This window comes from Heterocephalus glaber, unplaced genomic scaffold, assembly GCF_053883595.1.
Source record: "Heterocephalus glaber isolate CG9 unplaced genomic scaffold, H.glaber_assembly_v1.0 deba00001457, whole genome shotgun sequence".
Classification (NCBI taxonomy): Eukaryota; Metazoa; Chordata; class Mammalia; order Rodentia; family Bathyergidae; genus Heterocephalus; species Heterocephalus glaber.
Window position 1 is genome coordinate 45,547,930 of NW_028258305.1, and position 72,089 is coordinate 45,620,018.

General features: G+C 40.3%; 1 long non-coding RNA gene across 2 annotated transcripts; it reads left to right on the top strand.

Annotated features, from left to right (window-relative positions):
• The first annotated feature begins 12,401 nt into the window (after nucleotides 1–12,401).
• Nucleotides 12,402–45,738, top strand: LOC101704269 (uncharacterized). Of its 2 annotated transcripts, XR_015453241.1 has the most exons (8): nucleotides 12,402–13,255; nucleotides 13,399–13,880; nucleotides 14,931–15,029; nucleotides 29,327–29,402; nucleotides 33,461–37,765; nucleotides 38,942–39,057; nucleotides 41,471–41,542; nucleotides 42,002–45,738. It is a non-coding gene; the product is annotated as an uncharacterized LOC101704269 (long non-coding RNA). The 2 variants fall into 2 exon arrangements; XR_015453240.1 differs by lacking the exon at nucleotides 13,399–13,880 and having other exon boundaries at nucleotides 41,471–45,738.
• Nucleotides 45,739–72,089: the final 26,351 nt, after the last annotated feature.

Below are 72,089 nucleotides of genomic sequence, written 5' to 3' on the forward strand. Positions count from 1 at the left end.
ATTTTTAAGATTATAATTTTTACTTTCAACTTGTGTCTTGTGTTGTACTTTTTTTTTTACCTTCACTAAAAATACTTTATTGTGAAAAATACTAACAATCATCTGAGCCTTCATCAAACTATAATCTTTTCGCGGGTGGATGTTCCTGCCTTGGTGCAGATAGATGCCTGCTATCTAATCGTGGTGGTAGTTGTTGAAGGTTGGGGCAGGTGTGGAAATTTCTTAAGAGAACAATGGAGGTTGTCTCATTTATTGACTTTTTGCTTCATAAAAGAGTTCTCTGTAGCATGCAGTTCTGATTGACAGCACTTTACCCACAGTAGACTATCTTTCAAACTTGAGTCAATAGATTTCATCTCAAGAAACTACTTTCTTTGTTCATTCATAAAAAGAAACTCCTCATCTGTTAAATTGTTATCATGGAGTTGCAGAAATTCAGTCAATCTTCAGGCTCTGCTGCTAATTCTAGCTCACTTACTGCTTCTGCTACTTCTACCATATCTAGACATCTACAATTACTTTCTCCACTGAAGACTTGAACTCCTCAAAGTCTTTCATGAGGGTTGGAACTAGCTTCTTCCAAACTCCTGTTAATGTTGACATTGTGACCTCCTTCCATGGATCACAGATATTCCTAATGGCTTCTGGAACAATGGATCCTTTCCCAAAAATTTTTAATTTACTTTGCCCAAATGCATCAGAAGAATTACTATCTCTGGCAGCCACAGCCTTATAAAACGTATTTCTTAAATGATAAGACTGGAAAGTCAAAATTGTTCCTTGATCCATGGGCTACAGAAGGGATATTGTGTGAGCAGGCTAGAACACAACATGACTGTCATTGTGTATCTCTGTGAGAACTCTCAGGTAATCAGGCACATTATCTGTGAGCTGTAGTATTTTAAACAAGCATACATCTGAACAGGAGGATTAAGATGTAAGCCACATGGTAAGCAGATGTGTTGTCTTCCAAACTTTGTTCCATTTATAGAGCATAAGCAGAGTAGATTTAACATAATTCTTAAGGGCCCTAGGATTTTCAGAATGATAAATGATTATTGGCTTTACTTTAAAGTCCCCAGCTCCATAAGCCCCTGACAAGAGAACCAGGCACTGACTTCTCCTCCCTGACTATGAAAGTCCTAGACAGAATCTTCTTCAATGCTGTTATGTTTGCACTGATAATCTGCTGCTGAGCATGGCCATCTTCGTTATTTACTCTAGACAGAGCTTCTGGATGACTTGCTACAGTTTCTTCATCAACCCTTGCTGCTTCATCTGCACTTTCATGCTACGGAGATGGCATTTTTACTTCAACCTGAGGGACGGACCTCTGCTATGTTCAAACTTCTCTGAGGTTCCCTCACCTCTCTCAGCCTTTGCAGAATTGTGACTCTGGAAGAGGCTTTGGCTTAAAGGAATGCTGTGGCTGGTTTGCTCTTCATTCAGACCACTAGGTCTTTCTCCTGATCAGCAGTAAATCTGTTTTTCTTTTTTATCATTCATGTGTTCTCTGGAGTAGCACCTTTAATTTTTTTAAGAACTTTTCCTTGCATTTGCAAGTTGGCTGCTTGGCCTAAGAGGTCTAGATTTCAGGCTATTTGGGGTTTTGGCTTGCCTTCTTCAGTAAGATTAATCATTTCTAGCTTCTGATTTAAAGTGAGAGACACATGACACTTCTTTCACTTGGACACTTAGATCCACTGTAGGGTTCTTACTTGGCCTGCTTTCTATATTGCTGTGTCTCAGGGCATGCAGAGCTCTGGTGGGGGCATGCAGGGTCTGGTGTCATCTTTTCCTGGACAAGACATCCCTGAGTCTCTGCCCCTGACTTTTGATTGCCTGTCCAAGATCCACTGCCATCTTCTCTTTTGTGCTGGGGCATCTGCTTCTCTAAGAAAGCAACTTGAGTTGCCTGCCTCCGGAGGGGATGGGGTATAAAGTGCAGACTACAGCGATTGCCACCGCTGTGTCTGGGAGTCAGGGTTCGGTTGGGCTGGCGTGGGTGCGCGAGCGGGGGGCTCCGCCTTTAGGGACCCGCTTCGGGCTCTCTACGCTCAGCCCTGGAGGACCGCGCCCTCCTGTCCCTCACGCCCACTGTGCGCCTCCTCCGTTCCGCCCCCGCGGAGCAGCCCCAGCCGTCCTGGGCCCCTGTGATACTTCTTGTTCCACCTTTCTAAACCATACCCACTCACTCGCCCATGTGGCGCATTAACTAGGATTGTACTCCTTTCTACTTATCTCTCTTTGCTTTTGGGGCACCACTGAATTTCAATCTACAGAATTATATCCCTTAGTTCTTCCCTTGTATTAATAAATATGCTTAAATTTGTGCTGTTTGATTTATTCATTTCAGATTGCACCCTTTGATTTTTAGGTGAAACACAGGCGAATAAGTCAGCAAACCAACTCTATATTTTTTTCTATTCTCTATATCTTCACGGCTTTTTCATTGCTGCTATGTCAGAACATGCACCATACTCAATTTTGATATGTTTTCATTCAACTCAGTCAAGTTTAAGTATACTTAAGGGTCATTGCATGTTCTTTTGCTAAAGTTCCTCCTAAGATCTTCTTTTTGGCTAAAGTTGATCTACTCTTAGCTTCCTTAAGAAGATATGTCTTCATTAAATGTTAATAAAGATATCTCTTCATCAAAAATTCTTTTAGTCAAATCCATTTAACTTTGGAGAAAAGTTTGTTTGGATTTGAACATCTTGATCCTTTTTGGAATATATTATAGGTTTTATTTCATTATCTCCTAGCCGTCGAAGTTAAAAATTCTTTTGAACATCTCATTTTCTTCCTCTTAAAACAAGAGTGACCATAAATTCTTGTTTGAATCACAGGCATGAGAGAGATCACTATTTGTACTTAATTTACAAAATATGCAAAATATAAAGCCACTCAAGATAACGTTCTCTAATAGATCTGGCTCTAACTTTTCATTTGGTTGCCCAGAATGGCCTTTACTATCATCATCATAATTTTGTCTCTAGCTTTGCACTTATCTTTCCTCCAACTAAAGTATTTTTCTTTCATTGTCTTCTAAATTATATATGAATGTTGGTAAATAGTAATTTTCTCTTACTGACCTTCAGTATGTACATTATTCCCCTTTCATGTGAAAAAGTATTTCTTAAATTGCAAGGTTAAATAACTAATAACTGTTTTCTTTATTTTCCTTTGCCTATATTCTAAAGCCATTTCTTCTAATTTCTCCTTTTGTTATTCATTTCTGTATTTCTACATTTATTGTTCATATGGTATATGCTAATTAGTAATTCCTAATTAATCATGCTTCCCAACAGCCATGTGTTTTTGTAGTTTCCATACATACTCACTCCTGGCTCAGTTATGGGACTTCTTTAGCCAACAGAACATCAGGAAGTCTGACAAATGTAGAGCTTGATAAGCACTTTTTTGCACATTGGGCTTGCCTTCTTGAACTGCAGCCATCCCTGTTTGAAAAAGCTTAGTTTGAACATCCTGAGAGTGAAAGACTACATCACAGAGTGGCTCAACTCAGCACAGAGAATTCTACACTAAATTCAGCCTCTTGCACGATATAAGGCAAGACCAGTAGAACTACCATTCAACTCACAAAATAGTAAAAAACATATCATTGGGCTAAACCATTAAAGTTTAGCTAACAGAAAAGTTGTTACCTAGAAGCATGAGTTGGCTACAATAAAATCTCCAAGAAGAGACATTGGCTTTGGAACTGGACAGCAGATGGAGGCTTGAGAAATACAAGGACTCTATTGGCAAAGGCCGAAGAAATGGCAAAACCATTGGCAAAGGCTAGAAATGGGTTGAGGAAATTACTAGTGGCAAGGAAAAAACAGAAGTTCATATTTTACAATAGCAAAACATTTAGCAAACCTGTCACCTATAGCTAGAGAGAAGAGAGAATTATATCTGGTGAAGTGACAGAAAGTTGAAATGCCAAGTAGCTACTTTTAGGGACATCGGGCAAGGCCCACAAAAAGAGAAAAGCTAAAGACAGTACTGTTCAGTTTGTAATTAGACTTGAAAAAGTGACAGAGATTTCTAGGTTGGAAAATAAAATGACCTCTCATTTCTGATCTTTGCTGTAGGCAGGAGTCTCACTATAATAAACAGGCTTGGGTAAAAGATTACATCAAGAATATGGATATAAACACCATTTATTGCCCTCAGAAGGATTCTGAGTGAGTCCTAGTTTTCTCAACTAGGAGAGAGAGAGAGAGAGAGAGAGATTCTAAAAACATTACCCCACAACATTCTGATACACAAGTTAGAATGAGGATTATCTGAAGAAGAATTATGGGCATAACCTTGAAGTATGGGATAAATCCTACTGACATTCATAGGAAATACTAAGAATTTTTAAGGTAGCTAAAAACAGTGAGAACCTAGAAACCATGTCTAGAAAGAGATACCAGCACCTCAAATCCCAGTAGCATTTTAGTGGGGGTAGACCAGGTTTTGTGAGATGATAATAGCAAAATTCAAAAAAAAAGGAATGTCCAATATATGAGCATAATCATACATTTAAATATGATAAACAAATTCAGCAGAGTGTCAGATACAAAATCAACATATAAAAATTAGTTTTTATATAAACCAAGAATAAACTAGCTGAGAAAAAAATTCAGAAAACAATTCCATTCACAATACCTTTTCTCTTTTTTTTTTTTTTTTTTTTTTTTTTTTTTCTTATATGGGGTACTGAACTCAGGGTCTTTGCTCTGAGCTGTGTCTCTAGTCATTTTTCTAAAAATTCAGATGCAAATACAAAAGACCCAGTATAATCAAACCAGTCTTTAAGTAAAAGAGTAATGCTGGAAGTTTTACAATATCCAATTTCAAAATATGCTATCTACCCATAGTAACAAAAACATCATGAAACTGGCCTAAAAACAAACACAGAGACCAAGGGAATAAAATAGAGTTCAGATAAATAAATCCCCACAGCTACAACTGTTATTGGATGGTGGATCCCAGGAGGATTCCTTCCAGGTTCTTAATATCCTCAACAAAGGATTGGGAAAGACACATGAAAAAGGTAGTGGGGAAGTGTATTTATTTTAGATGGAAAAGAAGTACAATCTGCAGAGTAAGAACAGGCTGGTGAACAGATTCACACTGGCATGAGGATAAGAAAAAATGCATCTTTTTGAGAAAGGAAGGTAGGATGTGGCTAAAATTGGCTGGGAAAGAAGGTGTGACAAGATTCTGGAACACATGTGCAGAGCAGTCCCCAAAGCCCTGCGTGTGGACTTCTCGAGAGAAATCAAGCAGGTTTTCGGTAGAATGGCCTGGACCCGACGTCAGCCTGGGGAGTGGATCATACAAAAAGGACAGTCCCCATTGAGATTTTGCCACTGTGTTCTCTCTCACAGAGTGGCCCATCCTCATGCTGTAGAGTGTACTTATTTTCCTATTATTATTTGGCTGAAACTCATTCCGCAGAGCTTGTTTCTTTTCCTACTTTGATAAAACTCTGCTACCATCTGTACTTGTCTTGACCAATTCTTTCTTCACAACAGAAAGAACTTAGAAACCACCTCCAGGAGGGACTGCAGCACCCCAAAACCCAGTAACATGTTTGGTTTAGCCAGCCAGGAACAGCGGGTAAGGCCCTCTGGGCTCATTTTGTTTGTCTCACTCTAAAATGCCATGAAGGTTTTTGGCTTTTTCTCAGCCATAGGAGGCCTACAGATCCACTTGAAATTTATCTCCCTTTTTCTCCTCTCTCATTTTTGATCACTCATTGCAGACGTGAGTCATTGAACAACAGCCAGAGAGTCTGTTATTAACCCAGCTGCAAAACAGATGATTCGGGTACCATGCCTGTGACCTGGAGTTCAGTATGTTTACCTCATTTTTCTGTTCTCCATGGTCCTTTTCTCAGCTTATTCACTCTTTTGAAGAAAAAGAGCTGTTGGTGATGTGCTAGTCTGCTTGAGTAGCTGCCTAACCCACTTCTTTTGAGCACAAAGTCTCATCTGTGCTTTTCCCGTAAGTGACCATTTCTCTTTCAGGGTCTCCATTTGTTTCATCACATGACTTGCCACCATCTTCTCTTGTCATGTGATTGGCCATCTGTTTTGTATTGGCCACACAAATTCCAACATGTTTGTTTCCCTTCCTAGTTTCCTCTAACAAAATTCAGGTAATTTAGAAACATATGCCTTAAAATCATGAGCAAAACAAAAGAATAACGAGCAAAGCTGAACTCAAGGGACTGTGAATCATTCTTAAGATTTTTAAAGGTTTTTTTTTTAAAAAAGAGGTTTCCATCTCTATTGTCTTTAAAAAAGTACCAAAATTTTTACTATTGAGGTAAATGCAAGAAATAGTATTTCTCAAGTGGCTTTACCCTGCTTAAGTACAGCCATTAATTGGCTTAACACCTCTCTCCCAAAGGAGCTAATGGGCCCCAATATGGAGACAAAAATCTCTCAGGAGGGTTTTCTTCTATGCTGCTATGAAAGATTCCAGTATCATCTTAGCTTTGGCAGAGACATCTCTTTATGAACACTTGAGTCTTACATGGGACACTATGTTGGCTCAAGTCAGGTCTATTCTCTCAGCATGGGACACTATCTTAAGGACCCAAGACCTACTATCTCTCTCTGTAAGCTCCAGGATGAGCCATGGAAAATCTCATGAAACATGCCCTACAGATTCCAGATTTCCCCATTAGGCTATACCTTGATCAGTGGGAAAGGTTTGACCCTGCCATTTTAAAAAGGAACAACTTATCTATTATTTCAGTATTGTTTGCATTCCATATGAAGTAGAAAGTGGCAAGATATGAGTATGGGATGGCAGTTTAAATTATGAGATTATTTTTCAGTTAAGCTATTTCTGCTTAAACATAGAAGATGAAGTTAAATTCCCGATGTTCAGGCTTTTATTATCTTTTATCTCAGGAAAGCCCTAGAAACTATGATATTTAATATGTCCCCTAAGGAGGAGAGAAATGTTTTTCATGATCTTGTCCTTGGATCCCCATCTGTCTCTCAGGGGGATATGATTCAATCCAATTTGTTTAATGAAGAAACTTCAGATAGGACCTCGGACACCTATGATCCATTTACTGGACATGATCTTTTCTGTGTTCAACAATCAGGTTCTAGAGGAGGGTCAAAGGAAAGTATAGCTGTTGCAATTGGGTGTGTTTTAAACTCACCCAAATCATCTAAGAGAAAACTGAATGATGATCAAGTTCAAGAAATCTGGACACTGGGCACTCAGTTGCACCAAGCCACTGCCTGAGGTCTGCTCTGAGTGTGAGGCAACCAACACACCTGACTCATAGTACAAGATGGCTGACTGTCCAGCACTCAGAGAGGGCCTAGGCCTACCAAAATCCTTGTTTCCCATTCTGAAGAGGCCCAAGGGAACCTACAATTCCCCTGCCCATGGACATCACCATTTGCTATGAGGAACACTGGGTAACACTGGATGTCATGTATGAGCTAATTCAATTACTTCATTCTGTTTTGATTTACTTCTCTGAAAGAGAAGATCTATAGCTACAGTTGAGGCTGAGGGGAACCCTAGTTCCTGCTGTAATGAGTCACCTTGAAGGGCAAGTGTTTAACCATGAGTTTCTCATTGTACCACAGTGTCCTACTCTCTTGCTAGGAAAATGTTTACTAGCAGGATTAGGGGGGGAACTCTCAAATTCCAACAAAAGCCAAAATGGATTTTACCTGTTGGAACTATGCCAGCTTCCCTTGACCTAATTAGCCAATAGGTGGATCCTGATGCATGGTGTGATAAGATACCTGACTCTAGAAAACCCTTCTTCCTCTACATATCAGAAAAGAGAGGAATTGCTTTGAGTGTATTGACCTAAGGCTAGGACAAGAACTCCTCCCAGTGGCATGCTTTCCAAAACATTAAATGGAGTGGCTGCTGGATGGCCACCCTGAATGAGGGTAATAGCAGCTACCACTATGCTAACAGAAAGCTGCAAAACTAACGTTAGGACAGAAACTAGAAGTTCTCACTCCCCATCACTTCAGAGCAATTCTTAAGACCCAATGTTACTTGTGGTTAACAGGGGAATGACTTGTCAAGTACCAGGGCATGTTCTTAGACATCCTGAGGTTATTATAAAAACATCCACTACTCCTAATTCTGCCTTTTTAATGTTTACAGGCCCAGAAATTAGACACTCTTGTGAACAAATGGTCTCTCTGACCTAAGCAACCAGGCAGGACATCAGTAGCCTGCCCCTCTAAGAACCTGAGGAACTGTGGTTCACTGATGGAAGTAGCTTTGTCCAAGAAGGACACAAAAAGGCAGGATATGCAATGATTAGTTTGCAACATGTCATCTAGACCAAACTCTTTCCTCTAGAGATTTCTACTCAAAAAGCAGAGCTCAGAGCTTTTACATGTGCATTGATTTTAGGAAAGGGCCAAAAGTCAAATAGCTTACAGATTTCAAATATGCCTTTCTAGTGCTACATGTCTATGCAACAATCTGGAAAAAAGGGGGCTTGATAAATAATAAGTGATCATCTATAACGTAAAAGGAGCAATTGTTAGAGGCAGTCCATCTTCCCAAGCAGGTTGTAGAGACATGCCTGAAGTCTCCTTGGGAAATCAAAAAGGTGATACTCAGGCAAGAAAAGCAGTCCTACAGCCTTCAAGACCTTACCCTTATTCCCAGTTCCTAAGGAACCATTCTGCATCCTTAAGGGATGCAGTGACAAGCTATAAAAGTCCTACATGAAAAATTGTCACCAGACTTTTCACAAGACTGAGAAGAAAGTTATTTTTGAGAACCTCTGGAAAATATGAGGCTCTTCTTCAGAAAGCAAGACTCCAGAATTGCTCCGTGTACAGATAATTTGAGTCATGAATGACCCTAATTCACCACAGCTTAAATGGACACCTGTATTGAAGCTCCTATTTGTAATCAGATACATTGTGTGGGTAATCTTGCTAAGGCTATGGCTGTCAAGCTCTTGGTAATTTATCTTACCTCCCTGTTTGGATACTTTGTCCTCCACAAGAAGAGTGGAAATCTGGCCTGCTCCTCAAATTTGTGTTCTATTATCCCAATATAATAGCAAAGTTCACTAATTCTTTTCAAATTTTCTTCTAACAAGTGTTCTCTTCAACCCACCTAGTGATCCACGACATCCCAAAGTAATAGAGAGCACATAATCCCCAGTAGGTAGGGTCTAAAGCCCCTTTCACCTGGAAGAAGCCATAGAAGACAGAAACCTCCAGTCCCTAGGCACCCCATAAAGAGTTATGGGGATATGTGTCTCTCAAGGGGAAATAAGACAAGAAGCTAGGATATGGGTAAAACTGGCTAGGGAAGGAGGCCTGAGAAGATCTCTTAACATGAGAGCAGAACAATTCCCAAAGCCCTGCACATGGACTTCTAGTGAGAACCCAAGCAGTACAGTTTTGCTAGTATGGCTGAGACCTGATGTCACCCTTAGGAGTGGATGATTCAAAAAAAGTCAGTCCACATTGAGTTTTTGCCGCTGTGCTCTCTCTTCCACAGTTCCTTCCCCCCACACACAAACACACTGTAGGGCATAGTTATTTTCCTACTTTTACTTGGCCCAAACTCATTCTGCAGAGCCAGTTTCTTTTACTAGTTTAATAAAACTTTGCTGCCCTTTGTGTTTGTCTTGACCCATTCTTTGCTCAGGACAGAAAGAACCTAGAAATCACATCCAGAAGGAGACTTCAGCGTCCTCAAACCTAATTACATAATTCCAAGATTGGCTCCTTTCTCTTGTAAATAAAGTGTTGAGACAGATGTCCTACTAAAAACTCCCTTGGTCCAGCATGAGATTTAAAGTGAACTTGAATAGTACTTCAATAGCTGAAAAATAATACCGATTAGATACAGTAGAAGAAATAAACATGGGTAAAAAGGAGATAAGGAAAATTGTAAATTTAAAAATGAAAACGTCAGCATCAGAACAGCTTAACTTTTTTTCTTTCTCTTTTCCCAGAACACAACAAGCCTGGGAATTCCCTTTCTTTTGCAAAGGTGTTCTACCATTTCCTATTGCACCCACAAAAGGTCCTCTTTCACCTGTGAATAGACCACCTTTTAACCTGTAAATTAGGGTTTCCTCTATAAATAGATCACTGTTTACTGTGAGCGAGCCATCCTCCTCCACCAGCCCAACCAGGATGGAGAATACAGATTGACAAATTCCACAGGTTTGGGCCATGAAAACCACAAAAGGATCCCCATGTCCACGCTGTAGGGCACCTCTCTTAGGGCCTGCACTCCACACTTGAATGTGTACTAAAGGTTCTGCCTAATGAACCCTTTCTGTACCTCTCAGACTATTGTTGAAAATTTTTTTACTACAAGGGGGTCAGTGAACCTGTAGACATTCTTTGTGTAGCGTGGATTAGGTTCATCATCTCAGCTTCTGGAATCTCCTCACACCCAGTGACAGCAAGAATCTGAACATGGAGTAGCATCAAATTAAAATACTTCCCACAGTGAATGGACCAACAGTGTGAAGAGACAGTATACGAAATGGGAAGAAATCTTTGTCGGCTCCTTTTCCAACAGAAGATATTTAGACTATATAATGATCTGAAAAATTTAACTCCAAAATAACAAATAATCACATTAAAACTGGACAAATGAACCAAATAGGCTTTTCTGAAAACAGGAAATACAAATGGCCCATATTCAACATAGTTAGCCTTCAGGAAAATGCAAATCAAAATGCACTGAGATTCCATCTCAGCCTAGTTAGAACGGCTGTCTTGGAAGATGCAAGGAAACAAATGGTGGCAGTATGGTGGGATAAGGAACCCTTGTATGCAAGTTAGTACCACTGTCACCAGACAAGGTCCAAGGAAGTCCCTGAAGCTGATATAAGAAGCCTAACTCTCTCCTTTCTTGCAGAATAAGTGTGTAGGTTTGCTGTCTCCCATCATGGAAAAAGAATTTTCAGGACTAGTTAACAAGAGGCACAGAAAGGTTCTGTCAGGCCTGGCCTAAACCAACCAGACAAAGCAAACAGGCTGCTTTTAGTAAACAACAGCAGCTTCTCAGTAAATAGGACAAATGGACTCAAAGTGAAGTACACAACAAATATACAACCCCTGGTGCCTAGGAGTCCCAGCGATTGTGTACACACCTGAGCAGACCTTGGGCACCCAAGTCATAAACATTTCGCTCAGATTCCTTAGCCCTTCAATATCTACATAAGCCTAATTCCTTTCCCAGTTACTGCTAATATCTCTCTTCTAGTGGTAGCCCATCCACTCATGCATGAAATCTTTCCCAGATAGCTGCTAGAATCTCTTGATTTTAGATGCTGATTGTAGTCCCTGTTCACTGGAATAAACTTTCATTTCAAAAGCCTATTTTTTGACAAGTAGATTCATGTGTGCCATCTATAACAGGTTTCACTAGGCAGAAATTTAAAGGTACATATTCAAAGAAATAGATTATAGTCCTTAAGAGAGTCCATTAATTCCTGGACCAGGACATATTTATGCTTCTCTTGTGAGGGTGGAACCCCAGGCAAAGTGGTCCATCTCCCAGAGGGTTAGTAAACCATTTTATAGCTATGGGCCCCATTTGTTTGTTTAAGTATTTAATTTAAATATTCTTTTCACTCTCTAAACCTGATCCTTTATCTAACATCAGGCTCCTGCTCTTTACTTTTCTAATTGAGCCAATTTATGGACTTTCACTTTTACTGAAGAATTTGAGGTGTGAAGGGTCTGGGTGAAAAGGAGCCTAAATTTAGCCAAGGGAATGCTGATACGAATCACCTTGGGTAACTTCGGCTGGGGCCCAGAGGTTGTAGTCTTCTTAAAAGTACAACTTTTAGTCATGATTTCCTGGTTTCCTTTTCACCAATCATTTTTTCTTCTACCCCACTTCATAATCACCATGTAAATCAGCTTGGAAATTTTTCTAAAAGCTAAAAAGAGAAATTATATGATCCAGCCATTACTGGGTTCTGGGGATTTTGGGTCTCCTTCTAGAAGTGGCTTCTAAATTCTCTGTGTCTTGAACAAAGAATCGGACAGCATGAGTGAAAGAGGCAGTGAGGGTTTACATTTAGTAAAGACAGGAAAGAAACATGCTCTGCAAAATGAGTTCGTGCCAAGTCAGTGTTGGGTTCAGAGGTGCACACGACTTCTCCGCAGCCAGCTGGGATGTGAACTTACCAGAAGCAACAAATTGAAGGAGAGCAGCTTAAAATGGAAAGCACTTCATTTGGAAATGAAGAGAAGAAGAGTAGGCACCTACCCCAAAGAGTCGGGTGGGGGGGCACCGGAAAGGTTTATACCCATGGCCTTTGTCCTCAGCATCCTTTCTTATGTTTGGAAATTTCCACTCCCCAGGTCCATGCTTGGAGCTTGTCAGTTTGATTTGCTCTCTGGACTGTTGTAGATGGATCCAGGGCCCAAGACCCTGCACAGGCACTACTGTCTGGTGCACATTCTTTGGGTGTGCATCGTTTTCTCCACCCATTTGTCCTGGTCTGGGCCTTATCTGTGAGGTTTATATGCTGATTAGGAGAGGCCTTACAGACAAGGCAACTTAACTTTAGTGATTAAGAGCATGTGTGTTATCTAGTGTGGCAATCTTTGTATACACATATCTGTAGGGAGAGGACTGTGATACTGATTATGCCCAAGGCAGACTGTGAAGAGTTAACCCCCAACCGGCTTGTTTATAGAAGTGAGTCTGACCAAAGCCTACGTGCTGAGGTTGGAGTACCTGGCACCCAAATTCTGTTCCCACAACTAAACCTTCAGACTAGAAGGACAATGTTCTAATTACAACCCTATATTTTGTCTATTCTGTTCCTAACTTGAGAATGCTTTGTCTTGTCCTTTCTGAGCCTTGTTTACATTAATTTCCATAGAAACCACAGGTCACCTTTACCCCAATGGATCACCAATAAAGGTCAGTGCCTGGGACTGGCCAGCGCCTTTGTGGGCTGCACTGGCACTGGTCGTCCTGGCTCCCACTTTCTCTTTCTTAGTTCTGTCCCTTAGTGCATTCTCTTTCTCAGGCCTGCGTCGCACACTAGGCAGGTGGGGACTGGAACCTGACTGCAGGGGTCTCTGCCACTTGGCGCCCATCGTGGGGGCTTGAACGACAAGCAATCACCTGCTCCGTGAGGCTACTCAGAATAAAAAGGACAAAAGCAAAAGAAAGAAAAGAATTGACAATGCAGTGGACCTCGCATCAAGGTCAAGGACAAGCACAAAATCCCAGAAAAAAAGAGGTATGTGCTTCAGATGGAAGCAGGTAGGAAAGGGAGTCAGCTGGGACTAAAGCACAAGGTAATCACTCTCGGCCCATGCTGGCCTGCACTATTGAAATAATTGCTTCAAGAGATACTTAAATAAAATCATTATTCACCAACAGGAACTTTAGACATGGAACTTAGGGAGCGTGTCAAAAATAACATCCAGACAGCTCAACGAAGAAGAAAAGTGACCTCCCCTGAGACTTTCACTGAGACCTTGAGAGCTTGGAGCCTTGTGCGCCGAGCCTGGGAGCCGCTCAAGCTTCTGCTCCATGCCAATCAGTCGCGGGGCAGAACGGTCCGGTTTCCGTCTTAGAACAACTGCTCGCCCAATCGGCTGTCCTTCACAGGCGGACTGGCCTCTCAGAAAATGTGACGCCCACCGTTACAGGCCAACCCCAGTGCTCTCCTTTGGAAGAGGTCGAGCTGCCTCCCCTTCCGCTTGAGCTGCTAAGTTCCCAGGTGCGGAGCAGGTGAGGAAAAGGCAGGAGGAGAACTGCTGGGCCTCAGTGTAGCCGAGGGTGCGCGCGGGTGCCGTGGCCGGACTCAGAGAGGGTCCAGCAGGCCTTGCACTCAGATGGGAAAGAACTGAAATGAGAAAGTAAGTAATGGATTGAGAACAGCTAGGAAAGCTCTGAAAAGCATAAAGCAAAATAGTGAGAAAAACTGCTCCTGGCTTTCAGAGCCAAGGCCAGTGCTGTGGATGCGGCTGCAAAGGTCTGGAATCCAAGACAAACCCTGAGAAACCGCGACTGTGCCCTACCGGATATCAAGAGATTACAAGGAAATCAAGTTCAAATTGTAGCTAACTGATAAATGCATCTTTGTTTCAATGTGAGGCCATGTTTAATTGGTGTGCTTAAAACATTTCTTGTGCATTGCAAATCCTTAAATTGTGCTTAGAGGGTTAACTTGCTCTTTTCTGTACTTTGTTGATGAAGAACTCAAGGTCACTACTGTTCTATTGGCAGCCAGTCGAATTTTAAAATGTAACAATCTAAGAACAGGAAAAAAAAGGGGACACTTTAAAATTTTAACAACTGAAGACAAGTTTATTGTAGAAGGTTTATAGTAAGTGAGATAGAGGAAAAATATGAAGAAAGCTATAAATAAAAGAGATATACTTTTGATATGAAAGGATTTTGTATGTTTATCTGGTTAGAAGGATAAAGAGAGATCTGTAAGACCAGAAGGCCTAGGTACGTCCAGAAGGTGTGTGGAGTGATTTAGCAAGGAAATATGTGTGTTTGCTTGTTAGTTTCAAGTTTGTTATAAAAGGTTTGCATTTACAGGCATAAAGAGACTTACATCAATGAATATTACTTAAATATGTTATTGTAATATGCTTACATTGGTTGTCATCAAAGGGTTAAGTTCTAAATATGTTATTGTGATATGTTCACACTGGTCATCTTCAAAAGATTACATTTTCTATGAGAAAAACAACAAGGTTTCATTGAAAAGATGCTTTTGGTACCAAACTAAATTAAAGGGCATAAGGTTTCATACATATAATTGTGATAATTATTATTGTTAATTTTCTGATATACTAAATGACTTCATGCTTTCTGATTATACAGGTTTTCTAATATATTGTTTATGGCAATAGCTTTCTTTTGATTCAGGTATTTGTCTTTTTCTTGCACTCCAGGTACTTATGATAACAGGAATTCAACTACTAGAACAACCATGATTGATAAAAAAGAAGTCTTCCAACTATATTTTATATTTCAAAGTACTTGATATCCAGGTAAAATTATAATAGCTAAGTTCACTATTCCCATTGCAATGCTAATGTTATTGCTCTTCTCTTCTGGGTGTTCAACAACTAAAGTTTAGAGACCAGAACTAGAAAGGTAGCTGGGCTATGAGGACAGCCAATATTTTGGCCCTGGCCCTTCAAGGTCTACAGGCAACCCAGGACATGAGGGAACCTTTGCTACAAGATCCTACAACTTTGGTAAGTCACCCAACCTCTTGAGCAGGGAGACTGTGGGACACCAAAAAGATAAGAATATACAAATGTAAACTGTGCCAAAGGAGTGTCACTTGAAGGGAAAAATCTCCCACGCTTTCACAGAAAGCAACATGGTCAAGCAAGGCCATGATGCAGCCTGATGGCTGACACTGACAGGAGCTGAGCAGCTCTATACAGGGTTTGAGCCATGCCTGTGGAGACTTAATTGACCTTAATAGACAGCAAGAGGTTAATTTTAATTAACACATATCTCACCTTAACTTGGTCTTGAACACACAGTAGAAAAGTATAACCTAAAGGTATATGAAGTCAAGACCATGGTAATAAAGCAGGATATAAGAAGGGCTCCAATTGCTGACCCCTTCTGGCAGTATCCAGCTACACTGCTGACTCCTCTCTATGAAGGGTCATTAGAAGAAACTTGGTAAAATTTATAAACCTCAACAAGAGTTTTTAAATTTTTAGCTAACATTGTTTTTTTATAATTATTAAATTTTCAATCTTTTTACAGCTAAAATGAAAAGAAAACTCATGACAAAATATCAGACTTATAGATAAGTTCTATTAATAAGAGGGTCTAAGAGTCAGCAGGTTACAATCACTATTTTGGTCCTTTAAAAACAGTTTCTAGCCAGGGATTTAGCTCAGTGGTTCCTCCGCCTCCCTCGAAAGTGCAAGGTCCCGAGTTCGATCCCTGGTACCAAGAAAAAAAAAAAATACGAAGATAAAAACAGTTTCTAAACATGATTCTTTCCCCAACCTGCTTTGTCATTTTAGTAAGTATAGTCTAATTATAATTCTCTAATTTCTTAAAAATTTTGTTTATTCTTGCCTATAGGCTGCCAAACTTCAAGTGATCATATAAATAAAATCAAAAACAAATGTGCTAGATTTTTTAACCAAATCCACCAGATTAACTTTATAAAAAGTTTATAATTGCTAAATTAACCACAGTTGGAGATGCTCTTTATAAAGGAAGTTATTATAGACATCTAAGTCAGTTAGACACATTATAAGCCCTTGTGACATGGGTCCATTGGACAACTCACTGGGACAAGCCATTGTTGGAGGTACTCACCCTTCCCTGAAGGCACAATTATATAAACAAAAAAGAGCTGGTATGGCTACCTCCACAAGCTCAATTAGATCTTGTTACTTTCATTTTAAAATTTTTAGATCCACTTATGGAAAGTAAATATATACAAAGATAGACCTACAGACATGTCCTAGACACTAGTGTTGTCAAGGATGTCCTAACTAAAAGGTAAATGGCTCAAAACAATTAATAACATAGGGGCCAGGGGATGGTTATTTTTCAACAAAAAATAAAGAGATGCTGTGGCCATCACCCCAGAACATATCACCATGGACCAACAAGATGGATTCACTGCAAACAGCACTATGTGATGCCCCTGCTGAAAGCCATGTGAAGGCTGAATCTGAGCAACTCCCCTCACCTGCAAGAGCCCTTGGACCTGCAAAGGTCATCAGACCTGATTCAGCTGCTGTTTTCAAACAGAGAATGGGGAGATGGAGAGGATCATAATGTCAATTATGCCCAAAGCAGACTGTAAAGAGTTAACCCCCAACTGGCTTGTTTGTAGAAGTGAGTCTGACCAAAGCCTACGTGCTGAGGTCAGGGTAACTTGCACCCAAATTCCGTTTCCACAACTAAACCTTCAGACTAGAAGGACAATGTTCTAATTATAATCCTATATTTTGTCTATTCTGTTCCTAACTTGAGAATGCTTTGTCGTGTCCTTTCTGAGCCTTGTTTACATTAATTTCCATAGAAACCACAGGTCACCTTTACCCCAATGGATCACCAATAAAGGTCAGTGCCTGGGACTGGCCAGCGCCTTTGTGGGCTGCACTGGCACTGGTCGTCCTGGCTCCCACTTTCTCTTTCTTAGTTCTGTCCCTTAGTGCATTCTCTTTCTCAGGCCTGCGTCGCACACTAGGCAGGTGGGGACTGGAACCTGACTGCAGGGGTCTCTGCCATCTTTATATATTAAGTAAGAGTTCTTTTTTCAGTGTCTGCCCATTGTCTCCTTCACATTTTATTGAAAGTGGGGAGGGGGGCTAACTTGGTTAGGGTGTTTACCTGGCTTTCTCTGCCTTCTGTTTATCAGCTCTCTCTTGTCTTGTAAAATGTTCCCACCACTAAAGTTTTTTTTTCTTCCATTAAGTTTATGGGTACACTTTCGGTATACAATACAGTTACATTCATCATTGGGATCTTGTACCATTACATGAGTCTCTTGGTTCTTATTTTTCTCCCCTTCCCTTGCCCTCCCTTCACCCCCTCCACCCTTCCCTATTTGCAAAGATCTTGTTTCCTTTTTTTTCCTTTTCTCATATTTTTTCCTTTCCCCTACCCCTCCCAATTCCCCTGCTCCTTTAGACCTTTTCTTTCTGTTACAGAATAACAGTTATACATTTTTTAAATTACAATATCAAGATCTAGGAGACATTACCACAGATTTTACAGAATTTAAAAGGATATAGAGAGCATATTTCAAAAATCTGTTTTGAAATAAATTTGACAACTTCTAAGAAGTACCTTGGAAGACAAATTAATGAAACTAACTCTGGAGGAAATATAAAATTTGAATAGCACCTATTAAAGAAAGTATATTCCTAGCTTGAAAACCTACCTATATGACAACAGCAGGCTCATAAACATTTTAACTGATAAATTATATCAAACAATTAAAGCAGAAAAAAGAAGGAACACTTCTCCCCTCATTTTAGGAGCTCAACATTGTGCTAATCCTAAAATTGGATAAAGATAATAGAAGAAAAATGTATGAACATAGATAGAAATTTGTTTAACAAAACAAACTCTTAGAAGTCAGATCTGGCAGTATGTAGAAAGTGGTTTTGTGATAGGGATGGCAGTGTTGGTTCAGCATTGGAAGATCCACCCCCCAAAGTCATCATCTTAACAGGGGAAAGGAAAAACGCATATGATCCTGTCATTAGTTGGAGAAAAAGTATTGGACCAAATTCTACAGCTGTTCATGGTAAAAGCTATCAGGAGCCTAGAAGTAGAACAGAAACTTCTCAACAAATTAAAGACATGTACTCCATACTTCCAGCAAGAACACTTTGCATGAATAGAGAAGATACAATGCTTTCTCCTTAAGATGGGGAACAAGGGCAAATATGCTTACTCTTTATCTGTCCATTAAACTTTGAAACCTAGTCCCCACCAAAATAGTCTGGCAATAAAATGACACAACTAGGATAGGATTGGCATGGCAGAAGCAAAATCTTTATCTGTAGATGAAATGATCATCTACAGAGAAAATACTAAGAAATGTTTAGGAGCCCCTAGAACTTGTACTTGAATTTAGCAGGATTAGAAAACACAAGGTATATATAAAAATTCAGGTCTGTGTATACTTACTATAAATGAAGAACTGGATATTGAAATTTAAAAGTTATGTAGGAGTACAAAGGACCCAGAAAAGCCAAAAACAAAAACAAAAACAAAAACAGTGTTGGAAGACATTTAGCACCCAATTTTAAGACTTCTTCTAAAGCTACAGTAATCAAGGCAGTATTGGTGTAAGGAAAGACATATAGATCATTTGAATAAAACAGAGAATCTAGAAATAGAACCACACATATATGGTCCACTGAGTTTTGAAAGATTATTTAACATTAGCATTTTATAGAATATAAACTCAATTCAAGAGCTGAGGAAGAGATAGTGTCTTCAGCCAATGGCACTAGAACACCTGGTATTCATATATAAAAAATTGACCTTAACCCTTTTTTTCCATACATGAAAATAACTTGAAGGGATCTATGAACCTAAATAAGAAACCCTAAAAATATAAACCTTAAAGAAGAAATTATAAGGGAAAATATTTATGAATTCAGGGTAGGCAAGAATTACCTAGGATACAAAAAACATGATGTATAAAAGAAAAAAATTGATAAATGAGATTCCATCAAAATTTAGAACTTTAAATGACATAATTAAAATGAAAAGTAGCCCTTAAACAGACCATATTTGCAATGCATATAACCTATGAGCAGAATATATAAAGAATTCTTAGAGCTCATTAATAGACAACCCAATTAAAATGTAGACATAAGATGATGATAAATAGCCAGTATAGCACAAGGAATGGTGTGCAACTCTAGAATCAGAAAAATACTAATCAGTACAATAATAAGATTGAATTATACACTCATTAGGGAGATGAAGTCAAAAGTTTTAAAAGCCTTGTCATGACTTTTTCTTTTTGTTGGATTCTCCCCCTTTGCGTTTAATTTGTCACCCAATGGATTCATTCTGCTGGGTTTCCTGGGGTTGTGATCCTCATTGTCCTTTCTAGATATTGTCTAAAATTTTTTGGGTCCCAGTTTGGTATTCATGAAATTCCTGAGGTGCCCTTTATCATGAAAGTATCTTCTTTCTCCATCAATTTTGAAAGATAGTTTTGCAGGGTACATCAATCTGGGTTGGAGGCTGTTTTCCTTTAGGGCTTGAAATACAACACTCCAAGCTTTTCTTGCCTTGAGGGTTTGCATTGAGAAGTCTGCTGTGATTCTGATGGGCTTTCCTTTGTATGTGATTTGTTTCTTTTCTCTCACTGCTTGTAGAATTTTATTCTTCTGTTGGGTTTCTGGAATCCTAACTATTATATGCCTATGTGTAGAGTTTTTTTGATTAAGGCTAGCTGGAGTCCTATATGCCTCACTTATCTATATGTCCAGTTCTTTTCCCCTCCTTGGGAAGTTTTCTGCCATCACTTCTGTGAACAGTTTTTTTATGTCATCTGCACTCTCTGCTTTTTCTTCATTGACTCCTATCAGTCTTATGTTATTCTTCTTTGCATCGTCTAGCAGCTGCTGGATTGATTTCTCAGGTTCCCTTACAATTTTAAAGCAATTTTTCTTTTCCTCCTCACTAATTGCAATCTTATCTTCTATATGTGAAATTTTATCCTCACATTGGTTCATTCTGCTGTGCAGACTTTTGATGGAGTTTTTAATCTCTTGGAAATCTGTTTGTATCTGTTTTATGGATTCCATTTGTTTCCTATGTTGGGATTCCATCATGTTCCTCAGATTCTCTCTTTTTTTATCTGTGTCCTCTCTAGAATTATTAATCATGTCTTGCACCATGAGCAAAATCTTTGCTGTTATCTGAGTAATTATTTCTGATTTCATTTTTTCCCAGATCCTCTTTTGTTGCCAGTTCAGAGTCCAGGTGGTTGAGTATCAGAGTGTTCCATCTCGTTTCCCTTTGAGGTTGCTGTAGGTGATCTGGAAGTCTGTTTTTGAGGCTTGTTTATGTGTCTTCTCATTTCCACGGGGGAAGGGGGTGCTTCTGGCACCCACGAGGCTCACCTTCTCTGCCCTAGGAGCTTGGGATGGAGGCGAGGAGCTTCCTTCCAGGTGCCAGGACCAGCTGAGCTTCTCTGCCCTAGGAGCTTGGGATGGCGGTGGGGGAGCTTCCTTCCAGGTGCTGGGACTGGCTTACCCTGAATCTTTTTTTTTTGGTGCCAGGGATCAAACTCTATTCCTTATGCTTGCAAGACAGGTGGTGAAACCACTGAGCTAAATCCCCAGCCCCCCCCCCACCACCACCACTAAAGTTTTAATACTTTGTAGTCAGGATTAACGCAAAAGTCCAGTTAGGCCCTTATTTTACATTTTTTCCTGCCTACAAACCCCTTTCCCATACAAAAGTAGCAAAAAAGTACACTGTCACCAGCCTGAGAGCAGACTACTACTACGAGAGAGAACACAGTAGCCCAGAGCTGAATGGTGACTGTCCTTTTGTATTTCCTACTGCTCAAGCTGGTGTCAGGCTAGGTTATCCTATGAAAAACTTGCTCAAGTTGATAGGAGAGAAACTGAAGACCCCTCTCTCCGGGTACAAGTGCAGAGCTTTGAGGACGGTTCCATTCATCTATCCTGGGATGCTGTATTAACTGTTCCTGTCTACTTTCCAAGCCAGGTTTGCTGACCCTTACCCTACCTCATTCCCCCTGAGAGACACATATCCCCATAATCCTTTATGGGGTTCTGGGGAAATGGAGTTCTGTATATTCATACAGCTTCTTCCTGATGGAAGTGGCTATGGGCCCTACGTACTGAGGATTGTGTGCTCTCTGACTACTTTGAGATATTGTGGCTCACCCACTGGTTTAAAGAAACAAACACCTATTGGAGGCAGCAAAAAGGAAGTTCATGTCTAAAGAAGGCCCGGTCAGTTTGTCAGAGTCATTTGGCTGTCAGGTTGGGGAAGTAAAGCCCAAATAGGAGGAGAAGCGGGTCGTATTTCCATGCTTCCTGTGGAGGAGAGAGTATAGTGTAGGGCAGTGCTGGTGAAGCTATGGCACATGTGCTGCAGCTAGCTGCTTGTTTGTTATCAGTGAAAGCTCTAAAAGCTTCGCCGTCACTGGCACAGTGGCATGTTAGATGAATTATCAGGAGCCTGAAAGCCATTGTCTCAGAAGATTACCCACATCATGGATATAGTTAAAAAACAGGAGCTCTAGTACAGGTACCAGTTTAAGCCAGGGCAAATTAGGGTTATTAGTGTTTCTCCTTATCTGCACTTGGAGCACCACTGGACTTTTGACTTTTGATGAGTAACCTAAGGTTCATAGAAGTAGCTTTCTTCTTTTGCATGGTCTGGGCTTCCCAACCAAAAGCTCAGAGTGGGCAAGCTTTGCAGACCTGCTGAGTGGACCCAGCTAATCTTAGTCCTGCAAACATTCAAGTTCAACATTCAACATTCACCCCTGTAGGGCTTTTATAGCTTTCCACTGCATCCCTTGAGGAAGGATGAGTTTAATTATTCCTCAGGAACAGAGAATAAAGCAGTCTGTAAGCCTGCCTTCTTGTCTCCATGAAAGCTTTCAGATTTCTGAGGAAGACTTCCGGCATGCCTCTTTGAGGTCCCTTTCAATGCATGACAGCAACCTCTTTGCAAAGGTAGACTGGCTCTAGGAGGTGCAGAATTTACTGTCTGTGTTTCATAAATGGTTGCTTATTAGGCAGCAAGCTCCTTTTCTCCAAATTGCTTCATGAGAAAGTAGCATTAGAAAGGTATTTTTGACTTAATATTGATGGCTGAGGAATGGCTATGAGCTCTGCTTTTTGAGCAGAGGCCCCAGGGGGAAGTTGGCCTTAATAACCTGTTGTGAACTGATAGCCTTTTGATGTCCTTCTTGGACAAAGCTGCTTCCATCATGGGCCACACCTCCTCGGGTTCTTGGAGGGGCAGTCACTGATGTCCTGCCTGCTTGCATAGGTTCAGGGAATCACTTGTTCACAAGAGTGGCCAACTTCTGAGCATGAAAGCATCAAAGTGCAGGATTAAAAGCAGTGCAGGTTTTTATAGTAACCGCAGGGGTATCTAAGAAGCATGGCCTAGTGTAGTCCCAGTAGGCAAAGTCTGCTTTGGCCTTTGCCAGAATTGGTGGAAATCAATTTTGCTAGTAAATCCCTTCCTACTAAGAGAGTAGGCAGTGTGGGACAATTAAAAGCTCACAGTTCAGTGTTTGACTTTTGAAGCGAATGTCAGCCAGGAGTAAAGAAGCTCCAGCTAGGGCTTCCCTGGACCCCAATTATTGCTACAGATTTAGGGGAGGGCTTTCCAGAGAAGGAAGTTAAGGTAGTGGCCAAAGGAACTCAAACTCCTTACCACCAAATCTAGGGTTGTTCAGGATGCCTTGCAGAAAACACAGATGTCTGTGGACAAGGGCATTTCAGGTTGTCCCAGGCCTCTTCAGCCCTCTTTATCAGAGTGAGAGTTTTCCTAGCCCAGCCCCTGTCTGGGAGTGGAGACAGTGGCTCTCCAGTGCCAAGAGTCAGGCACATCATGTGGGCTACTTGGTGTAAGAGGCAGGGCCCTGGTGGTGGCTTGGAACATTCTCATACCCAGGGTCTGGTTTTCCTGCAGACCTTGGTTGGCCCTGGGTTTTTCCTTGAACAACTTGGGTGAACTTAAAGCTGTGCCAGTTGGGACAGGATAATTCTGGTCTGGCTCTTTTCTCAGCCCTTTACCTTTCATCCTCATCTAGAAATTCATCCTGAATGCTGAACAAAGAGGAGGCCACGTCCACCAGTTGGGTCATGTTTGAAAATACTGAGTTTCTCTGGAGAACCAGCCTCTGGAGAGAGCTCCTAAGAGAGGAGTGGTTATAGGAGGACAGAATAGTCAGAGACATCATTCCCTTCTTCCTCAAGGGCCACCCTAAATACCACAGTTTTGGAGCCTCCCTAGAGATAAAGAATCATCAAAGCCTGAACATAAGAGATTTCACTCCACCTTCTCTGCTCTATGCAGAAATGATTTACCTGAAAAATAGTACATACTTTAAACTGTACCCTGTACCCACCTCTCACTAGTCTCTGCTTCATACTGGACCTAACAGTACAGGCAAGAGTGGAGTCCACAAAGCTCTGTTACCTTTAGGGTAACATTCTTCCCAATTTTTAAGTACACAGCTTAATGGTGAGGTACAGACACATGATAGTCTATACACGTACATATCATATTACTCAATTATAAAGAACAAAACTGGCATTTGCCAGAAAATAGATGTAACCAGAGATTGTTATATTAAGTAAAATAAACCAGACTCAGAAAGATAAGTTTTGTATGTTTGGGCCAGGGATTTAGCTCAGTGGTGCTGCCGCTTGCCTCGCAAGCTCGAGGTCCCAAGTACGATCCCCGGTACCAAAAAATAAAAAAATAAATAAATAAATTAACTATTAAAAAAAATTTTAAAAAAAGTTTTGTATGTTTTTCCTGACATGTAGACTCTAATAGAAAAAAACAAAAAAGAGGAGACACTAAAGTAGGTGACTATTCGATAAAATGAGTGGATGAAGGGAGAATAATGCAGGGAATGGATAAAATCAAAATATATTATAGGGATATATAAAAATATCACAAGGAAACCCAACATTTTGTAAAAGTTAATGTACACTAATAAGTATATATATTTTAAAAACAAAAAAATAAGAAAAGGAGAAGGACCATGTTGAGCCATCCTGACTATTTCCAAACCCTAGCTTGCCATTCTTAATTTCCTTTGAAGTTTTTTTCTTTTGTTTATTCACTTCCCAAAGTTCTCTACTTTTGCTAAGTATCTGCCTTCACCCAAGCAATTATTTCATCTGTTATTCTAAGACCCTTACTGGAATACTGAATACCAAGTTTTCCTCTACTTTCTATCTCCATTTGATTAGTCAGTGTTTTTTGTTTGTTGTTTGGTTTGTTTGACTGTTTGGGCACTGAAGCTTTTATTGCTATTTCATACATCTCTTCCTATAATATATAGCATATAACTGGTTAGCTTTCATAAAAAATTCCAACCAGTTAGAGTTTTTCAATGGGCAACTAATTTCAAGAAATTAAAAGTAGTTTAAGGAATGGAAGAGTCACATAGAAAAGCATGTAGGAATAAAATTTGCTTTAGCAAATGTGTTTGTACATAACTACGCTTTCTCTGACTCTTAAATTTTAACTTTCTTTTTTTAAAATTTTATTTTATTGGTACATTTTAGGTATACAATTTAATGACATTCATCATTGGAAATTTGCACCTTTACATAATCTCTCTTGGTTCTTATTTTTCACCCTTCCCCTGCCCTCCCTTCAACCCCTCCATCCCTCCCTATTTACAAAGACTTTGTTTCCATTTTTCATTTTCTCCTATTAATTCCATTACCTTCTTTCTTTCCCCTTCCCCTTTGCCCCTTTTCTTCTTATTTCCCGTTATTTGTTAGACCTTTTAGTCCTTATTTAACTTTCATTTTCTCACACTAGAGAAACTATTCGGTTTTTACACGTGTCCTATTTATTTCACTTAAGAGTATCGCCTCAATGTGCATCCATTTAGCTATAAAATTTTAACATTCTTAATTACTATTAATCCTATGATGTACTTTCCATTGTTGATCCCCAAACCATTTGCAGTCATTAAAAGATAGAGCTCCTAAATTTTAAGGGATCCATTCACCCGGGGTATTTTTATATGATTTTAATGATGTGTTCTGAGCTCTGCCATTTCTTGTTCCACTTTCTGGAGTGTTTAAACATTGTTTGGCTTTAACCCTTCTCCTAATAGTTCCTGGTTAATGTAGGGTCCCTTTTCTAGACATGAACAATTTCTGAACATTTCTGAAATCTATCTTCAAGATGCCAGGCTCATCCTCTGTTCTCCCTCTTCTCCACTATGTCCCATTAGCAGAGGAGTGGTAGGGTCTGTCTCTGTGCTTATGAAGATATTTAACAATAGCCTGGGGTTCATGTGTCTTCTATGTATACTAATTTCCCTGAATTTGATAGCTTTGTTTTTCTGTATTTTCATTTTCTATTAATTTTAGAGTCTTCAAGATAATTGAGCAAATGAACTAAGCTGCATTTATGACTATATTAGAATCCCTTTCTTTGTGGTTTTATCTTATTTTATATTGCAATTTAATTCAACATATCAGACCTCATTGATGCTATGTTTCAGAGCTTGTACTGAGCTGCTTTATATCAGATACCAGAATGATGCTCAATTAAAACCATCCAGGATCTCAGACCTTAGAACTAACCTTGACAGCAGTTACACATATTCACAAACAGGGGCAATGCTAAGGTAGTTGAATAAATACCAATCCTCAAGTATAAGAATTACTCCTGACATTCAAAGGATGCTGTTGGTGAATATTTTATAAAAAATTAACACACGAAATTATAGTTTGTGTGATTAGAGAACATAGAATCACCATCACTTATTTGATATCTGGTAAATCTTTCCATTGGTAGAAATCAATGAAATCATACCCTTCCATTAAGACTATGGTCATTATCTTTGATAGTAACAAGTATGTCTTGTTAAAAATTTTTCCTTTTTTATTTTTTAATTGGAACTTTGGTATGCTGAGTTGTAAGAATACCAGTGCTTTTTACAAGGCAAGTTTTCAGGACTTGAAACATAGAGCTTCTAAGCTTGAACAATTGCTTTACCTTTTTCCACCTACAAAAGGCAGACAGTATGAATCTTTTCCATGAGTTCAAAACTGGATTTTAAGGGCTTGAAATATACTGAAATTCAAATTGCCACAACACTAAATTTTTGGCTCGAAACAGTCTATGCGGTTGCTTCTCACTTTGGCAAGCCAAACATGAGAGTATTATGGTTTATCAAAACCTCATGCTGTAGAAGTTTTGCAGATAGGTTTCACTTTGATCAGAATGAAAAAAGCAGTCAGTTCTGTCACTGTTCAGCATAAGGGACATCCTTCTAAAACTGTTGCAGGTGCCACGGTGCTGGTGAACAATACTTCAATTTGAGTGGTTGCTTCGTATATCCATGTGCAAAGTCAGCAAAATCTCTTCCATTGTTCCCGTAGAGTAAGTGCTTAAAACCATCAAGATGGATGAATTTTATCAAAGGCAAGACCTTAAATTACCACCTGTACAAAGATTTTCATAAAAAGTCAAAATATAATATTAAATTAATTTCTATGGCACAGAATTTTACTGGCTTTAAGAAAAAAATGATACTGTACTTCATTGAAATTCAGAAAATTTTTGCTTTTTTCTGAGTGAAGGAAAAGCCCATTTTCAGAACACTTATATAGAGAGATTTATTCATAGACTGCTTGGATATTTTTGGCCATATGAATGAAGCAGATCTTCTGAATCAAATCCTTGAATTAACTGCTTTGAATGATACTGAAACTCTGTGGAGAATTCTGGATAAACTGTAATTTCAGAAGAGACTTCTGGATGCAAACAACTTTGCAAACTTTCAAATTTTGGAGGAAGAACTTCTGAAAACCAGTGTTTTAAAACAGCTGAGCCTGTGGATTTTTCTGCAATCACGAAACACACACATTTCACTGCCCAAAAAAGGTTTTGAATTTCTTTTCTTACTATCAGAGATTCCAATATTTTACAGTATTTTAACATTTTAAAATTATTTAACTCTCCTGCCTTTAACTCCTTAGATATTTTGGAAATTATTTTGTCATATTTAATGAAGGAAAATATAATTAATTTCTGTTTACATAGTAAGCGCTCTCCATTCTATCTGCTGAATAACTTTTACTGTGTTTTCAGATAGTTTTAAAAATTATGTATCAAGTTATATGATAAAGATATATCTACTATTTTCTCATATGAAAAAATAGTAACAGAGGGAAGGGTAAAAGGAAAGAGAAAAATGAGGGAAGAGGGAAAGGGAGGAAGAAGAACTTTGGGCATTTGGTAAGGAATTTTACATGAACTGTAATTTATTGTTACTCTAACCAAATGTTTTAGGGACGTCTATGAGTATGTTTTACAGATTAGAAAAGTGAAATTCAGAAAAGTTAGTAGTTAATACTTCCGGCTGGTTGTGAAAGAGACTTGTTCAAATAAATAATTATGAAGAACTAAATTAGCATGGAAGGAAATTGGGTATAATCCATTCTATGTATGTATGTGAATGTGTATATATATATATGTGTGTGTGTGTGTGTGTGTATGTGTATAATGGGTATGTACATGAATGTGTGTGTGTGTGTATATATATATATATATATATATTCCTCTGAATAAAAAATTTAAGTTTTATAGTGACAAGGATTAAATATGAGCTTTTATTAACTTGGTAAGTAGCATGTGAGTGCATCATTCCATATTAAATTAAAATATTCCAGCTTTGTCCTTGCTCACTCTGGCCTGTGTGGTATCAGTGTTGTGGGCTGTTTCTCACAAGAAGCCAGGTCTGGATATGCTCATTGCCACTGTCCACTTAGTAACCCAGATTTTAACATTCCAGGGATTGAAGAATTTTTATTTCTTGTTGCTCTACTAGCCCACTCTCTCAGAGATGTCATGCTGGTGGAGATATTTAGTCAGTCAAAGTGATATTTTAGAAATTGTACATTTTCATTTAAAATAAGGATTTTTATTGAAAATTTCTGTGGCCCAAAACCTTTTGAACAAAACTCTCCTTTATTTCTCCAGTGAATCTCCATTTAATGTCAGGAATTATCTTGACAAATCTTCTCAAGTATTCTCTTTTGTCAGCCATATGGAGAACAGTCATTCCTAGAAGAAAAGGCCTGCCTGCCACATGACCCACCATGTATCTAGGTGCACGCCCTACATCAAAACATTCGGGTTTTAATATATTGTTTGATGTATTTTTTAAACAACACTATGCCACAAGAATATTTCACATAAATAAATATTTAACCATGGAAATGTTTTATTTCTCATTGTCTGGACTTCAAATATAGATTAAAAACCCCTATGTACTTACTATCCAACTTCAGTGATTACAGGTGTAGTCAGTTTTGATTTTCATCTGTATCTCCACCCAATTCTTTGTTCTCCACATTGGTTTCTTTCAAAGCAGATTTGAAGCACTGGATCATTTCACTAGCAAATGCTCAAGTATGCATTACTAAAAAGATGAGGATTTAAAAAGACAAAATGCCACACTCACATCAACTTACTTTGAATAATTCTTTAATATAATCAGTATTCAGTGTACAAATATCCTTGATAGACTCTACATGGTTGTTTTGGTTTGTTAAATCAGCATTCAAATTCCTCATATTGAATTTGGTTGATTTGTTTACTGCGTCTCTTATTATCTCCCCATCTCATTTTATTTCTCCCCTTGTTATTATTTTATAGCCACATTTCAAAAGGTTCACTATTTTCCACTCTGGCTATAACACAATTTATTCAGACATTTTGCTATTATTGAGCATTTTGCTTCATTTCCAATTTTTCTCCTATTAAATAATGTTCCAATGAATATGCATATAGATAAATCATTGAGCACACCTAGAATTATCCTATTAGGATAAATTCTTAGAAGTAGAATGTCTCATGGCTCTTTTCTTAAGGTTCCAATACAACTTGTCAAATCACTCTTCAAAATGATTGAGCTAATTTACACTCCTAAGAGCAGTACCGGTGTAGCTATGCCCCCCCCACCCCACCATCTACACTGCATAATATCTTTATTTTAAATATTTGCCAATTTGATAGACCAAAAAGATATCTTGCTGTTTTAATTTGCATTTTTCAGACTAATAGCAAGAAGGAGTGTCCTGAATCCTTGAATCTTTGTTCAGTGCTTTCTGAGGCTGTAAAACCACTTACTGGTAAGTCCAGAAAAGAGATAGATGTTTAAAGGTAAGACCTGCAAAACGCAGACTTGCATTACAAAGCTTAAGAGGAAATAGTAGTACTTATGAAAAACTGAATGTATGTATTTTTTCTGTCTTGAGGTCAACTTAAGTGTTTTTAAAAAGTTTTTCCCTTGGTGGGTTTGTCTGCAATGCTGCCGATTTCCGGTTGGGATACACCTTCATGCTCTCCTTCTGCGTCATCCAGGGGACCCCCAAAATGCATGGTTCTCAAGCATTCTTACATTCTTTGTCACAAAAGTTACATGTCATATCATCACCGAACTGTCACTGTGATGTGCTATGGGGGAATATGGGCTAAAACATAGTCCTGCCAGTGGGGTGGGAAAAGACCTGAAAAGACTTTGTCTAGAATGTGGGAGATGGGGCCAACAGGAAGATTAAACATTTTTCTATATGAATTTTGGTCATTAGAGTGTGTCTTTATGTGAGACATACCTGTTCATTTCCCTTGCCAGTCTGTGAATGATGAACAAATGAAAGAATGAATGATCGTGTTTTGGGCACAGTCTCTCAACAAGTTACAAATCAACCAAATTGCACTGTCTTTCCGCCTACATTTCATCTCTAGTCAACTTTTATTGCAAGAACCACGCAGTCAGTAGCCCTGTATTTTAAAGGAAGCTTTTATGTCTAACTTCTTTCTCAGAATTCTTCAAAGCAGCTTAAATAGCCAGGGTCGTCTTGTGTATGCTTTAGCTGAGGCCAGGCGAGAACTCACTGGTCTGAAAGGCAACTGACCAAGGATCACAGACTGATTGATTGTGAGTTTGCTTCCTTTGCCATTGTGTAAAGAAGAGTTGCCCCTTCTGAGGAAAACTTAACCACGTGCCTTTCGTTTTTATGGGATTCACTTCCTCTCATCAAGAGTCTTCTTCCATCAGCTGTCTCCTCTGTGCTAGGCCATCAATCTTGCCGAGAGAAGAAATGTGGTAACAGAACCCTGGATCCCATCTTTTCACACCTTACTTGAATAAGAAATACTTTTTCTACTCTTACAATGCTTAACTCATCCACAGTGCTTTTTAGAGAATGTAGATTTTGAAAAACCACAAAGGGCTGCAACTAATCTCTTTATACACTCAAATAGAAGATTGTCGACAGAACTTACATAATAAAATATGACAGAAAGAGAAAAGGAGGAAGAGATGAAAAAGGAAAGAGATGGGGAGAGAGATAATAGGGAGTTGATAGGAATCTTTTGTCATTATTTTTATTGATACATTTGTACATATTTTGAGATCAAATATGTTTTCGATTAATCTTTGCATGGGGTAGTGATGCCCTACATAAAATTTAAAATCTTTTGTACAACAAAGGAAACGACAGAACAGAGATAATCTACAAAATAGGATAAACTATTTCCAAACTAAGCATTTCACAAGGAATTAATATTCAGAACATACAGAGAATAAAACAGCTCGCTAGAAAACAAAAGAGAAAGAACCCCATTAAAAATGAGCTAAAGATTTGAATAGATATTTCTCATATGAGATAATTCTTTATGTCCTATAGGGCAGCATTTTTTAAAAATGGTGCTTCAAGGACCTTTTGAAGTGTTGAATTGTTAATTGATATGCTTGCAGATTATTTTGTGGTTATACATATATTAGAAATACTTGTTAAATTATTTAAGTGTACATCTATGTGTGTATAGATATATAGGTACAGATAGATGTATGGATAAACATATTAAGCTCTTGACAAATTTTGCATTGATGCAACCTAACTTCATTTAACCAGTTTCTCAAATTTATTTTGCTATATAATCGTGTATTTTATTTTACTGAGTGCCTACTAACATTTTCTGCAGTTTCTTCAAGATGGACTATGGTAGAATAGAAGTTATTTGGACTGGCATATCAGAAAATGTGCTAAACTCGGTATTGCTTTTTGGTTGTCTTCTTAACCCTGCATGCTCTCTCCCAGCCTGTCTGCCTCCAATCTATGTCGCTTACCTTCGTTAATCGCGAATGTCTGAGAGCTCTTTTAACATAAAGGCCTGTATAATACTCCTAATTTTACTCACTGTCTTTGAAATATTTTTCCTCAGTTTCATTGGCAAATTCTCACATTTTTTTAATATTCAATTCATCTGACTGCCATTTAGCATTACGTATAATACTTCCAAATATTATGCTCTTTTTATCTTAGATTCCATAGAATTATACTTACCAGTTTTAATATTTAATCTATACTATAATATCTAAATATTTATCTGCTTTTTTAAAGATTGTTTGCTCTTTGAGGTCAGGGAGCATATCTTATTAATATTATTTTATACCCCCCCCCAACTAAAACAGTGTCTGGTACGTGATTGTTTTACAAGTTAGTTAATTTTCTCATCCAATAAATTTTTTCATTGAATTATAGGAAGCATAAATATCCTGCATCCCGTCCTCAAAGTGCATCTTGCAATATCTAAGGCTACATTATCACTCAAGGATACTTTGAGTGTCCCCTGTGGAAATGATGAAAAGTCTGCTTGCCTAAATGTCTGGGCCATTCTGTCAATTTGGCTGTGATTAGAGCCACAGAACTATAAAATGCAAAGGCATAAGTCAAGTCATATACTCTTCCACTTGATTTCTCCATTTATTGTGGGATTTGTTTTGTGTTTTCTCTAGGCTTCAAAAGTATTTTAATATGTAAGTTTAATTGTGTATATTTTTGCATCCACAGAAATGCAAAAAAAATCTATCAAATAGTCAGAAATTCATGACCCTGAAGGTCTCCTAAAGAATATGGACATTTTCTAGAAATTGTTCTCTGTTCCCATAGGGAACAGAGGGGAGCAGTATGTTCAAGCATGTGGGCATGAGAAGTAATGTCAGGTTCAGCTTTAGCACCTGCAGCAGTTCATGCTTCTTATATTCTTCCTATATTACTCTTTAATAATGGATATAGCATGCCAGGGTACAATTAAGAAAATTACCCAATGTGCTGCTTTTTAGTCACTATCATTAAGGGCTGATATATCTGATGAGTCACAAATAAATCAGTAGTCTTTGTTATTCTTCAGCTATCATTATTAACTCATATTCACAAGCCTGATTCCTACCTAGAAATATTCTTTTTTTTTTCTGTGTTTGGTTGTAGGCACTATACTTGAAGAAATAAAATAACATACGTTGTGTGAATAATTTACATTATGTCTGGCTGGAGCAAGCATCAGGAAGCAAAAAGAATTTCATGAAGTTAGAGTAATTGACACTCATTCTGTGAGGTTATTAATTTAACTGCTTAATTTAGAACAGTTCTAATAGCCAATCACCACTGTTAATTTATTTCCATTCATTTGTTTACCCACCACTGCATTCAATCAATTATGCAGTAAAAATAGGTAGTGAATGCTTGTTATGGGCATGGCAGTGCATACAACAGACTTTGCTTCTCAACGTAGCCCTTAACATGGAACTCTGAGCTTTGCACAGGACAAGGACACAGATCCTAGTGATTTAATGTATAAAAGTAATTGCCTTAACTGATATTTTCAAAGACAGCAAAAGCATCAAGCTTGGAGTAACTTAGTGTAACTGCTCTCGACTGAGTGTCTGTGTAAAATATAAACACTGCAGCCATCTATTTGTACTGTCCACTGTGGTGGGCACTAGGCATGGGAGCTTCTAGGGTACCTGAAGTCTGGCTACCTTTAACTGATCACACATGTACAGTGCACATCTAATCTGAAGACTAAGCATGAAAAAATATAAAACAGGTCATTTAAAATTTTATATGAATTATTTGTAAAAATGACAATGATCAGAATATACGGAATTCAATAAAACATTACCATAATTAATTTCACCTACTTCTGTTTATTTTCCTGATGTGGCCATAAGGCAACTTAGAGTTACGTATACAGGTTACATTATATTTCTAGAGGTCATCAGTTCTAGAGATGGTTTATGTCCATAGCAGCTAGTGCAGGTTGGCTCACAAAACATGTATTCCTACACCTATTTCTATACTGTAAAGGCTAAAACTAAAGATTTTCCCAAAATTCCTCTCAGCATGATATCTGAGACAGAATGTGCCTACTGTTTGGAAGGACAAGTGTGAGGCAAAGTAGCGACTGTGGAGGAGATACAAGCTGTGGAGCATCTCTTTTTCCAGTTGAGATCATAGGAAGTGACAAGGTCCTGTGGTAGAAGCTGCGTCCGTGGACCCCAACTGAGCTGGCAAACGTCTCACTGGGGAAGAATAATCAACCCCCTTGGTGACAATTTATAATGTGTAAGTTCAGCAATCAGTCCTAGAATGTTCTTTTTGTCTTGTTAACAATTGCATAAGCCCTATAGTCTATAATAGATCTATCTCTTCTTAAATTAACTACAGTTGATTCTAAATCCCCGCAGTTGAGCACTTCCCAGCGTGGGATTGATAGAACAGGCATTACCCGGTTAATATTAAATATATAACTAACTTAGTGAACACATGCACACAATTCACTTGTTAATATGTTTCTCTGTTGCATAGTAAAAAAGCATTTAATAATTGTTAAATTCATATATATATAATAAAAACATACACTCAAATAAATGACTTGAAATCACATATTACTCTTTTAATATTACCTTATTATTCAAGCCTTGTTATGATTATTAAGTCTATAAAGAACTGTAAAAAGTTACATTATTTTCTATAGTGCTTATGCCGAGGTTTTTCTTAATCTGTGCTTTCTGTGTTCTTCCTGGTAACTGAAATGTATGCTCTTGTATTTTCCAGAATAAGTACCATACACTGCTTTGGATTTGACAGAACTAACTCAGACTTTGTGAGGTAGAACTTTAGATGAGGATAAACCCTGATCTGACCACCTAGAGGCTTAGGGATCTGGGTTTATCGTTAAGTTCCTGACTTGGCATAACACCAAGAAATTCAAGAAATCTCTGCAAGCTCCAAAAAGCTCCACCAAGGTCAGAACAAAATGAATCTGGGCATCATTGCGCACCTGTGAGATGGGGCAAGGGGCAAACGCTCTGAGACCTATCCAGCTCTGTTCTCCTCCCGCCGCAGCCAAGATCTTTGGGAGTTGCCATAGTTTTGTGACCATGCAGTACAAGCCAGGTCTCCGGAGATGTCACGGAAGAGTAGATACATAGACAAATAAAACTGGAAGCTCGGCTAGTTCCTTTTCCCAGATAATCAGCTCCAGAAGGGTACTTGGAATTGTCTGTCCTTTTCCAGCAGCCAAATTTTTAGCTTACTGAATCAGTGATGATCATACTAATACCGAGATACACTTCTGTCATCTGTCTGTGACACTGTCTCATGACTTTTCCCACCTGGGGTCATATCCTTCTTTTAGGCCCCGTGCCCCACCCCTTACACTCTTTCCATCCATTATCAATGAGGCAAAAAGGCTGAGTTAAAGAATGGTAAAAATGGTAGTGTGCAGTTTTCTTTCCTTTTTTTCCCAAAATCTGTCTTTATTTACAGTAAGAGTAGCTGGTAAAAAATACAGTTTCACTGAGTGATTTTTAGCGTCTGTGACGTGCATATGTAAACACACATGCACCTGGTGTAAGACTGGAGACAAAACAGTAGGTAAGATTACTAAGAAGGATCTAAAAGGAAGAGAGCTTGAAGATACTGGAGAGAGAAAACAAGGCTTTAGGAAACAGGGTTTATCCACATGGGGCCATGCACTCACTATAGGCAATTCTGCTGTAAGGGTCGGTTTAATTCAGAGAAAAAGAACTTCATGAAATAGTTTGAAAAGCCATTTGTATCTGCAGATATCTAACTCAGCCCTCAGGCATGATGAATGCACCTGTGGACCTGACCCAACATGAAATCACTGCAGCCTATGCAGCTTGTCTTGGAATGATTCATTCCTACAGGAGACTGAGGAATAATGAGAATTGTATAAATACAATGATCGATCCAAAAGAGGAATTAGAAAGTTTAAAACTCATCTTTGGCTCCCAGTTGGAGGCCATCCATAGATTCCAACATAAACAACACCAAGTTCAATTAATCTGTTAAATCAGAGCCATTCTCTTCTCTGCTCTGATAGATCCAGTCCCCACTGGATTCAAAGTACTGTGAGAAAATGTTTCAGCCCTGGCAACAACCCACAGCAGCATAACAGTGATGCCAGTGATGTCCCCAAAGACCTCTCCCCACAGTGGAGGTTAATCACCCTAATATCTGGGTAGAGTGAGGATCTCTTTGTTTGCACGGCAGAGTTTTAGAAAGTGAAATTTTCTTTCCTTTTTTTCTTCACCTCTCAAGTTATAACCCATAGCCCTCTTTTCTGCACCCTGGAATCTTTTCTAACTTCCAAAATTCAGTACTCTATAAGCCTCTTTTAAAGGTCTACCCAATTCGTCCCACCCACCTCTAAGAACTGAATATTTTCTTTCTTTCCTGCCCAAACTCCCATTCTTCATTCACATGCTTTTCAAACCAATGCTATGAGGAAAGCAATATTCTGAAATCTCCTTAGAATATGACTGATTTTTTTAGGTAAAAGGCTCTGTCACTCAATGTTCTCAGAGACTCAGATATTTTTTACTATAAACACTGCAAAAAGGATTCCTCCTACCCATGGTGAGACGTTGGACTAGACCCCCAAGGTTCGTTCAATCTCTACAATTGGAAGTCATGAGTAAGCTGAAGTCCACTCAGCTCTGGCAGTGTAACATATGTTTTGAAGCAGAAGGTTGAGGTGATGAATACAGAGCTAAGTTCCAGGGGCCCTTTGCCAGCTCCGAAGCTGTTGGAGGCAAGACATATCATGTTTCTATTGCTATTTCCACACCTGACTTAACACAAGCCCCAGGAAGACAATAATGTATCATCTTTTTTCTCAGTTAGGGTCAGACAAAGTCTATAAAGTTCACAAAAAGCCAGTGTTACGGTCATTTTTCTCTTCTCAATGTACTACCCAAGTCTCTGGGAATCTGACTCAATTACAATGTAATTTAGTGTCGGGAGAAGAAGACAACAGAGCTGTCATTGAACCTGGAACAGAGTTGTTTCCCGAGATATTAGCAATTGTGGACAGTTAAGCCCTCAGGGTTTGCTCAGCCACCCACCCAACTTTCAGCTTTTAGCTGAACTTGCTCTATTTTGATAGCAATTCGCTGTTGCCATCGTCCACATGGATATGCTGAGGATGGGGGCTGCAGTGAGAAACTTGGTGCTCACAGTTCTGCCACAACAGGTGTGCAGTTACACTAGAAAGAAAGAGGAAAGATATGGCAAGGGAAGTTACAGAGCTAGTAAAATTTCCTCCTTCGGAAAACATGTAATTTGCCTCTTTTTCCAGCCAAGGAACCGCATACCAATAATATCGGATATTATCCAAGGCCATTTCTTTAAGAGATGAGATGGACATGGTGTCTTTTAGGGTTTGGTCCAAGCTCTTTCTGTCTTGCATTACCAACAATTCCTTTTATTTCCTGAACATCATAATTATTTCCTATGGAGAAGGAACAAGGAGCAGCTTTCAAAACAAGCTCAGCTAAAACCCAAGCCCGGATAGGCAGTGGCCTGGGCTCGGGGTTACTGTGTTCCTGTTCCTCTCCAGTGTGATGTGAAATTCAAAGACAGATGAATGAGAACAAAGCTCAATTGTCCTGGGTTTCTGTAAGTACCATGAGAATGCCTTTTGTTTCATGTGGTGTAGGATGAGGGAACTTAGTTAAGACACCAGAATTCCCAATAGATAATGCCCATACTTGGTCCCTCATGTTCTGTCCACATCCGTAAAATTTACAATATAAAAATGCTGGCAAGACAAAAAGCATTTGTGGTGGAGTAAGGTGTTCCTGGAGAGTGACTAAGGCATGTAGAAAGGCGGTCAGTAAGTCAACAGGTCTAATAGAGTACATTCAATAAACTCGAAGACTTCTGAATGTTTTCATACAGGGTTGGTTTAAAGAAAACTGGGATCCTCCTGAGAAAAATAACCGTAAAATACATAAATAATAGTGTTTAGAAATACTTTCTCTATATTAGTAAAAGTAACTGCTTCCTTAGCCTCGTGTGATGGCCCTGTAGAATAGTGCACAGAATGCCGCCTTCTGTTTTGGCTGACAGCTCTAGGATGCCTTCCTAATGGTCTACATTCTGAACTTCTTTTCTCTCCCACCTCCAAGGTGATCAGTGTATTGCCTGTATAGCCATTTGCCAAGGAGCAGGCAAGGGCATACGAAGAGCAGGACCATCTGGAGATACCCATGGGATTCACAAGAGACTCTGCAGTTGTGTTGGACAAGTTTCAGTGAAAACTACACAGGTTCTATAGAACCATGTCTTCCTAATATGGAGTGAAGAGTGAACCAAAGAAATTTGCAGATCCACAGGTAGCATATTAGATTACTTGAATTTTAAATAAGATTCTCAGAATGAAGATCTTCTGGTGGTTTCATAGGGTGAATATTGGTTCATTTGGCTTCTTCCAATGACCTTCTAATTTCATACACTATCCCTACAATGTGGATACTTCTGAAATCTGAGATAGTCTATGGCATACCACCCTAAACATGCCCGATCTGGTCTGAAATCTGAGATATCCTCTCCCTCAGCCTAATAAGTAGTACTATAGCAAGCATAAGAGAAAACAAGATTATTTATTCATATTAAAGAAAATAAGTTTTTACTTAAATAAAACACTCCTCTGTTGTCATCAATCATCAAACAAAAGGTGGTATTAAGCCATTTTTTCCTTTTGGACTTAGAATTATTTAGAAATAAACCCAGAATCATGTTCAGAAAACACAGACTTGACCTCACATGCACGGTAAAGTCTATAATTCTATTAAATGTGAGCAACTGCAAACTTCTGAAAAATCACTATACCTCAAACCTCCCAAATACAGTATGCTAAATTTTTAGAGATTAAGAGCACTTGCAAGGATTACAGCTTCAGCAAAATACATAAGAATGGAAGAGCATCACCCAAAGCCAGTCTGGTCATGGCTGGAATTCATCCCCAAATTAGTATTCACCAGGGTCTCTCTGACAAATGCAGTTATTATCCACAGATGCTGTAAACATAAATCAGGAGGATATCATCAATAACGTTGTATTCTCTTTGTCCTCATCGTGTTTACAGATCTCTCTTTGAACAGCACATAAATACTTCGAGCATATTGTGAGAAACATGCCACTCATCTTATTAGCTCTCCCTGGCTCCGAGCTCTGACGCTGATCATCCCCTGACAGTGTTTGCCAACAACAAAAGAATCCTATTGATCACATTCTTCTCTCGCTGGCAGCCTTCCTGCCCACAATTACCTTGGATCACTTGCCTTAAGTCAAATGTCACAGAGCCACTTATAAGGGATGGATCTATCTGGTAGAGCAAAATATAGTAGCATGAGCTTAATTGAAGGAAAATCCTTTGGTATTATGAATTGTTTGCAATTTAAAATTTTATTTCTTGGCATTTATGAACAGTCAAAATCAAAGCTTACTTTGCAAGCTCTAAATCCATAAAATTGTACTCATTTGCAATTTATTTTCTGAACACTTTACAGATTCCCAAATATCTTGCAAGCTGATCCATCAATCATTCTGAGTCAAGCTATGTGTGAAGAGTTTTCTCTGCTGGCATTTTCCTTCTGTAACAGAGGATTGCTATTGAAATTTCCTGGTAAGTTTTCATCTGCATCCTAGTCTTCATTGCTTTTTTTCACTTGATTTTGGATAGATAGTATGAAAGGAAATATTTTTAGCTTAAATAGAAAAGAGCACTTCATAGATTGAGAATTTAGGAATGTAACTAAAACATATATATCCTCTATGAAAAATAGGAGGTAGTTGTGGGATTATTGGCCAGATGAAAATATTATTTGTGTTGGAAGGCCATCTAGAATAGGTGCTAATACACCTATAGACAGTTGTCCCGTGACTGTCTATGTGCTACTTTGTAGCCTCTACCCTGTTGCCTAGAATTTCTAGGCTGTTACATTCTCCAAAGGGACTAGCTGTCTACATTTGACCTCATCAGGAGCAATTTTACTTCACTGAAGAATATCCAACACTTTGGGCATTAGTAGTACCTCCAACCCCATGTCCACCAACACAAATCATGAAAGATTCAGGAAATAGCCTGCTTTCCCATCTCATTGCTATCCTTGGATTAAAATACACACGTCTCTGATGAAGAAGTACAAACAAGAAATCAATGTATAAAAAAATGTTCAACGTCACTGGTCATTCAAAAGATGGAAATTAAAACAACATGGAGATTCCACCTCACTCCAGAAAGAATGGCTGCTATCAAGAAATCAACCAGTAACAAATGCTGGCGGGGCTGCGGGGGAAAGAGGAACCCTGCTCCACTGCTGGTGGGAGTGAAGACTGGTGCAACCACTGTGGAAATCAGTGCAGAGATTCCTCACAAAACTAAAACTAGAGGTTCCATTTGACCCAGCTATACCTCTTTTTGGAATCTTCCCAAAAGAATTAAAAGCATCCTACCACAGTGATATATGTCCACCCATGTTCATAGCAGCACAATTTGTAATAGATAAATCTAGGAAACAGCCCCAAAGCCCATCAACCGATGAATGGATAAATAAGATGTGTTTTTAAAAAATATAATGGAGTACTACTCAGCCATAAAGAAGGATAAATTGGAGACATTTTTAGCTAAATGGATGCACCTAGAGTCCATACTCCAAGTGAAATAAATCAGACACATGTGTAAATATTGCATTTTTTTCTCTGGTGTGAGAAACTGAAAGTGTAAAGACAAAAATATATAACAGATATTGTGAAATAGGAATAGAATGTTCAAATTGGAAGAGGCACAAGGAGGGGAGGGGGAAAGAAGGAAAGGGAAAGAAAAAATGAGAAGAGAAAGATGAAATGGAACAAAGCTCTTGTAAATAAGAAGGGGAAGAGGAGCAGAAGAGAGAAGAGGGGAATGGGAAAATAAGAATCATGATAAAGCATGGACAGGTACAAATTCCTTACACTGAGTAAGGAGAAGTCTTCCTGTAAACGGGGACTTCAATGGAGAAGGAGCAGAAAAGGCTGCATCCCTAAAACACCACCCAGGTGAAGTCACCTCAAGCCACAAACCTCACTGAAATGAAAACTTACAGGAATACTGCTATCCGACTGATGCAGAGCCAACTGGGGATGCATTGTTTCATCTGGATACCCTTGCATTGTCCTGGAAGCCACTGAGACATCGCATCTTAAACATAGAATAATCACACCGATGTCCTCCGAGGAGACATATTTCTAAGGCCCAATGTCATCTATTGAGTGTTTCCCGTGTACTTGACCATTTTCTTTCTCTTTCTCACACTCATTGGTCCTATTTTTTCTTTCTGGTTTTAACCACACAAACCAGTGTCCATTCATTTCTTGTGCTTTCTCCTTCGAGTGCCTTAGTTTTCAAGAAGCCTTTTCTAAACTACCCTTCACCCAGTTTGCGCGTTCATGTTTCCGAGACAGATATACCCTAGACATGCCTGGCCTAGACTTTAGGGCATTACCTTGGTACCAGCTTCTCCTGTCCAAGGCTGGAGCTACATGATTCATTGATTGGTTTGATCATTCATTGATATATTCATTCCTCCAGAAAATAAGCACGAGCAAGCTGTTTACCTGGAATCTTTTAGTCAACAACAAAAAATAATCAAGGCTACCATAGTCCTTTTATTACCATGAACAAATATTTTTTTGGATTTGTAAGCATTAATGATTTGAGCATCAGAGCTTTAACCCCGAAGATGGAAAATGATGAAGACACTTGCTCCCGCAGGGAAAAGAATATATGCTATTCTGGCCCCTGAAAACCTTATCTTCTCCATCTGCCTCTTCTCTGTCCTGAGGATGTTTGATAAATAATTAAATAATTGCAGAGATCCATACTGAAAGGCTCTTTGCAAATCCAGGGTATTATTGTTGCTATAATTAGACCATGCATGGTGTACAGAAAACTTGATTAGGGTACTGCTTTTCAAAAGCTAATTAGTTTGCCCAACAATATGTTTCCTGGATGCATTTCAGAGGATTGTTTTATATTTTCCTTTTACTCCTGTCTGCAGAGCAAATGAATTGAAGTGTCCTCAAGGAAAGCTCAGATCTGAGAAAGGTGAAAGCCCCTGACTGAGGCCAAGGTGGGAACCTTCCAGGAAGTGGTCTGGAGTGAAGTTTGCAGGCCCTGAGCTGAGCACCAGACCGAGAATAGAGGCTGTGGGGAGACCACTGGCTTGTCTGAGAGCCCCCGAGTTCAGTGTTTCCTCCCTACAAAACCCTTCTCACTGTCTTCAGATGTCTCAGCTCCTTCCCTGACCTCCCTGAGACTGTGTCCCCACACCGCTGCTGTGACGTATGTTGCAATTACTCCTTTGACACATCTACGTCCCGAACCAGGCCAGGGTCTCATTATGGGAAAGGAATGTGTCATCTTATCTCTACCCTGGGTGGGAAGAAAGCAATAGGAAAATGTTTGCTTATTCATTCACAGAATGACCCTGTTGACTCCTTCTCAGATGAAATACTTACACATAAAGGCTTAGTATGTTTTTAGCAAAGTTATGGACTCCTGCTTCTTAAACCACGTATGTTTTTGCCAGGAGATGCTTCAATCAGTTTCTGCTGCTGCCCTGTCCCCACACTGATCTTTGGATTTGGGTGTGCACCAAACTGAAGGCAACCATGTTCTTATATCTGAATTCTGGTAGAGTACAGCAAAATCTGGCTGTGTTTTTGACTCTCTTAGGAAAATCCCTGCAGGCGGCAGCAGGTATTTTCTTCTGAAATTCACAATGGAACAACACAGGGGCCTGTGCCACACACACAGTCACAGTGGGAACCCACAAACCTATGTAAAACATCTGAGGGGAGAGGAGACAAGACTGCTGCTGAGGGTAAAGTCAGAATGCAGGAAATTCTGCTCTGTGGCTAGAATCTATTTACTCCTACAGCACAGCCAGGGTTCATCTCAGACTCGCTCACCCTAAATCTGGAATGAATCCACCCATGACGAGGGCAGAGGACAATATCATAATCACTCAGGAGGGCTTAATCATCATACATACCCCCTAGGGGACATGCGAGGAATAGGGGTTGCAGTACAGAATGGAGTGATTTTTCTCAGGCTAAGGTTGTCTGTGTATTGCTTTAAATGGGTGGGCATGCATAACCAAAATAATGTTGAAAATGTATGGAGAAATTTGAGAGCTTGAGATATGCAGGACATTATCCTGATCTAACTCAGACCGCCTGACGCTGGAGTGTGTACCTGAAGTCCTCACTCTGCCGAGCGGCTGGATAATTACAAACCCTCACACCTTCCTCATGCAAGTGAGAACTACATCAACTTTAAGTGGGAAGGCAGCAAAGTACCTTCTGTTCCCAAGAAGCAGCCCCATCTTCCGAATCCCCCAATTATCTCTCACCTTCCCCGCCTCTCTGCCAGTCCCTGTAATGTTGCCCATGATTAGAAAACACAGGTCTTCATTAAAGTCCATCCTTCCATCCTATTGGCTCAAATTAAAACTAGCAGTGGCCCATGCAGTGAACTCAGTAGGACCCTAGCTAATCCTGTCTGCAAATTGAAAAATTGGCTGCTTCTTCACATGCACCATCTGTACCTTCAGGACATTCGTGTTAACACTTTCTCTCCAGGGCCGTCCTTTCTACTGAAAATCACCAAAGCAAATGTTGCAGACTTTCTCACCCGGCCCCTGAGATTTTTCTAAAGGGCTTCAGGAAGCCAGCAGCGATATGGCCACTGCACTGACGTGGTGAACTCTGCCTGGAGCTCGGATTTCCAGATGATAGAGGGGACTACAGCGGCGCTGAGCCTTGAGAGTGATGTCCCTGTTCACTGAGCAGGGGCTTCGATTCCTTCCCTGTGTGTCAGGATTATTCTAAGTTCTTCAGATATACCAGGGAACAGAACAGAAATCCCTGGATTCATGGCGAACACGCTCTGGTAAAGAAAAGAAAACCTAAGTACACTTAATATGTTATATATTGTCCTAGGAGACGCACTGGGATGTGTGTGTGTTTGTGTAACCTTACGGACAGTTACTGCTGTTAATCCTTGCTTGGCATTTGAGGAAACTGAGAAGCAGAAAAAGTCAGCACCTTCTGACGATCTCACCGGTGATCAGAGGCAGAGCCGGCCTTCGAGCCAAAAGAAGCTGGTGTTGGAGTCTATGCTTTTTTTTTGGTAAGCCTTTTGAAACAGGGTTTTGCTATACGACCCAGACTGAACCCTAAACTGACCTCAAAGTTGTGACAATCCCGCTGCCTCAGCCTTCTGAATGCTGGGATGATAGGAGTGTGCCACCATGCCTGGCTGCAGTCTACGTTTCTGAGCACTGTTCTGTCCTTGTGTTGTCAGCAGCTGGCTAGCAGTAAGGAGGCCACGATGTATCTCCTGGCTTTTGGTCCAGAGTTTTATTCCTTGGCTCACTTTCTTGGAGAAAAGACAGATGTTCTGGTCAAGCCTCCTTGTCTGTTTCCAGCGGAGTTCTCTTTATTTGCCCTTTTCCCATTTCGGTGGTGGCTAAATATCTTGCATTTCTGCCTAAATTCAGCTCTGGCTCAGATTGGTGTCCTTCCTCTCACTAAACAGCCAGATGGCATGAGGAAGCCCAAATCTGCCAAGCCAAGTAAACCAAGTGCTCACTCCACAAGTCTGCTTTGACCATTAATAGATCAATAATTCACCACAATGCCTAGTACATAATACGTGCTCAGAGAATTTCCTATGAGCAAAAGATCTTGGCTTTTAAAGACTTATATGTTCTTATTACCTATTAACTGTTGGTTTAATAGCCGCTGACAAACTAGTAGCTGGCACCAGCTTAGTGCTGTCAGCTGACAATGCAAGAAGTGACAGGCCCAGAGCTGCTGGGGTCTCAGAGTCTGCAGAGAGAAAAGAATGGTTTTCAGTCCCGTCAGAGAACGAAAGGCAGCACCTCATCCCAGGGACAGCTGTTCTGTGTGCGGAAAGACAGAGTGCCTAAGCAATGCAGTTCTCTCCAGATGTGCCTGGGGGAGCCGTGTCCAGTGTCCGACAGTTTGCAAAATGCAAATTGCCCCTGTTCTTCAGGTCCAGAGCAGAGGTGTGTGTGGGAACTCCAGGGAGGAGGAGGAGGCCCATGGAGTAGGTTTCAGATGCACCTACAGCACGACCTCTCCTTATACACAGGGCCCTGAGGTCCCGGGGACACAGGAAGCACCGCAATCACAAACACACACTACATGCCACACACAGGGAGCCGTGTGCAAGGCTGACACCGAGAAAACCCTGAATTTTACATGTCTCCGATTGGTAAGATGGGAGCTTAGTCTTTGACAAATTAATGGTAATGGAACTTAAATTGAAAGCACCACAATGAACTAATGGAGAAACTCACATGTGATTTAAGTCCCATAGCCTGTGAATTGGTTGTGGATCTGGTAGTAAAAGTCAAAGGAATGGAAAGGACCACTTGCTAGAACCTGAATTTGATGGACAAAGTTTTAAGGTTAATTTTTTGTTGTGGTTGCTTTGGTTTTTTTGGTACCAGGGATGGAACTCGGGACCTTGCACTTGCAAGGCAGGTGGCAGAACCACTGAGCAAAATCCCTGGCCCTTAAGGTTAGTTTTAAACCACAGCTCATTAAGTAACCTCTAGTAAGAGGCAGATACGGAATAAAGTGCTTCACATCACACCTCTAAGTCATAAACAAACTTATCGCAAATTCCACTTTCATTTCCTAAGTGAAGGAACATGCTCAGAAGGTTCAGGACAGCCCAGATAGGATCAGGCAAGACTTAGGGTAAGCCTGGCTCCAGGGCTTTGCTCCAAACATTCTCTAATCACACACAGCCAGTAAGGAACATTGCGTCTCTGGGCTCATGCCTGTCTGTGTGGGCTGTGTTGTACATGCCGTGGATTCGTGTGCATACCCTAACTAGTACATTTGGCTGGTAGAAAAGTTCACTTTCCAATTGATTAACCTGAAAACTTGCACTTTTCAATGACCTCATCCAATGCATAAGAAATTGGTATCCTACTTCATGTCCGAGAAGACAGTGAATGAAACATAGAGTCATATTATCCTTCTATTTCCACAACCCTTCTACTTATGTTAAACGAAATGCCAGGGTCTTGTTCAAAGAGGCCCTGTTCATGAGCACGTGTGTTTGAGCATCTCCTATCATCCTTGTTGTATTTCTGCTCATTGTTGTTGTTGTCCATGGAGTAGTGACAATGGTGGTGGTGATTGTCTTTTTGTTGTTGTTCTCTTGCTGTACTTGCAACAGTGTGGCTCAAGCAGTTACTGAATGAATAAAAGGGATTAATACATCATAAAATTAATGAAGCTTTATTTGTGGGTTCACTAAACTCTCTACAGACATTATAATAATGTTCATTTATATTACACTAACTTTCTAAAAGAAATTTGACATAGATTTTTCCACAACGGTGATATAAAGTTGGTAGGGCATTATAATGTCCATTCATAGCTAAGAATATTGAGTTCCAGTGGATTCACAAATCTGAATACTATTCAGCCAATAGACAGAATCCAGTTTTTACTTCAAACCTGTGTGCTCCATGTCTGTGTGTACCAGTGGGTGTGCATATTTCCATGTCAGACAGTGTGTTTACTGAACAGTTTCAATATACTAGACAATGCGTGTGGATGCATAAGTTATGGGCTTTGCAGGCAAGAAGTTAAGGTGAAAAACATATAAACAAACATTACTCAGAGTCATATATATTATAATAGAGATATGAGCACCCCACAGTAAGAGACAGGAAAGCAAATGAGCAACCGCCTATAGGTGAGGGGTCAGACAAAACCTCAGGGGTATTTTAGTTGACCTCAGGAAACAAAAGGACTAGAACAGGGGAGAAATTAAGAGGAAGATATCCTGTACAGAAAGTACCATTCGAGGAGAGGAAGAATGTCTGAAAAACCTAGTGCTGTGGGATGGCTGGAATCCGACTGCATGAAGGAAAAGGCCAGGATGGAAATAGGAAGTGCAAATAAGGCCAAATTACTCCAGCCTTCAAAGGGCTGTGATTTGCTTGGGTATTAAGTGTGCAGCACAAGGGCTCATGTGGTGAACACGCTGTCCCCAGGGTGGCAATGCCAAGTGGCACCAGGACCTGCAAGAGGTGAGGTAATGAACATCAGGTCTCCGGAGGGTACCACCCCGGAAAGGGGTTGAGATAGTTTTCAGGGAGCCCTGACCTCATTCTCAAGAGAAGCTTATTATAAAAGAATAAGCCCGGCTGCTCCCTGGCCACATGAGCTTCCTGGCTGACCATGTGGCTGCTCCCTTTCTTAGAAATTCCTGGAACCGGGATGCCATCCACGTGTGGTAAGGTAACCAAAGGAGCTCCGAGGACTACCCACAGGAATTTTCCTATTGTTACAAAATAAGCCACAAAGTCATGTCAAAAATGTGGACATTTTATAGATTTTATAGAAGTTTCACAAGGTCCAAATGAAGTGGAGGTAATTATTGTGAGAGGAGTGAAGGAAAGACCCAGAAGCAACTTGCAGTGATGTCCGGGGTGATCAGGAAAATGTACCTACCTCTGCGTCATGCCTTGAGGACCTCAGCAGACAGTAGCTGGGCCACCTTCTGAGTCGACTACCTGCCTACAGGCTAGAAGCAGCACTCCACATACTTTTCTTGTTCTTGTAGTTTAGCTTCCCTCTTCTCCTCCACAGAAATATGACTAGAGATGGCAAGCTCCATTCTGCACACAGTTCATCTTCATATTCCACCCCTATGTATTGATCTGCTCACAGTAGGTGCTCAGATAAAGGTCTACTGGATTCGCTGAATGGCCTTCACAGGAAAGGAGACAAGCCTGGATGAAAATATTAGTGGCTTTTATACGGAATGAAAGTAGTTCAGAAATGTCATGTCTAATGGTCATTATTTTTTCGGTGAGATATTCTTTTCAGTGAGATATTCTTTTTCTATTGAGAAAAAGAGGAACATAAATTATTGTCATTTCTTAGGGAAATCAGTGAAAGTTAACTCTAGAGGATCAAACAAATAGAAATGGAAAAAAGGATGCATTCAGAGTTGTAGTCTCAATAGCATTACTGTAGAAGAGAGAATTCATTTATAGTTACATGACTTCTTTCTGGAGGAAAAAATGTTTCATCCCCAGATTAGGGATCTGCATGTGTGTAGATTCAATTGGTAAAAAAAATCTTAGGATGGTGGAGAACAAGTGAAGAAAATGTCACAGATGTATGGGACAGAAAGGCAGGAGAATGTAGAGTGGACAGCTCCATTGCAGTTTTAAGGGATTGACCCTAGGGTAAAAGAACAGGCCAAGAACCAAGTTCAGAAGGTGCAGTAGAAAGGTTGACTTTTAGGACAACTGAAAAATGTGGTGGGTGGTGTTAAAAATCTCCATTTAATTTCAGCTCCACTGCTACTTATTATCTGTGACCTAGACTGGATTTACTAACCACTCAGAAACTAGTAAACAGGTATTTCCACATGGCTTGGAAGCATAGATTTGCTGATTCCAGACCAGAGCTGTGAACCCAAGTATCCCACAGATGAAGTTTAGAGAAAGAGCAGAAATTGGGATCAGTTCTTTTCAGACCATAAGTGCTACTAGTAGAAATAGGAGGCACCGGTATCTATCGCTCACGATGTGGGGTAAAAGGGCACTGAAGTGACCATGAGAAGAGATCCTCACCTGCCTGAGCTGAGGTCAGTGTCCTCGGCTCATCCATCAGCTGCGCGATCCACCTTCTTCACTGTGCCTTCGTCCTGAGACGGAGCCTCTGGATGCCGACACAAGAACCCAAGCCTCTGGCTTACGGCTGGGTCCTGCTGCATTATGAGACACCAGAGGAACCTGAAGAGCCAAGGAGAGCATGGTTGGTGTGTGTGTCTCCCTTTCCGCTGGGTCAGCAGGTGCTGGTAGCAGTGTTTCGGTGACGAATTCCTACCCAGCCAGGCCTCTCGTAGTTACAGCTCTACCCAGGCCCTGCTGGGGAAGGGGCTCTATGGAGCATCGCTTCCCATTTCCTTTCCGATGAGTCATTTATCTCACGTATTCCTAAAGACATCATTCTGAGCATCATTTCTCACTGCTTAAGGCAGAAAAATGAGGGATGATTTCATAGAAGCTTAAGTGAAATGCTCCACTGGCTCTTCCAGTGTGTGTGTATGTGGTGTGTGTGTGTTGCATTGTTTTTAACAAAGTCACATATTTTTGCCAAGATTTGCCCTTCATCTTAAGATGAAGGCCTAATGAGAAACAAAACCAAGGCCTCTGGCCTCAAAATTCTACTCCATTTAATTCTGGTTGAGGTTGACAGGAATATACGTAAAAGGCAAATATTTTTTCTTGACGTTCTGCCTAACAAACATTATAGGAGCTCTCAATAATGCCTGAAAAAAATCAGCCTGCAAGACCTAGAAAGGATCCAGCACTAGGATTTCCTTAACACTGAGGCGTATCTTAGAAAGGTCTCTGGGCACTTCTGAGCTGCCATTGATGCTGTTAGGAGACCCTGCTCCAGCTCGGAAGATGCAGTGGGTCTGCCTGGTGCCACTTGATTGAAAGGACAGCTGGGAGCAGACCTCTTCAGCGTGCCTCGCAGTGGCTATAATTCATAGTGCTGGGAAACCAAGAAAGTGTAAGACTAAAATCTGTCATCTCTAAGTACTCTTTCCTACTTGCGTCCACCCAAGTTTGTTTCTCATTGTTCTGCACTCGTGCAGGATGACAATGGCAATTCAGCTATCAATTAGTTATTAATTAAAAAATTCTTTTTGGCCTTCATCACAAGTATCAAATATTCATCAGCTCTACACAAAGAGGTCGTCCCCGAAAGCTGGCAGGAGCTGGGTTAGATTTTGCTCAGCCAGTTTTGAAGGACAAAATAGTAATTACAATTCTTTATTATAACCACTCTTTGATAAGACTATTCTTTCTCATTATAAAACATATTTATGTGGGAGCGACGGGCTCCGATGGTCCCTAAGCGTCTAAGTCTACCCCTACCCCAATCACACGCGAAATCACAGGAAAATGTAGGAAATGTATTTCTGAAATAAATGATTCTACCAGTGCCATTAACAAACCAGACGATTTCAGGACTTTCTAAGAGATAGATAGCAAGCATAATTAGAACCTCGTAAAAGCAAAGCCAGAAGAAAGTACAGCCAGACATACAAATGACACTGCCGCTTAGACAAGGGCGTTCTGGGAGACTGTAAACCCACGTTTAATGGATTAAAGAGGGGAGTGGGAGGGGCAGAGCCAAGGCCTTCATGAAGCGAGGCTTGGAGAACTCTAGAATCACACAAGGCACGTGGTAGAGGGTGCAGAGCGACGTCCCTGCTCCCCGAGGCAAGCACAGTCGAGCTCCAGGACCAGGACCTCACCCCTGCCGGCACCTGAGCGGGAGAGGCTGTGTCAGCATATGCTGCTGTTAGCTGACTGCTGCCGTGTGTGTGAGCGCCAACGTCCTTACGTTGGGAAACTAGTTTGCAGGGCGACAGCGTTGAAAGGCAGGACCTTTAGTCATTGCCAATGGATTCAATGTCACGAAAGAAATTAGTTTCGCAGGTGAGCTCTGTCCCTCCTTGCTCTCGTGCTCCTGTGAACTCCGCCGTCCACCGTGGAACGACTCAGTACCAAAGCCCCTGCCCACTGTGGGGCCCTCAGTCTGGGAACTGCCGGACCCTAGAACTGTGAGCCAAGCAAATTTCCATTGCTCACAAGTCAGCCAGTCTCAGGAGTGGCGCTCGGTGGCAGTGCAGGCATCAGAAAAGCAGAGGTGAGAAGACAACCACAGAAAAATGTAAATGTGTCCCCACTTCATGGGACAAGTAATATGTTTAGAAAATTGCTTCTGTTTCAATAGTGAAAAAATACATCTCCAACCCTCTAATATGGCATGCTTTTAGTGTTAAATGCAATTAAAATTGAGGTTAATGTCTCAGTAGTTTATATTCTCTATTGTTACAGAGTATAACAATGTGTTTTCCTAGAGTTTTACTCTACAATTTTTCTAGTTACTTACTTTGTGTAAACTCATGTAGATGAAGGTACCAGACATTTAAGAAGTACAAATGAAAACATTTAGTCCGAAACTTAGGTTACTGTTTCCTTAAAAAGCTGGGTCATTGTAAAGAGACAAAGTGGAACAGAGGAAATAATATAAATATATCACACTTTTGAAAAAGTTATTATGATGATCATTCTGCATGATCACTGAACTACATGGGAAATTTTCGAGTGTTCTAGGTATCTAGTAGAACACACACCACCTACACAACTAGGAATCATATGTGGTGATCTGATGCTCATGAAGTATGCAAGATTCAATGCAAGCTGATGTTCATGGATTTAGTTTTCCAAATTCTTGACACTCAGGGGGAGGCCTTAGGTTTTCACTGTATATAACGCTCATAATCGGAGACCCAGGTCGCACAGGTAGAGAAGCAGAATGTCATAGATGCAAAGAAAATCAGTAACTGAGAAGACATATCCAAGGAGCCCCCTACATTCTGCAGGTCTGAGTACAAGCAAAAGATGGGATATCTAAGAGTAAAGATCGAGGGAAAAGAAAGAGGTCAAGAAACGTCAGCTAAAGAGAACAGGGACTATAACAGGAAAGAATCAACAGATAACTGAAAGAAGGTGTAAATCTTCTGACTCGAGCAGTTAAAGTAAGATTGAATAGGATGTGAGGGGTGAAAGGCTTTGAACTAGAGGAAGTAAGACATACAAATTGATTCATCCAAAGGCTATAATATTTTAAAATGTTTTTAAAAGGCTGTATAGCTTTGAAATATTTAAAGCAAATCTCATAAAATACACAAGAAGAAATTGAAAAAATGCAAAATCATTTTTGGAGAATTTAGTGCCGTCCCTTACTAACAGACAAAACAAATAGATACGTAAAAGTAAATGAAGGTATCAAGGATTAAATAACGCCACAGCACTGCACGTAGAAATTGTACCCTTCAAATAGGAAATAAACATTCCTTCAAATGCAGTGAAAAACTTCCCATATATGATAGCTATAAAGCGCTCACTAAATTACTATCATATTCATTGAGCCATAAAATAACCAAGATAGAAATTAAACATAGATTAGACTATCATAAAATCTGCGTACTTGGGAAGCTTCACACTGTCTTTTAAATGACCACTGGAGCCCACGTGGTGGCGCCTGCCTGCAGTCCCCGGAAGGGGAGGATGAGACAAGGATTCCACGTTTGAACCCAGTCTGTGCAACTCTGAGGAGATCTTAGCGAGATCTTGCCTCACAATAAAAACGAAAAGGGCCTGACTGCTGTTGGGGCTCTAGATCATTTAGAGACCCTGGGTTCAATCCCAGCATCAATCACTTAATCAATCAATATTGATTTAAAAAGCAATCTGCGAACAATTTGGTCACTAACAGAGCTAGAAACGTGCATTTGCAGAACACTTTAGGGAAGAAGGAGGAGAGTCTCTACCCAGGCCAAAGATCAAGTTTGGAGACACTGATGGAGTTCAGGAAATTCTCAGTTCTTACACTCTCCCACACCTCTGCTCCTGAGCCTTCCAAAATAAAAAAAGGAAAATTAAACATACAGTAATGAGTAATTTATAATGATCTGCTATAGAGAAAGGAACATTCTATTTTCATGTAGCACTGATTAGACTGTCTATTGGTGAATAATTTGCTAGGACAATTTTTCAGTATCTACAATGATTTTAAATGTGCACAACTTTTGACCTAACCTTATTACTTGTAGAAAACTAATATAAAGCAATAATCACACAAGTATAAGTATTATATAGTTAAGAATATTATTTGCATTACTAAAATTACTAGCAAATAATAGGAAACAAATAACTGTAAATCAGGCAGAAATAGTTACAACAATGATGTTCCGTCTATTCAATGGGACATGAAGAAGGCTTTGTTCTATTTTGTTTTAATGCTTTATTTATTTAATAATGAAGGATAAGTATGTTCATTGTAGAGGCAAATTCCAGTATATTATTAAGGCCAGTTTCATAATGCTTATAAATGTGAGCTTACTTGCTTTAAAAACATACGTATTTGTGTATTTATGTTCACTTAAATATAAAAAGTATTTAAATGCAGGTATAGTAGTTGTCTTTAAATGCATAAAATCTTTAGTACAATATATAGTGAAATCTTAAAATTTAAACTTCCTGACATGATACCGTGGTGGGATTCTCCATGAGCCCCAGCAGCTCTTGATGCTGAACGTTTGAGTATTCCCTGGGTCTCAAACAATGAAAATGTCCTTATGTATTGTAATTGAATAAATACAACAAAATTATTATTCTATCTAGAAAATATAAAATACTAAGAAAGCAGAAAAATCTATCAAAATGCACAAAATTAATCACAGTAAAAATTAGTGCACATATAATTTATTTTATTTTAAAATATCTGACCCAAGCACTGCCATCCATTCTATTTCTTCATCTTTTTGCCTATGTCAAAACCCTGAATAGTGATAAGCAATGCTCAAAAAATGACGACAAAAACCTACAAGAGCATTAAGCAGAAAACAAACACCTAGTTTCTTCATTGGTCTCCACTTACTAAAGCACAGAAGTGAATTATAATGTTTTAAGGAAGGTTTCCTGTGAGATTTGATATGTACCTATGGTAATATGAGTATCCTCTTATTCTTAAAAAATGCATTCAAAATGTCACTTAATTATTTCCACTTCTGAAGGAAACAATTTGTGATGGTTAATATTAACTACCCACTTTTGTGGCCCAAGAGACACTCAGAGCTCAGCAAGGTGCACTCTTGGGTGTGCTGGCTGATCACGGTCCCATGACCTTAGTGACCGAGTCCCTTCCTCTGGGACTCTCCCTGCTCTCTGCTTTCAGGCTGTCCCGCTCTTTTGCAAAGCCCTCCCTAGCCAGCCAACTGTGGGCTGAAACCTGTGAACTCATGAGCCCAAAGCAGCCCTTCTTCTCTGAAGGCATGCACGTCAGCCATTGAGTCTGGCGATGGCAAGCTGACTGACACACTGTTCCCTCCCCTAGTCTCACAGTTTCAATAAATGGCTCCATCTATTCATCTTTGACCTCATTCAGGAATGTATCCTCTGTCCTTCATGCTCCACATCCAATCAAATTCCGAGGCTCTCCTCTGAAAATGCACAATCCTTTGCTCACATCCCCACTTCACCTCTCATCCAAGCTACCAAGATTCTCACCAAGTCTTAGGCCGTTGTCATTCTACTGCCACCCCTCTTCACAGAGTCAGCATCATCATCTAAAACACTAATGGTAACCCTATGGCATACATGCAATAGTATGTGTTTTTCTTTAAAAATAGAAGATATTACTGTGTGAGTAGTTTTTTCTGAACTAAAACCTCAGTATTCAGGTTTAATTGCAGGGTTGGCACTTTGCAATGCATAAGTGGGTTTTGGGTTGCAGTCACTAAAAGGTTCTCCATCACCGTTCTAAAATATGAATTCTTAAAATAATCATATAATTATTCCTTTACTCAAAATACATATGCTTACAAACGTAAAATCTGTGTCCCCTGCCACTCGCTCTATGACCCACAGGCCGAAGTGCCTGCCTCACTCTTCCCCCCTCTCACTTTTGTCCAAATGGGTCGCCTTACTGTGCTTTCCCACACCCAGCTCCTCTCTAATAGGGCCTTGGCTCTCCCTGTTCCCACCAAGAGGATCCTCTTCTCCCTCTCATGGGGCGACTACTCGCTCTGTGCAAATGTCGCCCCCTCAGAGCAGTGCACGGAGCATCCTGTCCAAACGGGCACGGCACTAGGCCCTGCCCGCATCCTGCCACATCCTCCAGCGCTGGCTCCCTGGGGCTCACTTGCATCAGTACATGCTGCGCGGTGGTCTCCCTAACTAACGTGGGCTCCATCGAAGCAGGGATCCCTTGGCACTGCTGCACGTCTTGTGCCCATAAGAGTTACAAGCACACGTACTGTGATCCCGGTACTCGCTGAAAATATTCAAGAGAAAAAAAGAAAAAAATAGAGAGCATAGAGTGGGGGAAATCACACGAGCAGTTCGGAGGTGGTAGTAGATGGTGGTGGGCACTTTGGAGGTAGAGACATCAGAGCTTTTGACAGATGGCAAACAGCAGGAGGAAAGGGGAGGTGTCTTAGGGCTCAGCCAAAGCCACAGATTGACCCCATGCCGCGGGCTGCGAGAGATGGGAGAAAATGTGTCCTGGATGAGGGGTTGGAGAGTCTGGGCTGGCACACGGTGGGGGTGACTTCCAGAGACGGGGCTCAGTTCTGCTTGTGCTTCTGGGCTTATCCCACCAGGTGTCCCGCTGACCACCTTAGTTCTGAGGTGTAAACCCGGCCTCTCTTTCCGTCCACACCCGTGTTGCTCACGGCTTCCCTTTCAGCGTGGCCACCTCGGAGTGTTTAACCGAACAGGGCAAAAGGCGAGTCAAGCTCAGCCGCCGCTGTGTCCGGAAAGTCCGACTTGGGGCTCGATTTGACAGCATTTTTTGTTTGTTTAACTTCTTTCTTTTCTTCCTAAAAGTGTTAATTGTTTACTTTCGAAACTCTGCCTACATCTGATTTTCTCATCTTGCTTTATGTTTCTGGATGGATTTGATTTGTGTTTGCCACTTGTGTCTTTCCTCCAGCTCTGCCTTTTGCCACATGGACTATTCAAAAAACAGAACTTTCTTGGGAATTTGGGATGCAGATAAACTTGTAATTTTCATAGTGACTAATTTTATATATTTTTAAAAACCTTGTTGAAACTATATATAATTTTTGCAGTACATAATGATTGCATTCATCGTGAGGAAGTAGTGCATGTACATAACGCATCTGAAATTCTTCTTTACGAGCCTATATATAATTATTAAAATCAAGAATAAAACAACCCATCTGTTTCTCCTGCTTGTGGGGATTAGGAATTTAGTGTGAGATACTTTGTTTTTCTACTTATCATCTCCATCCTTGCAACCCAGGCATCAAGCTAAAATCACAGACGCCATCACGGATCCCCCTCTTCCATCAACATTTTCAGTGAATCTCCAAATTCCACCTATTTTGCCACCTACCTAAGTCCCATTTCCATCATATTTTCTCCTGTAACTTTCCTCAATTCTCACAATTCTGAGTCCAGTGTATCCTCATAAAAGCAGGTAAAATGCTTTATGGAACAGGACAATGTTTTGATCCTCTCTAAACCCTTCTGTGATGTCTTGTCACCTCTGGATAGTTGCCATCCCATTGACATGTCACACAAGGCCCTCTTACCTTACATTTGCCCCCATTCCTGGCCCTGAGTTTTTCCTGTGTTGGAGTTCTTTGATCTAGAAACAAGAAACTATATCTATCCATTATTGTTAATGCTCCATATTGTCCTGCTGTCTTGAAAAAATATTTTTCCATCTTTCTACATTTAGTTCTTGGACATATTTTATATTTTTATATTCTCTTGGAAGTCTGCTGCATCCAACAAGCCCACGATGGACAACATTGACCAACCATTCTTCACACTTGGATGCAACATCAACAAATTGCCACATTGTTGGGGTTACCACTGAATTTTCCATCTTTATGTAATTACCTTCTTCATGTTTTTCTTCCAATAGCATTTAGCCCTTGGAGAAGAAGGATTATTTTTATCCCTTTTTATCAAGGTATTACTAAGTAATATGCATTAGGTTCTCAATAAATGCTATTGTTTTTTTTCATTTCTAAACATTTCAAGAGCTTTTTTTAAATGTGGAAATTCCATTTTTTTTACAACACAGAAAATTGTTCCGCTGTTACTTTTTGTTTGTTTGTGTCCGCTTCATTTGCTCTGCTTTCCTGGAAACACCTATTACTTGTAGGCTAGCTGCCTGCTCTCTGCCTTCCCATGTACTTTTCTCTTTCCATATGCATTTCTGTGACTTTTCATTTTGTATTCTGATTTTTACTTACACAATATTGATTTGATTTTGTACAGTGGAAGTTCTGTACTTATTTTATCTTATAAGGATTTTAATTCTGCTCTTTTTCCAGGATCTATTGAGTTTTCTTTTTTTAATTATATAATAAAGAGAGATTGCTTCAGTAGCACACTAGCTGGGCATGACTTCTTGCAAATAATTCACTCTTTTTCAGCTTTGGTTATCTAATATGTATAATAAAAATATTAATACTGCTTCCTCATAGGGTGGTTCTGAGATTAAATGTAACAAAAACTGACAAATGCTCCCAGACCACCACAGTTTGATGAGCAGAAGACGACATCTCTTATGACTGTTGATGTTTCCTTCCATTTAACGAGTCAAAGAAACATTCTCCTTTTTGCCCCATTTCTACCTCCTTTGGAATAGGTTCTCAGCTTGCTCTCTCTTTCTCTCAGGCTTTCCTAGTCTAGGTGAAGAAAGTAGTGTTCCTTGACTGTCATTTTTAAATTTAAATTTTTAATGAATGCATTATCCTTACTGTTTTTACATCATTTTTCTTTTTCGCAATCTGGTTCAGACTCAACTGGAAAAGAGGTATACTATTTATATGCTATTTCTTTGGCTACCTTAAATTCCCAGGATTTGGTTAATTAGGCTGGGAATCTTGGTGGGGGTAGCAATTTAGAATGTTTTTGGGGAGAGTGGCTCTCAGCCTGGTAGGCATCTTATTAGATAGTGACTACATGAGACTTTTCAGACAGAGGGAGAGGGAGAGGGAGAGGGAGAGGCAGAGGGAGAAAGTAAACTAAGAGTAAACAAAGAGTTCCAAGACTGGAAGTAACAATTTATTGCTTCATGTGAACATAACACTACTTTCTATTTCATATTCAAATATTTATTGTCTTTATTGTGTTGTTTACAGTTCTCGCTAACATTTGAGCAATGAATGAAATGATATCTCTTGTAGAATTGTGTTAGTCAGCATTCTCATTGTTGGGACCAATTATCCAACACCCACAAAGGAAAGGAAGAGGGATTTACTTGGCTCACAGTTCAGAGGATTCAGTCCATGGTCAGCTGGTGCTGATGCAGGGATGTCATGGTGGAAGGGCGTAACATAACCAAGATACTTGGTCTCTAGCAGTTGGGAACCAAAGCCAGGGAACAGTGCCAGAGGGGAAGAGTCAGGGACCATCCATATTCCCAAGGCAGTGCCTGCATCACCTGTCCATCCAGGCACACGCAGAAGTGGGCTTCACTAAGCCCCTGGGGAGCTCCCCAGCCAATCAAGTTGACAACAGAGTGTGGCAGTCATAAGCATATACTGCTTTCTTCCTCTCTGGACCCACCTAACTCATAGTGGAGAGAATTTCCTAAGCCTCCGTGGTCACTGATGCTTCACACTTTGCCGACTTGCTGGGGAATTGCATAATACAAAGAAAGCCATATGTTTGATGGAGAAGCCTTTGTAAACTTTCATGTAGCTCATCAGTTTAGGGTTTTTTCACTACATGTGGGTTTCTTCTTGTTTTATGAATGCCATTCGTATACCATGAAATCCTTATTTTCAGACTGCACAAGTCAATGCTTTTTGGTATATTCATTCAACTATTGCCACTTTCTCTTCCCAGGACACCTCCATCATCCCAGCAAGAATCCTTTGAGCCCATGAGCACTCATTCTCCACAAGCCTGGCCTCAACCCCAGCAGCTACTACTCTACTTTCTATGCACATGTAGAAGTCTATTTGGGCATTTTATATAATGGAGTCACAGAATGTGTTGTGGTTTGTGTCTTTTCCACTCCGCACAATATCTTTAAGGTTCATTCATTTTAATGTCTACATCAGTACTTCATTCTTTTTATGGCTAAATATTTAAGTGTATATATGATGCCATGTTTTGTTTATTCACGTATCAGTTGATGGAAATTTGGGAGGGTTTTTAACATTGGTTGATCACAGCACCCTTTTATCTAAGGGTAAATTTTTTGTGGACAAATTGCTCTGTACCAGGTCCTAAGCAAGGAAACATATTCCTCCTCGAGCCTGGACAGGATGTACGGCTCAGAAAAGACACAGGGAAACAGGTAAAGAATGAGACCAGGGCACTGCTGACGCTGCTGGCAGCCTATGGGACAACAGCAAATAAAACTTCTGGCTTTAGTGAGTATGGAGAGCCTCAGAGTCTTTGTGAGGCTTGGCCCTGAGCTACAAACAGGCAGTGAATCTAGTGCTATAGGCTGATTTTCATGCATTTGCTTGATTTGATGGAAATTATACAGATTGTGCTTTTAAACAAAAACAGCTGAGTTACTTGCCTTTTGGATTCTAGGGACATTCTAGCTGGAGAATAATGTAGGCATCAGGAATACATTGATAGTCATAGACCAGCCAACAAATTCCCTTCTGCATCCAGGCCCGAGGAAGCGGTCATAAAAGAAGCTTTTGTGATTTTACCCAAGATTCAAAAGTAGTGGCCAATGGCTGATGTAAAGTTAGCTCCAGCCTGGTTTAGTACATGTGAGGAAGTTTCCCCGGGAAATGATTCAAGTGTCCTCAGGCCAAGGGAATTTGTACAAAGCGCCAGTGCACACAGTGTGGCCTGGGGTGATGGTGTCTCCTCAGAGGACAGGGAAGGTGCTATGTTACTAATGTACCCACCTCCACTCACCCTGGCAGAAATGTAGAACTCAAAGAAGAAACATTTAAGAAACTTTGAATATAGAACTGGGAAACAAATGTACCTCAGATAAATCCTGGTGACTGGAAATTCTTTTACTTGCAAATTTCTGAATTTACTAGGAAGGCAGCAATATCTCATATGCTACTTTCAGAGCAAGGAGACGTTAGGAGAATTTGGTAAACATATAATGCCAGATCGGTTTCCACTGGGAAAATGACTCCAACGGGGTTTGTTACAGGACATAAAGGAGCTCAGATCTGATGGATCTATGAGGACCTCAGGAATTACGGCATCTAAAACACATGAGGAGCAGTAGTTTGCCACTGGTGATATTGCAGATCTCTGGAAGCCCCTCAGTGGGGCTCTTGTCACCCGGAGAAGCATGGTGGAGCTGGGGACCGGGTGATCATCATCAGGCCCAATTAACCTCCTCTGGGGAAGTTTGTTCCCATTCAGTTCAGAGGTCACAGTTCTCTCTCTTTTTCATTTTTTCTATGATTATGGACAACTAGACATCCTGAATGGCCAAAGCAATGAAAATCTGTAGGGTACAATGGAAGGAGGATTATTTGATTTAAAACATGGCTGATTCACACAACTGGGTCCTAGAAAAAATAATTCAAACTAGAATAATTGCTCTAGTGGACAAGAATGAGGTTGTTTCATAATTCCGCTGTTAGAATCAATGTTATGATAACTTTGAGTCTGCCACAATTTTAAAAAATGAAGCACGTGAGAGATTGAAATTGACCTGACACCATGTGAAAGGATACAGTCTCAGGTACTCAAGAGCTGTAGTTAAATTAAGCAGCATAGGCAATTTGGGAGGACATCATAACAACAACCCTCACACACAGAACCAGCCCCGGCTCAGCATTAACCCTCTGCTTACCGTTAACTCCTGTGAGCTTCATGATAGTATTAAGAGCAAAATTATCCTCATTTCGCTGGAGCAAAAAGCAAAGCATTGAAACTTCTGCTGAATTTCTACATTCCCATTAATAAATCCAGCAAAGTACCCAGAGAATATTGTGTGTTGAAGCAGGAGCGGCCGTTGAGCTGCGATCGCCTCGCTCCCAGTGGATCTCCTGGCTCAGACCTGGTCCCATCTGCTGCTGCTAAGCACGGGACTCCAAGCGGCCCTGTGAACAGCCAAGGTCTGCATCCTGTGGAGGACGCATCGGCCTTTGCTCCACCGGTCACTCTGCTGTGAGAAGAGGTGGATTTTCCTCACTTAAATGTTAGGAATGAGGACGTCGGGGTGGCCGCCCTTCCCCTCCTAGCAGCCCCCGCCCATCCGCAGAGTCCCCCTTCCTGGTCCTGTCCCCCACACAGTGACAGGGCCGCGTCCCAGGCCTGCCGGCCGCACTGCTCACCAGGAGCCTGTCCATCCTGAGGTTCCTGTGAGTTCACCCTGGAGTCTGCTCTCAGTTACCAGATTCATGTGTGGGAGGAGTGACACCTTGTCCTCCTTCTGTGTTTCTACACATTTATGTACCGACTGAATCATCTCTGACTCCAGTAGGAACTGCTCTGGACAGTGTTAGTTCTGATATCCGCCTTCGTAGTTTGGGCTGCTGTAAGAAAGCACCCAAGCCTGGATGGCTTAAAGCAGCAGAAATGGACTGAGCACATGTCTCCGGGCTGGACGTCAAGCCGGGCCTCCGGGAGGCCAGGTCCAAGGGGGAGGTTGTCTTCCAGGTGCCAGTGCCTGCTGCTCCTGGTGGTGGGCACGGTGGAGTCACTTGTACCGGGCACCCGAGGGGCCTCCACTGCCCACACTTAACCCCCACCAAGGCCCGGCCACATCAAGGGTTAGATCACTGCAGCGCCATTGAGAGGACCCCACAGTTGTCACCACCCTCAGTCCAGTCTTTCTTGTCAACCTGTTCCCATTTCACCTCTCCCCGTTCAGGCCTCATTAAATCAGGCTTGGGTTTCAGAAAGTTTTAATGTGTTTCCAGTATGCTGTCATGTAATTAGCTTTAAGAAGAAAAGCTTATGGGATGTTCTTGTGTTTTGTACAAGAATTCATGTCAGTGGTGTCCCTTTACTTCTGAATCCTCATAATTTTAAATCCTATTTTCTATTTTTATAAAGTTGTTTTCCACACCGCGAGTTGGAACATGGGAAGGTTAGCATCACAAGTATCTGCACTCCGCAAGAACACGTGAATCGCACGTAGGTGGACCTCAAAGTGGGGTGAGGCCTGTGAGGGGCACTAATGTCACTTCCAGGGGGTTACTAAGACAGAACGTCTGGTGTGGCTTAGCTGGACTCGCACATTGTTGTCACCACACCTAAGCAGCAGCACAGCCCCGTCCTGAATTTGCTATGGATATGCAGACCCGGGATGCCACAGAGCATCTGGAGGGCATGAAAACATGTGTTGCTCCCAGTGAGGCTTTCTGAGGAAAGCAGCATAAAGCTCACAAGCTATCAGCAGCTGTGCATGGGGGCACCTGCCTATAATCTGACACTCCGTGGGGCCAAGGCAGGAAGATCCCAAACTAAGGTCCTACCTGGGCAAAGCCCTATCTAAAAGCCAACAAGCAAACAAAAACAAACTCAAAAGGGATAGGGATGTAGCTCTGTACGAAGAACCTGGGTTCAATCCCTGATAATGGGGAAAAAAGCTATCAGCAATCTAGCCTCAAATCATTGCAGTAAGAACCTTTATAATACGTGGAATTGTTCACTATTTCCATTTCCTAACAATTACATTAAGAAGGGAAAGTTTGTCATGAATACTGTGGAAGAAAAAGTAGTCAGTCCTAGTGCTTCTCTTAAGTATAATCTGTACAAGGCCATACACACGAAATTTAAAAACCAGGGTTCAACAAAACAGAGTAGAACAAAAGAACTGGGAGAAGTAAAATTTTTGGAAAGAAATTAAATTATGCTCAAGTCTTTGTTTTGTTTTGGAGCATTAGACATTGAATAGCTGAGGATTCATTGTTAGAAATACATAAACTAAAATTCAGGTACAGTCCTTAAAGAATGGAAATACTGTACTTATCTTGTAAATTAGCCAAAAGAAGGAGAGAGAATTTTTTTTTAAAGTCGATCAGGGGGCTAGAAGCAGAAGAAAAGAAAAAAAATGAGGCAAATGGGAAATATAAACAAGACAGTAGACAAATAAAATATATATGTCTATAAACACTCAGATATCTGTAAATAAAAAAATTAATCCTTAAAAGAAAAACTTATGCTGATGTTGACAAAGAAATTTGTTCAATATTTTTTATTACATCGTTGTTTGTAATAGGTAAATATTGGGGAAATTTTAAGTGTGGAAATAGATAAATTGCAATATATACAGACCAGCAAAACTGTGCTATTATTAAAGCTAATAAATAAACAAGATCTACATGTATAAGTTAGATATAGCCCAGAAACTGTTTTAGGTAGAAAAATAAACAGCTTCAGAAATGGTGTGTACAGTGTTGCTACTTATGAGGTAATTATAAAATCACAAAATGTTGTGTATAGTTAATAGATAGATCATGTGTTTTAGAAGTATAAAGAAATGTAAACAGAAATTACACACCCAAATGTCAAGATAATACTTACCTCTTGGGAGGAAAAATTAGGAGAGTCTTAACCGGATTCTTTTTATTTCATTCTTAATCATCTGAAGCCAATCTGGCAGCATGTTACAATAAGTTATTTCACACATGGATGTTCTTGTATGTTAATTTTCGCATTTTTTACCCTAAAATATTACGTTCTCGACCTTGTATAAATACAAGGAAATTCCTCGTTATAAAACTCCTTGTTATAACATAAAATGTGAACAAGGTGATTAAATTAAAGGACCAACAGGAATGTTGAAGATCCACTGGTAAGAATATCCAGCAAACCATTTAAAGGAGGTCACAGTATTGGCATAATTTTGTATCGTATATGAGCGGAGGGATCCAAAGACTTGGAAGAGTTGCATTTCTTTAGCAATGAGTGGAAATGAGCCGAAAGGGGGGGCAGATCCAGAAAAACATACGGATGTGGCCCGTTTAGGGCGAGAAGCGTCCCACCCAGTGGTTTCTGTTCTCCGTGAAATCCGGAGCCTCGCTTGTCTGCTGAGGTGCAGAAGGCTAAGAGGAGGCAGCGGTCGAGCGTCCGCCCGGTGATCTGAAGAGAGCGGATGGTTCCTGCGGCGGGGAAGGGCGGGACAGTTGCAGCACTAAGGAGGGTGAGCCCATCGCCCACTCGCACGCGTGGCCCGTGGCCCGGAGTGCAGCCTGCACGCCGTCAGCAGCCCGGACGCACGCGGGGCCTCGCAGCTCCGCAGCCAGCGAGACCCAGTCCCAGCAGGGCTCTGCCGGCGTCCATGGTCACCAGAAGGGAGTCTGGCTTACTGGCAAGAGACTGGCTAAAGTAGGAGAATGCGGACTTTACTCTGGGCAGACAAAGCTAAGGGCATAGAGAAAGGGAAAAAAGGAGGAAAGCCAGAAAATAATAATATAAAATATTGTCACAATCCCTCCACCAAAACCTTACATTTTGGTATTTTTCCACTAACCCTTTACATTTATATAGATACATGTAGATACATATGTGTTCATCCAGTATGGCTTTAATAGATAAATACTACTGCACTTGGAGGGAGTAGTTTATATTTTAGGGTATGACATTGGCATTGTTAAAATTTTTGCTATCATTAAATACGGTTGCAATAATCATGTTGAGATTCAATATTTCATACACTTTATTACTTTCTTCGAATAAATTTCTATATGTAAAATCATATCAAAGAGTCAGCAATATACTACAAATTTTACTGCAGAATATATATATATGTATACTTTCTGTCTTTCAATCTCTCCCTTTGCCCCCCCCCCTCCCCCTCCCCATCTTTGAATCTCCAGAGAAGGAGAGTTTAGAACATTACAAAACGCATATTCTGGGGTCTGTAAGTGACTTTTTCTATAACCCCTCAGTGACTATGCTAGGTATATATCATAGAGATCCAGCAAGCCTTGAACTAACATTTAATTTGATTCCTTAAATTTCAGTCTACAAAGTGTCTTAAAAATTGATACAGCAATGGACAATCAGTTGAAATTTCCTTCCTTGATTCAATTCTTCATTTTGAAGAATAATACAGTATTCTTTATGCTACCCAAGTCAATCACTTTATAACTGTTCTGCCTCCTGCCTGTCAGCATCCAGCCAATTTTCCTGAGTACACAAGCCATTCATCTAGCAAAAATCTATCAGGCTGACCATGCAACAAGCACTTTTTCAAGTTTGGAGAATTAAAGTGATACTCAATTATACAAAATGTAGAGTCCTTCCTCTTCAGTGTTCCTATTGCACTTATTATGTATACCACTCTTTGAACCTTAAAACACACAAGCTGTGGTAGGTAGATTAGGTTTCCCAGGAAACAGACTCTGAGTTGGAGATTTATGTGCAAGAGGCTTACTGGAGAGTTTTCTCGGGAACGCCGAATATAGGCAAGTGAGGAGAGCAAGACTGGGCCCAGAAAGATGCTGAGCGGTGAGGCATCACAGCAGAGGCCCTTGCCAGTGCTCCAGGGGGCTCTGCAGGTGGAGTGGCCACTCATAGGGGTCTCAGCTGAGTCACCGGGGCTGGAACATCACACCTCCCTCGGACCAGTCACTTGATGTGCTCTGGGAAGAGCAATAGCCTTGAGGAAGCCAACTGCCTTAGGCCATGGGCAATTCCTGGGACAAATTCATCTGTGAACGATAACAGGACATCACTTCAGAGAAATGAGCACTGTGCTCCTAAAGAGATAGACCTAGGACAGCATGATCTGACATCCAGTGTACTGCCCAAGCTAATGTGTACTACTGAGCTGGGCTACACTTCTGTTGTTCATGTCAAGAACTTACTTTGATGAGTTTTCTGTATCTCCAGCTAGATTATAACTTCCTGGAGATCAGAGAAGTGTACCCTGTTTACTCAATATGTACCACATAATGTGTTTGCAGTATTAAATGTTCAATAATACCTGATGTTTAATTTGACAAAATCCTATCTCTTAATTTTACAAAGCACTTGTGACCACTTTATCTTGCTCAGACAATTCCTTTAAATCGTATAAATAATTTTTATATTTTTTTTCTTTGATAAAACATCTCAAGTTTAGCAGGAAGATGGTGGAGTATATCTCTATAGTTATCGGGGGTATTGAAAGCAATGTCTTAGTGTGGACCCAATCCATTAATTATGAACTTTCTCCTTTTGCACCACGTATATTTACTTGCTTTAAAATTATGCATCTGAATACTGAGAGTTTTGTCTGCCTGGCCTTCTGGTGAGCACTGAAATCCAGACAGTGGATTTTCAGATGAGTAGCTCCTGAGGAACTCATGAGTCATCTTGGGGTAAAAGCTGAAAGAACCTGGATGAAGCTTTAGCCACCACTATTTGGACAGCAGCTAAGCAAGTATTCTGACCCAAGTCTGATCAAAAGGTATGGCACTTAGGGTCCAGTCTTACTGATTTTCCTAAAGGTACATTGTCAATGAAATTTCAGTTCTCTTTCATTTCTTCTCTCTGAAGATCAGAGGCCACAATCACACAAGACATTCCTCAATAGGAAAGATGATTCTGGAATCCAAAGAGAGATGTGTAGCCTGTCATTCAGGGAGGCTTGCAAGTCAGGGCACATGAAGAATACAGTGCACCCTTTCACTCAATTGTCTTTGTAGAAGTTTGGAATGGTGCCCATTTCCCTATACTCCAAGTAGTCGCATGTTTGGAACTACAGCACATGAATTTTCCATTCTCTTGTTCTATCAAGTGAAATGGTTAATTCATCTTCTGTTTCTATCTGTCTTTCTCTCCTGCCACTACTGTCTGCCCATTCTCTTTGGATACCATTTGTCAATGTGTGTCAAGACCCAGGCATCATATCCACTGTCTTACAGTCCACATCTACTTAGGGTAGTAAACACCACAGAACCTACGTGATGGGTATCATCACCTTGCGGGTGATGATTCCTATTGTACAGTAACTGAGTTCAGAGACACTGCATTGCTTGCCAAAGATCACAGTCTAGCAAGCGAACCAACTAAAATTAGGGAATAGTCCCTACCTTTGCCAAAGTTCCATGCTGTCTGTCCACAGACACCTGGAAAGGAAAGTATTCATCTTTGGGATACAAAAATATAAACAAATAAAGCATTTGCCCAGTCTTCATGGTGCTGTAGAGACCTAGTCTTTTTCCACCAGGGCAGGCACCAGCTGAGATTGTGTTTGCTGAGGTTGATAGGTGAGGAAGGGAGAGCCCAGTCGAGAAAAAGCCAATATAATTATAACGCCAGGCTGGAGCTGCTCTCTACACATGTTCCGTTCTAGGTATCTGCCACAACAACGCTGACTTCTTATAACTATTCGAATGTGCGGCCCGGCCAGCCGCTAGTACTCAGACTTCTGTGAAGGGGATGACTAATCAATGAACATGAGCATGAGATGGAATAAAATACATCGTAAGAAATATATACTATGCTAATGTAGCTTAGACAATAACATATTCTGTAGACCTCCTTGCACATCGTAGTGACACCCTACTGTGTTATTAATGCTTTGGAAAAATTTATTTATTCCATTCTATTAGTGTATTTTAACAAACATTGCTTTGGGACAGTATGCCTGCCAATTTATGTTTATGAGACTGTCAACATAATTTACATGCAGACAAAAATATGATACAATATTGCCAGTGCGGAATCGTCTTGTCAAATGATATTGGCGTGAAAAAAAATGAAACAGTACCCCAGCTGAGGAACCAAGCATATTCATCACCGTTGGCTGCACAGAATTTGAGGTGACATGCTGAAATACATTTAATGCCTTTTTTCATGCATCAAATGAATAAAAAGTGAGTGAATGAGCTACTTCTGACTGCCATAGGCAGTGCAAGAGCAAATAAGATTTCTTGCCCTCCCCCAAATAATACTGGGTTTCTAAAATAGTTGATAGAATTATATTTATTATTCATTTGGAAAACTGAGTATGCTACAGAAACCACAAATGGTTCCAAGCACTCAACTGCAGAGGTACAGACTTTCATGGGAAGAGGAAATGACATCCACATCGACCCAGGAGGAAGAGCTGGAGCTGGGCAGTGGAGAATAAGATTAGCTACACAGCCTGAGCTATTGTGTCAAACACAGCAATGCAGGGTATTTTCCTAAACCTGCTTCAGAAGAGGATGTCTGTTCCAAGAGCAAGGCTTCTGGGCACTGGTAATGTCAACTCTTGAGTCTTTCAGAGTTTCAGTGTATGTAGATATTTCAGCCAAAAGGTCTTCTAATTCTCCCTGTGCTGATAGTCTGTGAGTTCAAGGGATTTCACTGACCAGAAAACACTCAGCTTACTCAGACCAGACCGAGTGGAGGCTGGTGGTGGCAGAAGGAGTGGACACAGAGCTTCGGAAGCGCCGAAGGAAGGTTCGCCACAGTCTTCTCCCAGTCCTGGGAGGCCTGCTGTGGGGCAGGAGTCTCCCTTGCTCTGCACTGAATCCTCGGCGGTGGTGCAAGTATAACTGCAGCTCCTCTGTCACGAACCCTCAAGACACAAGGGACCGAAGTGTCTGTGCTCACCGTAGTCTTGCTAAGCAAAAGGACCCTTCAGTGAGAGAGCCCTGGCTCTAGCAAATGCCCCACGCGCGTGCTCAGCGTTTGGGAGGGGAGAAAAAATGTCTTACGTCCAGGAGCCAGGGAAAGCGGCTGGGTCAGCAGCAAACTGAGACCAGAGAGCCCTGTCCTGAAACTCAGTCGTGCAAATGACAGAACGACAAGAGGCGGGCTCTCAGTACCACAGGGAGAAGGTGCTGTACTTGAATACGAAGTCCTGACTTCCACGTGCTCTTCAGGAAAAGCCCTGTGACCCATGGCTTCTTCATATATAGAATGGGAATAATAGTGATCTCACAGCTTTGGTGTGACAATTCCGTGGGAAATTGCTAAATCACACGAAATGGCTGATATTTGGTCATTTTTGATGTAGCAAGCAGGCGGGATGTGGCGCTCCACCTAGGACAACACCAGACATGGTGTAAATGTTTATTAGATATTGACTGAATTAAATATATCATGTTAAAAATTGAAAAAGTTAGGCAAAAATGGATAATGTGCTATTTTTTATACTACCACTACTATTATTACTGCTGGAACGCCAGCTAATATTCTCTGTCAATGATATTTGACACGTAATCTGTAAAATATCACATTTCAAATTCCCCCGGGACCCTGTAAGACTTGAATGAAACCAAGGCTGTCTAGCTTAAAATGGATTCAAGTCTTTAGAACATATAGATAGAATTTTGGCTACTTATCTTTAGGCTTTATGGATATAGCAATTCCTATGAGAAAATAATTTCTCCAAAATTCACTTTTAATTCAAGACCTTGAAAACCTCGGGTGAGTTACTGCCTCCCCTTAGGGAGCAAGGCAATTGCCATCTTGTTGTTTATACCTGCTTCGGCAGCCGCGGCAAAATACTAGCTGGCTTCCAGAATATCAGAAAAGTCCTAATTAATGGTGGGAATAAAAAATGATAGCAGAATGGCATGGGGCCCATCAACAGTGAAGGGAGAAAGGACAGCCTCTGAGTGCTCCTCGACACAGGTGTGTGCAACTCCTTAGTGAATGGAGAAGAGAAAAGGGTGGATGTGAGGGGGAAGGGTTAGAAGGAAAGAGACACTGCAATGAGGAGTGGGTAGAGGAAGGGATGACCGTGCCGTGGAGAGAAGAATGACTCTGGGAGAGCAGGATGACACCTCATACAGAGCACGCCACACCTGCTGGGGCTGAGCAAGGACCGCGTTTGCACTAGGCGCCAAGTGGAGTGAATTATGTGACACTTTCCCTTGGGCCAGAAAAATTTCATCCTGACCCCAGCTGGTGATCAGATGGTGCCCCAGAGAATGAAGATAAACAGCTCTTGTTATTTTGGTCTCTGCCCTGGAGATTATCATTGCTTTCCACATCAAAGTGTTACGCTCACATTAAAAATTGTATTAAAAGAAGGGCTGGGAATTTAGCTCAGTGAGGCCACACCTGCCTGGCAAGCACAAGGTCATGAGTTAGATCCCCGGTATAGAAAAAAAATCGTGTTAAAGAAACTTGCTTCTATAAGAACTTGTAGCCAAATGTAGAAAAGATAGTTTGGGATGGAAAAGGCAGAATTTAAAACAAACAAACAAACCTTCCTTCCAGGCCTCTGAATACATGAAAGATTAAATGTATGTTTTATTTTCTTTAATTGCATGAGGTGATATACATAACCACTACTAAATTTGATAAATGATTGAATCTAGAACTTTTGACTAAAAATTCAAGTAGATCTTAATGATGTATTCCAAAAGTATTTGAGGCTAAATCAGGCAATTTATAGCTTCTGGAAAGATTTTGAAATATGGAGTCACATTGGGATAATTTATTGTCAGATACTAACCGAAGAGCCAACTAAACTACCTAAAACAATACGAACTTTTTAAAATTGAGAAAATATGTCAAGACTGAAAAATGGCTCTGAAAGTACCTTCCCTGTATTAGCCAAGGTGCTGGGTTAGGGATTCTGAGGGCATGCAGAGCTCGGCCGTAGGCTCTCAGAAGGACAGGGCTAGTGAGCGTCCAGGCTAAGAGCTCACTGGCCATGGCCCTACTCCACTACTCTTGATGACAGCAGTCAGTGTGTGCCTGAAAGCTGTCTTGGCACCGTCGGGTTGGCGAGTGACCCTATGAGAGTTTTATGTGGAACACAGACCACTAATTGACTTATATATGAATATTTATGTATCCAATCCATGCTATGAAATTTCTTTTAAAAATTTACATATATTGATGAGAATGCATTAGATTTATAGCATGCATGTGGATATGGCAAAGTGATGTCAAAATTGTGACTTCGGCCCTTGAGTGTTAAGTTTGCAAAACTGGAGTTTAGAAGGAGGCATAAGTGGCTCTGGGCCAAATCTCCAGATGGTGGGAAGTTAAAAGGGATGGAGCCGGTATCTGCTGAGCCAGCTTTGATGGAGGGGAGAACGCTGGGCTGCAACCCACAAGAACACATTAAAATAGCAGAAATGTAACTTTTTATATTTTAGATGCAAGACAACATCAGAACAAGCGGTGAGAGTCTGGGGCCTCGCTTCATGGCAATTTATGCAAAAATAACATTTTTCACTAGTAATATAAAGGTCCATCCCGTACAAAATGTATTCACATGTTTTTCCCTTTCGGCTTTAATGAGTATTGCTCACATGAGTCAAGAACTTCTGAAAAGTCTAATTGAATTTAGAATGTAAACAGAAGAATATAATTAATGGAAGAGAAAGTAGCATTAATCATAACCCCAATAGAGACAAGGGAAAAGAAAATCCAGCTCTGTTAATTCAATCATGATTATTATATTGGAGTTTAAATAAAAATGGAATATTTCTACCCCCTTACCTCTTAGAACATGGGGTCTTCCTTTTGTCTAAACCTTTAACCCCCTTTACCAATATAATTACAAACACAATTCTTACTAAATCATTAATCTTACAATTTTTTTTATAAATTTATGTTCAATTTTATCAGTGGAGTTATAAAACATCTATTTTTACTTTTGTTTTAAATGGGGCTGCCTCTGCCTCTTTATGTCACAATCCTGATGTTCTAAAGCTTTTGGCTTCTTTTGTTTCATGTTTACCTCCCTACCAAAAGCCTCTGCCTTCCAGAGCACAGGTGTGTGTTTGTTTTCTCTGTGTGTGTTTGTGTGTGTGCATGTGTGTATTTTGAGGGTTATCAACTGAAATAAGATCTGAACCTTTGCATATCTGAAAATATTTTCTAATACCTTTCTACATTTGCAAAAAATAAAAAAGAAAGCAGAGTTAAATTGTCTCAAATCACAAAAAAACTCTTTAAATTTCCATAGATTTTCATCCATTACCTCTGACAGTCTGTGTTATAGAGCAAAACACTCAAGTCTACCTTGAGATTGGTTTCACATTAAGATACAACATTTTAATTTTCTTTTCTCCCTTACTGAATGTTTATGAGGCACAGAACCTATTTATATTTTATGACAATTTAAATTTTTATTATGAAGTATCTCACTCCTTTCTTTAACTGGTCTTGCCTGCGACATTATGAGAATTTCAGTCTACACGATGTGGTCTTGCTTCAGGTGAAAAGGATCTGTTCCTTTTTATTTGTTTGCTTTCCTCCTTCTTCATGCTTGCTAATTGATCAGTCTTTTATTCCATGCTCTGTCCACATTGTCCTTGTGTTTATATCTCTCCGATTCATATTTTTTATCCAGTTGCTTTGCATTTAAAAAAACCTTCTCAAATTTATTCTCTACATCAGAGACCTAATTATTATCATTTCTTATCACCCACTATACAACTCTCCTTCATCTTCTTTCTTTCTCTGGCTTTGTTGCTCCAAGACATCATATTGTTCCATTTTCTTCTGTAGTTTTTATTCCTGTTTTCTGAAGCATTATCTCTCACTCTAAGGAAAATACTCAATGATGCCTTGAAATGTTTTCCTGGAACTTAAAGTACAATATTTCTGAAAACTTTCTCTGGTCTTTCCTTAGTCTGAAGATGTTTCCTTCTTGGCCACATGACAAATCTCCTTCCCCTTCCACCTGTCTTCTCCTCATTCTAGAGCCAGGCAGGGTCAGCGCGTAGACATTATTTGTCCATCGAGTGTGTCACACCCTCTTCTACCTACTTATTCTCTAGCAAGAGAATAAAGCCACCTTCCTTTCATTTACATCAAACAACCAAAGGTAGGAGTTCACTTTGATACATTTTTCTCTTACTTTCTGTATTCTGATGCATTAGTAAATTCTATAGTTCTGGTGTGCTAGATATATTATAAAGTGATACGATTCACAAAGTGAATAATCAATTCACCTTTTTGCTGTCATATTCTTTGTCTAAGTCTCTGATTTGGCCTCTCTGACTGGGGTCCTAACTGGTTTTCTTACATCTTTTCTTCCTTTTTCCAAAGTCCCTTTTAAAAAATGCAGATGAACCATGGCTCTCCAGGTGAAAATTCCTCAAGGTGTTGTCATTGCTCTCAGGACAAAATTAAA